The sequence below is a fragment of the Macrobrachium nipponense genome, chromosome 19, assembly GCF_015104395.2.
Source record: "Macrobrachium nipponense isolate FS-2020 chromosome 19, ASM1510439v2, whole genome shotgun sequence".
In the NCBI taxonomy this organism is placed as follows: Eukaryota; Metazoa; Arthropoda; class Malacostraca; order Decapoda; family Palaemonidae; genus Macrobrachium; species Macrobrachium nipponense.
This window is the reverse complement of record NC_061088.1, coordinates 56678163-56750251: the sequence shown is the minus strand read 5'-3', so window position 1 is coordinate 56750251 and position 72089 is coordinate 56678163. Positions and strand designations below refer to the sequence as shown.

The window sequence follows — 72089 nt, the reverse complement described above, 5'->3', positions numbered from 1 at the left end:
GACCAATCTAAGAAATTAAAGACTTCGAAAGTCCTAAAAATCCCTTTAAATAGATGGTCAAATTCCAAACGCGTCCACCAGACCTTGGCCGACTGTAACGCCTGTCCTGCGTGAGCTGTCCCACTATACTGGAAGAAAGTCCCCCTGGGAGGAGGCAGGTACTCCCAGGCCTAGACTTTCTCCAGTACGTACCATACTCCTGATTTAGAAGCTAACTTAGCTGGAGGAAAAACAAACGAGTATTTTCCCGCTTCTTTCTTGTCCTTCATCCAGTCATTCGCCGAAATTGACATCGTCATTTTCAGGAAGGAGGACTTCTTTGGAGTCCTAGTCTTGGAAAACTGTGATAAGGGGGATAACGGAGCTGTCGGTTTAAACTCCCCCTCAAAAACAGCAATAAGACGTGAAGTCAGAACCTTATAATCTGAAGAAGGTTCTGTATTCTTTTCTTCAATTACTTCCAACTCTTCTTCTGCTGAAGAAATATCTTGCAAGTCGTCGTCGTATTGACGCTTCGTTGACGGACTAGCGTCCTGCCGCCTGCGTCCTGCGGCTAGCGAGGCATCGGCGTCCTGCCGCCTCTCGATGTCTTGCCGCCTGCGTCCTGCGGCTACCGATGCGTCTGCGTCCTGCCGCCTCTCGATGTCCTGCCGCCTGCGTCCTGCGTCCATCTTAGAAACGCCTGCTTCCTGTCGCCTGCGTCCTGCGTCCACCATTGGTCCCGCGTCCTGCCGTTTGCGTCCTGCTTCTTCGGAAACTACCTTCCTCCTAGTGCCAGTTCGCCCTGCGTCCTCGGCGAATGCGTCCTTGTCTTCCCTTTTAGAAGACTTAATGGGAAGGAAATCGTCCTTACGCCTCGAAGATGGTTGTTCAGTAGCATCCCAAGACTTCACCAGCACTGCCAACTTGGACTGCATTTCCCGTAAGAAATGCTTCGTACTATCCTCCTGCATGGTAGACGACGAAGGATGAGGATTACGAGCTGGACTGCGACCTAAAGGAGAGCGATCCTGTACTCTACCCGACGGAGAAATACGAGGGGAGGATACATAAGAAGATGGAGGCGAATCTCCCATGGAAATACCATGCCGAGACGGACGTATATCACCAGTGCGTCCTGCGTCCTCTCTAGTACGAAAAATCCTTTTTCTCTTGATCGGCACTGCGTCCCCGTCTTCCGAGGATGACAACACCTCAGGACTACTCCAAGCCTCACTGTCTTGCGCCTGTCTCTCGAGAGCCGTTGACGTCCTGAACGTCCTCTTGAGTGGGCGAGACACCACTGCATACCTACGTTCTCGCTCGGAAGTCGAACCTTCCGAGGACGCACACTTCCCAGTTACGCCTTTTCTGCGGCGAACTGCAACAGCCTGGGAACTTGCAACAGGACTGTTCGAAGGGACGCCTGACCGTGGCAAAACCTCTCTCGCCTCCCTTCGACTGTCGACATGCCTTCTCCCTTGGGTCTGGGAGCTTGACAGAAGTCTAGGTCTAGGAGCACGAGAGAGACGATCAGACGCCCCCTCCACTACACTTTCACTGACATCGAAAGCACTAACTTTGTCTGTAAGTCGCTGTATCTGGTCGCCCATGGACGCAAGGGCAGCGAACACTTTCACAATATTTGTATCGTTCGTCTCCTCCGATACAGCAGCGGGCGCAGGAGATACCTGGGGAGAAGGAACTACCAATTCTACATTAGAAGGAGCTGGAGAGGAAATACAATCACTCCTTTTACTCGAAGAATTTGACTTCTCACTACGAGAAACAGATCTCCTTACACGATCTTTCTCAAGTCTCTCAATATATTTCATAAAGACCTTCCATTCCTTCTCTGATAAATTCTCACATTCAATGCATCTATTCTCCCAAGTACACACATTCTCCCTACATTTCTTACAAACGGTATGAGGGTCGACCGAAGCTTTCGGCAGTCTTACCTTACACCCCTCTTTTACACACACTCTAAACATACTTCCAGAGTCAGACATCTTAAAGAACAATCCAAAGCGAATGCCAAGCTAACGTTTCCGAGTACAATACCAAAATCCAAGATCAGTCCGCAACGAGAATGAAAATTCTAGCAGGGAACCACCAACAATGTTGCCGGTTCGGCTGGCAGAGAAAATCTGGCCCAATTGGGAACGGTTCCTAGCGCTAGCGCCACGGTAACGGGGTGGTGGTTGCCTGAACTACTAATAGGTTACTAGCGATTGCCGCGAGTTTCGAAAATTTCTGCCAGGTGGAACAGAGAATATAGCTATATATATACCTGCCAGGTAAGTGTCATACATTAAATTATGAAATGTGCTACTAGCTAAGTTTAATTTCCCCATTTTAGTATCTGAGAAAAATCCTAGATGCTTTTGTTATATTTACTCGGACAAAAAAAAAAAAAAAAAAAAAAAAAAAAAAAAAAAAAAAAAAAAAAAAAAAAAAAAAAAAAAAAAAAAAAAAAAAAAAAAAAAAAAGACGACGACATCAATTTAACAATCTATTTTATCTCTGTGAAATTTTGATATATGTCAAAATGTAAAAAAATCTCGTTTGAATATAATGGACTATCCTTTGATGAAGAGTTTAATCCTACTTAATTTCAGAACAATTTATCGAATAACAACTCGTGACCTGAATTATGCAATCAGAGATGTGGCAAGACAAATGGCCATATTTCCCTTCATTATGACTGAAGACTAAAAACAATACTTATTACAAACTGTGTACTAGGTATATTAATCACAAACAGCTTACTTTATGCCATTCTGTTCAATCTAGTTTTCCAGCAACTTCCTTGTTTTTCATCACATTTTCCATAAGAACCATAAGTTAGGCATACCTATAAATCAGTGGCAATAAACAGCTTCAACCCCCATCCTAAAGTAGCTAAAGTACAGTAGCCTAAGCTAACTGGAATTTGACCAAGCAAGCTAAGGTAAGTTTTCCTACTTGGGCTAGTTATAGTGTACAATTCACTGTTATTTCTGGTTTGGTTAAAGTACAGCCTAATTCTTCTCAGTCGCTGACTAGAATATTTACAGTATCGCCTTTTGTTTATTATGATATTTACCATCTCTTGTTTATGCCTTTTATGTTCATCCCCCTTTTCCCAGAAGGGTATGAACATAAAAGCTAGACAGATATGGTACTTAGTAACCTGCAGTTTTATTTCTGTTTATAGCCTCGTATGATAACCTACACAAAATCAAAACCAATTTTAAAATTACTCATAAAGTACCCCAGTAACATTATTGGTACTATTATTTCACTTGAATAAAAGTACTTGATTGTAGTCTTCATGGTATGTTCTCAACTCTCTTTAATATGCTTAATGAGTCATAGTGAAAGAGGTTTTCTTTATGTTAGGTCTCTTACTTGACTTTTTCTACAGTATTTTGGTTGTTTATCAAGAATTTACCATTATTTTTTGGAGGGTGACAGCAACTAACCTTTAATTAAACTCAGAACTCATCATTTTGTATGCTAGCCATCCTGGAATGCTATCGCGCATGTACAGTATTATAAGGGAGCTTATGCACAGTGTTAAAGGGGAGTTTTTGGGTAAAAAGAGGCGTTTCCTTTACTGGGGAGTCCAGGTGTCTGTCACCCATCTGAGTAACACAGCCTGCTAGGTTAGGTCAGGTTAAAGTATGTTAGGTTAGTCTAGTTCCTTCTTGAACATATGGCTACCTAATGACTTTCACATGCATAGAATCATTTCATAACAACATGGCAGTCCAGTTTGTTTGTTTATTTGTATGGTATTTTTATGTTGCACGGAACCAGTGGTTATTCAGCAACGGGACCAACGGCTTAACATGACTTCCGAACCATGTCGAGACTGAGCTACTATCACCAGAAATATATACACATCTCTCACACCTCAATGGAATGCCCCAGAATCAAATTCACAGCCACTGAGGTGGCAGGCCAAGAACATACCAATCACGCCAGTCTTTCTAACGGTAATTTCCCCCACCCAAAAACCAGCCTTCCCAAAGGGTCCCCAACCATGTCGGGTACAAATATCTATAGCCTATGAGGTTAATAAAAATTGACCGCCAATAAACCCACCCACCTCCTTCACCAGCAACACTAAAAGTAAAGGAAAAATAAAATTCCAAGGTAGGAATTATCATAATCCATGAGGAGTTAGCCTATAGTTTTACCCAACTTGATAATAGTCTTTTCATGAGGTGCTCTTATGTCTTCTTGATGTGGTAATTCAAAAAATCATACTAAAATCTATTGCAAATAAATATTTAGGTTACTGACATAGGTATATTTAACATGTTAGGTAGCTCCATACCTATTCTACCATTTAGGCTATTCCTGAAGGGTGCACCTGTGTTGGTATCAAATTACAATTTTACCTCCAGTTTAGCCATGTTCATCCCTATGCTATGGGGTGGACCTGGCAAAACCCAAAACCCACCACTCAAGTCAGTGTGGCTGAACAGAAAATGTTGTCAAGTCATCTTAGCCTCGACCTCCTGACTTGGCTTAGGCTAGGTGGGCCTCTCGTTACAACCACTAAGACGGTGTCCAGGAAGCAAGTTGACATGACTACCTACCTAGTAGTAGCTAGTACTACTAGGTAGGTACCTACTCCTCTAAAGGGGTGAGTTACCTGTGTACCGATTAGGATTAGAATTTGCCTACAGCTACCTACCTAGTAGTACCTATAGTAGCTAACTACCTAACGACACTCCTTTCTTTCTGGAAAGGCTACTTGAGAAAGCCATCACATCTGGGGGCCTTTTCGGTATTTCTACAGAAGCAGTCCGCACGGACTGCAAGGATTGTAACCGTGGATACGACATCCACTAGGGATTGGGGCTTCCAATGTATTTCGCCGTGTTTAGCCTAGTACTGGCTCCCGGGGGTTAATTACAGTCGTCCGAATATTACTAAGAATTCTTGTCCAGTAGGTAAAATTGCATAAAAAAACCACAACTGCCATAGTCTAGGCCGCAGCGGATAAGTACCCTAGATCTACCGCCTTTTCTACCCAACGATGTAGCCTAGGGTACCTACTAGTACTTTGATTCAATGGGCAGTTGACTCGCTAGGCCAACTAGCCTACCTAGGTAGTAGGTACTAGCTAGGTACCTACTAGGTACGTAGGTAATATTCAATCAACGCAACTACCAAGGGCCTGACTACTACCTACCTTTACCTACTAGCTACCTACTGGCTACGCAAATTCCAAACTGCTAGCCTAGGTACGAACACAGGCAACTGCTTTCCCAAAGAGAGCGCTATCGCCTAGCCTAGCTATGGGCCGACTCGACGTTTTCGGAAAACAAGACACGGGAGGATACCTAGAAGTAGGTAGTGGGTAGCAGGTAGGAAGGTAGCCATAGTGTATTGGGCAGCAGAAGGTTTGTAGTAGCTACCTAGGTAGGTAGTCTGAGCTGAATGACGTTTCCCGTTATGGAGACGATGATGAAACTTCTGTTTACATATATATTCCACATTAAAAATTCTGAAGTGATAAAACTGTGACACAACCTTCTCTTATCTACTTTCACTCGGAATAAAACTCATGACCAACTCCAGAGTAGGTCGTCATTCACGAAACCGTCACTAGACTTAAATCCGTTCGCATACCATCACCAGCTATGAAGTCCACAGAAGTAGGTCTTGTTTTGCCAGCTGAATTTAAAGTGCATTTCAGAATTGGAAAAAATCTGAACTGAAAGTTTTCTGTCATGAATTAGGTTACCTTTTTTATTCCAATTAAAAATATAAATATTGGTTCAATCTTCATATAAATTTTATCTACATTACTTTATATTAAATATTTTTAAGAAATGCAATTCAATCGTAATGACGTCATAAGGCGGCCAACACTAACTATAAATACCTCCATGAAAAAAACCCACACTTATGAAACAGGAAACTGTTGTAAGGGTAACTTGAGAGATAAATTAAATCTGAAATTAAATTCAGCATTTTAAAATCGGCCATCTTTATTTTGAACGTGAATATGCAAAAGAAGCGCGTTTTTCTAAACAGAAGCTATCAGTCTAGAAAAATATAAAATACGAATAACTGCAAATAAACTAAAATAAATGTATGATTCAGTACTCTGGTTCCCTCTAAAAGCGTACCAAACAACTCCACGGTATAGTCTAAATTTTTATTCAGAACTGAAACGCCCACTCACACTTTTCATTTAACTTCTAACCCAGTCTCGTGCATTCCTTTCTGTCCTCACCTTGTTCAGCCTTCCGACCAACAACAACAATAAATTTTTCCCCCATCTCCCCCCACCTTCTAACGCTTCTTTCCACTTGACTTGCCCATCTTAAATAATTCTATTCTGTCCTTTCACAAGCAACACTTTTTTCAGCATTCCAACACAACTCGAATCCAACCCCCCACCCCCCCACCGCTCCTGCCCCCTCCCCCTTTCAAATCTTCCGTAAGCCACACATAATATGCACAGTCTTCACCTCAACCCTTGCTCTGTCATTTGCAGTCGACACCCACAATTCCCTCTCAGAAATGAGAGTTGGCTCGGTGATTCCTTAATACATTCTTACACACAACTCGTGCCTATTCTGTAGCATTTTTTCTCTGATTCCACCAAAATATGATCACCCAATAAAATGGACTGGTCTATTAATTCTCATCAGACGGCAGACGCCACGTGAGCTATCAAGCTCGTAAGTCGTCCTGCCTCAGAAATTCCTTCCATATCCGTCGATGTCAGTTAATGTTCCACTTCAAGCTGCTGTAGGCAGAGGACTTCCTCCTCTTTTTCGCACTGCTGCGTCTAGGTTTTCCTTCCATCTTTTCCTTGGTCTTCTCCCATCTGGCACCCACTCGAAAACTTATGAGTAACTAGTACCCTTCTCCAATCATCTTATGTGGCCCAGCGGAAGTAGCTGCCCTGTTTCAACAAACCTTAGAATGGAAAAAGAAACCCACAAAATTACGGAGTATAACTGATTTACTTGCAAGTATTTATATAGTACTTTTCTCAACAATCGAGTTCTTTCAGGCCCTACCTGTGGCCCTATACATTCCTTCAGAAAGGGCCACAGATAGAGCCTGAAAGTACTCGAGTGTTGAGTAAAATTTTATGTAATTTTGTGGTTTTCTTTTTCCATCTTCAGAAGAAAACTGGAAGAAGTTTTTGTTTGGTTAAACCTTAGAATGCTTTCTACCCACCGTTTATTCATCAATGCTTCATTGCGTCATCTGTCTAGGGGTGTAAACACCCTTCATCAGCCTGAGAACTTTCATTTCTGCTGCTTGAATTTCTCTTCCAGTTCTTAATGTTAATGTCCAAATTTTACGGCCATAGGTCAGAACTGGTCTCAGTGTAATGGTATAACTGATCGTTTTGACTTTTCTTGGCCTTTGGTATACTAGACACTATTATAATTTATAAACCCTGGCCAGCCAGGATTACATTCACATTTAGACTGCCCGAGCCCATTTGTATCTTATATTCTGAGATCCATTTGATTTTTAGTCTTTCTCTCTGCATTTACTTCCCTACAATACTACTACGTGCTCAAATTAGGGCCCATACTCACCTGAATTTAATACTTGCCCTCATTTTCTGCATAGGCTACTCTTCGTTACTGTCCTACGTCTCGTCAGACAAACCCTTCGCAGAAATCTCATTTACGCCTCTCTGTCACTGACCGCTATTTCTATCTATTCCGCCCTCCTCGAAAACGCTCCTTAATTCTATTTCTTGCAACTCTATGGCTCTCTCCAGGAATGACACCGGCTCTCTCTCTCTCACACACACTCCTTCCAAATTCCAATTCCGCAGTTCATCCCGAGATTTTCATCAGTAATCGGGTTACCTCCTATACACCATTCTCACTCACTTCCTCGCTATCCAATTCACTTGTATTCATGACAGCTGCATTTGACCCTCTCCCTTAAATTCAACCTACTTACACTTCTGCTTCAACTGAGTAGAGAAAAGGTACATCTAACCTGATCTTCTATTGCATTCATTGGCTAGTACTATGTACTAACATGCAACCTAACAAACTTTTCCTCGTATTTTCTTTCCAAGGTATATATACACTTATGTTGTTTGTTTTTTTTACCATGTATTTCAAATAAACAAATCTCCACTTCCAATAACACCATCTCTGTTTGTCACCTACTTTTGAATCCCCCTCCAAACCCACCAGACAAATTCAGACTTTTCCAGGATATTATCTTTCACTCATTTTTCCTCATTCCTAGACAACGTAGACTACAACAACCGTCACCCTGCCACACCCTATCTTACGCACAATCTTCCTGACACTTCAAGCCCCTAACTCACTCACTATGTCAAAATCCAGCTTTCTCTCTTTCAACAACAAAAAAAAAAAAACTCTCATATATTTCGTTTCTTAGGCATGACACCCACTTACTCAAAACTTCAGGACTTTTTCTTCTACCCATTATTTTTTTGCAATATTAATACTGGGTGTGGGGCTGCAAACCCACTACCCCAGGCTTTTTGATGATACATCACACACAGTGGACAGGATGTTATGATCATCATTTTCAAGATTCCCACAAAATCGGAAAAATGAACAGCCTTCTATGTGTTTAAGGGGCTATTTTCTTTCCGCATCCTTTTACTAAGTGTTCTTGTATCCTTGACCCACAAGATAGCGGTGCCCCAACAATCATTAACTCATTAATATTACCAAGGTGGTTGACCTGATGTGCAGTATGCTTGTCATTGGCATTAAGAGAAAGACTCATCTGACATGTAAGAGGCATGTCCTCCTCGAAGGAATTCGGTACACTTCACTATAGGTCTCTTCTGGCTTGAATCACAGTGCATCAGAATTCTAAGCCACTGGACTGGTACTTTCAGGAGCACTGGCGTGTACGTAATGCCACGTAAGTACTACCACTGCAGTAGATGTATGTATGTATTATATATATATCTATATATATATATATATATATATATATATATATATATATATATATATATATATATATAGAGAGAGAGAGAGAGAGAGAGAGAGAGAGGAGAGAGAGAGAGAGAGAGAGAGAGAGAATCAACAGCATTTATTGCGCCCGACAGCGTTTTGATAATCTATTACAATTTCAAGGCTACGATGACACCGAAATTCGTCTAAAAAGAAGAAAAGGTCACCCACAAACGTTATTTGGATGACACATTTATTCTTTTTAGACGAATTTCAGTCTCAGCTGTTTTTAGATGATATTAATGCCCAACACCCCAAAATTAAGTTTACTAAGGAGAAAGAAATATGCAAATCCCTCTCTTTCCTGGACCTACGTATTTCGAGGACTCTGAGGGTTTCCACACCAAAATATAAGGAAAGTTCACCTCTACTGGGTTGGGCACTAATTTTTATAGCGCATGTCATTTTAATTCGAAATCAAATGCTATATTTACAGTTCTCCACAGGGCCCTTACTCTGACTTCGTCTTGGAAAGCCTTCCACAGCGAAATTGAGTTCTGATTTTTTTTTTTTTTTTAGAAATACATGTTTTCCTTTAAAACATTTTTACAGAATTTTATTTTAAGAAGTTGTTGTAATGTTCCCTAACTAGAAATGCACGCTAAATTTCCCTTCCTTCCGTGATGATATCTGCAAAAGAGTGATAAAGATCATTAGCGAAGAATTTCCTTCTGTAAATATTAGGCCAATTCCGAAAAACCCTCTAACGCTCGGGTCTCTGTTCAGATGTAAGGATGGATTGTGTCCGTCTCTAACATCTAACATCGTTTATAAATAAATACACTTGTCCCAAGTGCGACCTGAGAGCCTGCCTACCTCGGATGTATGAAACGGCGGCTACTGAAAGGCCGCTTCTGTAGCCACCAGGGCGTCAGTTATAGGGCGGGATGCAAATTATCCAGGCCTGAATGATCAAATATTAGGAACCACGCTGCAAAACTCAGATTGATAGGAAAAAAACTTTGAAATAATAGCCTCAGCATAATAGTCAATTTTCATAAGATAACTCCTTCGCTCGTTACATACCCAGACGTCTGTCTTCCACTCCTTGGATGATTTTGTAATCTTTCCTGCTGTTGCTTACTCTCTACCAATTGTACCTTTCTATGTTTAGTCACTTTTCAACCATGAACATGGTAGGTTTGCCATTGCAGTCTTGAAAATGCAATGAATTGTTACAGAACGGCGTCTGCCACAATAAATACTGTTGATTGTGTTTTCCATCTGTCCATGGTCTCCGTATATTGGGGTTCTGCCTTCATCATCGGTGTGTGTGTGTGTATATATATATATATATATATATATATATATATATATATATATTATATCTATATATATATATATATATATATATATATATTATATATATAGATATATATTATATATCTATTTCACAAAATAGCCACACAACATTCCTCGCGCGTATCAGGCTTCAATGAGACGGGATGGCTCAGATTCCAAATTCTTCAACTTCCCAAGTGCAAGCTTTCGAAGACATACAGTCCCCCTCTTCAGGGAATGAGCACTGTGGATCGGTACCTTAAAAAGCCTGAGTCACACATTGGCGATTTCAGACTGGGACTTTCGTAAAGGCTGGGTTTGGCGATCAATCTCCTATAGCGCGGGGCTTAGGGAAAAAAAAAAAAATGTCAGCTGATATCAACTCCACGACGACTTCCGCAATGGACCATTACAACAGTATTGCGAAAGTTGAGATGAGATTAGGTATTTACGTAGTCGCACACGCAAGTCACCGACAATTTAGGCCACACCTACATTTAACGGATTTTACAGAACGGCGAGTTCCGCGAAGGCATGATGATTTATTTGCGATTTAGTTACGTAATATTCCGACTACGCAACGGAATTGTACTGAGTCGTGAACATAGATGCCACCAAGATTTTCTGTATTCTTGATATAATTTGAGAACTTCAGATATAGCTAAATATGACACTGGGTACAACTTGAACGAAAATATATCCTGTAATATAAATAAAGATGAAGCTTAACTTTTCTTCACGAAATTTACCCAGTTTTTTAACCTGATTTTCTTTAGTGAGTTCATTGCAATCAAACTCAATGTATTAGCATGTTCTGAAGTATAAGGAATGAAAAGGCATTTTCTATTTTGAGTAAAATATATATTGCATTAAAGATTTTCAGCGGGTATTCTTGATATAATGTGAGAACCTCAGATATAGATAAATATAACACTGAAAACTACTTTAAAGAAAATATGTTTGGTAATTATATAAATAGTTTTGAATTTTAAGTTTTATTCAGGGAATTTACATAGGTGTTCACCATGTAAGCATGAAATGCATTTTTTAAATCGTTTTATTGGTATATCATCGATTCCTGCCAATGAACGAAGCCTGGAGAGTTTTCATAATCACGAAGACGACCTCGTGAGTTACAGAGTCCTCTCGATTTGCCTCACTCTTGGCAGTAGGATTTAAAAAAATAAAAATTAAGTTGTGCAACACACAAGCGGCTAACAACAAGGACTCGATATGATCATGAAGAATATTTATGGGGGTTCTGAAACACTGTGAATCTATGGGGGATAAATGGAAAATATTGATCTTAGCGGGAAGTTGTATCGTATCATTACGAAGTTCTTGGCCATGATCATAGATAACGATGTTTGTCTTGTGTCAAATGACTTGACAGTTTTCACTGAATGAAAATTACTAGTTAAAAGTCATAGCTTCATTCATGCTGATTCGTATTCTGTGGCAATATGCCATTAAAACCATTTATAGAGCAACGACGGTGTATTTGTGACCAGGGTTCCCCAAACCTCTTCTAGATGCATTTTCTCCACGAGTTTTGGAGTGACGCCGCTGCACAGGAACGGCACCATCCACTTCGCCTTTGTAACATTTTCCCTGTAGAGAGACATTCAGAGTGGACGTTGCATTTCGAGGGCGACTCAACAGCTGAACAGACAAAGTGTGCTGTACTGTGATATCAGTGGATACAGCACAAGATTTTCGGAACAATGGAAATGAAATTAGAATTTAGGCTAAAGGGCCAAGCGCTGCGAGCTATGAGGTCATTTAACACTGAAAACAAAATTGAGTCAAGAAGGTTTTAAAGGTGTAACAGAAGGAAAACTTCGCAGTTGGACTGCATAAATTGTTGGAAGGGTGGGGAGTTAGATGGAAGAAAGAGAATATGAATGGAGGTGCAGTAAAAGGAATGAAAGGGGTTGCAGCTAGGGGCCGAAGAGATGCTGCGAAGAATTATAAGTAATGCCTACGTGCAATGCATGAGATGCTATGATGGCACTAACCCCGTACACAGAATTGGGCTTGTGGGCCGCAATCGTTGGTCGGTCAGTTCTCTCTAAAAATATTTTGAAGACAAATAAAAACTGCACACAAATGAAATAAACACTAAGTTATTCATGATCAATTCAGTTGCTCTTTTGTGTGTACGCATGCCAGATTTGTCTGTGAGGAAAATATACGTACGCATTTACACAATAAATATATATTTTTTCTTTAGGTATATTAATCCTGAAAATTCAAAATAACCTCAAAATTATTCTCAGTTTTAAGAATTAACATTCCTATTTATTTTTCATGGGGGTATACGCGCAACATGATTTGCGCACATGCATAATGGTGTGAGAGAATGCCAGCACTTAATTATCGTCTCGAAACTGCTAGACTTGGGAGCTTACATTATTAGGCCAATTCCATGAAAACAGGATTCCTCGACAAGAATTTCGAAACCATATTGTGTAAACTTTGCAACTGGTAATCTAGGCTTGGTTGAACCATAGAAAGTAGTAATATGTACAAGGTGTAACTCGAGTTTATGCAAATATTTGGGGAAATGAAAGAAAATGTCATTCTGAGCAGAAAATGCTTTATAAACTAAAGCATTTTAAGGCTTCGTTTGTTGGTGAGGTAAATTGTTAAAATAACCATTATAAGTAAATGGCCAATTAAGATGGAGTGCATGGGATGGCGGAGTACGAACGGATATGGGGAGGGGGATGGAGCTGATGCCTTCACTTGTTACTTCACTTTTTCGCCGAGAGCGTGTTCGGGTTACAGGTGCCAGATTCCTTATTCATTTTGTGAGCACGAAACTGGAGACAATGCCTTACCGTTCCAGGAATGTGGAATATGCAGATATGAGGTTTATATAAGGGTTTTGCAACAGAGAACTCCACTGTTATAAAAAAGAAGAAGAAGAAAAAAAAAAGGAAATTGACGATTAGGCCAATGTGAATAAAATGCCTCCGAATCAAATGTATTCCTTAGATACTGAACAAAGGGGAAAAATGCAAGTATTATTGAAACCTTCTCCCTTTCCATCAACGGCATTCACTGGAATCAGATAAAGGAAAGAAAAGCAAGCCGAATGGAATCTTCCCTCCATCGAAGATATAGGCCTATTCATTAAACACCGATCAAAGATTTAAAGCGTATTTTAAAAAATCTCTCGTTCCCCATCAAAAGCATTCATCGTACACCAGTCGAAGGGAAAAACACGCGTAAGAAAATGCTTTCGTCTCTGTCAAATGAAAAAGAATTGGAAAATTATGGAAAACTCCCTTTCTTCAGTCTTTCCTGTAAAAGGTAGAACTTATATTCGTGCTGTAATCGAAAGAGGTGAAAAAAAAACTGACGTTGTTCAAAGTGTAGTAACCTCCCTACCTGCATTCCCTCTTTATAATGATCACTCATTATCACTCACTGAGCATAGGCCTAGTCCTGACTCCTGATTCAACAATTCTATGACATTTACACTGTCTTCTTGATACGTAGAGCTAATCATTAAAATTAGGTTACAGTGAAGTCTGTTCACAGGTATTCACTAATTGAAGGGACAGTAATGTTACATTTTTCAAAAACCTGCAAGAAAAAACTCATAATCAAAGGACTAGCAATTCAGTTGCCTAATACACTTCATCAACAACACCCCCCCCCCCTCCCCCCACTTTATTCCATGACTACTCAGACATTCCGTACGCCATGTTAGCTGAGAGCAGCGTTAAAGGAAAACCAGTTATTTTTAAAATTCGCCTCACTGATAAACGAAGCCTTAAAATACATACGTCTATAGAACATTTTCTTCTCAGAATGACCTTTTCTTTCATTTCCCTAAATATTTGCATAAAATTGTGTTACACCCTGTATATACCTGGAGTTGCAACTTCTATACCAGTACTACTACATAGTTCAGTGGTCTTCCACCAGGGTGGTGCTGCAAAGCCTTGCAGTTGCACCCATCTTTAAAGGTCTGGTCACCCGCAAATTGAATAGGGCATTAGAGCAACTAAGAATTCTTTTTATTGTTAATGTTTAATGAGTAAGTGTTTAGCGAATGTTTAGAGTTTAGTAACTAAGTGTTTAGCGAATGTTTGTGTAAGTCTTGTCAATATTTAGTTTAGGGTATCTTATAATGTCTTCCTACTATAGCCTTCATTTTCATAATGCTACAGCAGCCTTATATTTACTCGTCCCGGTATTTTAATTTGTTATACCTTTAGTAAATATATTTTCAATATAGTTCTTTGAAAGCAGTTTGATAGATGTGTGTAAGACTGAGACAGTCCTGAGATTTGGTTATCCACGCATGTATGTGTATGTGCTCTGGTTATATACGTGTACATTCCACTTTATGCATATACATTACATATAGTGGAGTTGAAACTACTGTAATGATTAAAAGCTAGTCTATTTCCAATAGATACGGGTAGGAGACATTTTACAATAAGAAATTGACGTGTAGGCCTATTCCCTGTCATTGCCATAAAATAATAGAATTTGACGAGTAGGCCTATGTTCTGTCATTACCTCAAAATATAAGAATTTGATACGTAGGCCTATGCCCCGTCATTGCCTCAAAATATCAGAAATTGACGTGTAGGCCTATGGCCTGTCATTGCCTCAAAATATAAGAATTTGATGTATAGGCCTATGTTTGTTTGTATGGTGTTTATACATTGCACGGAACAAGTGGTTATTCAGCAACTGGACCAACGGCTTTACGTGACTTCCGAACCACATCGAGAGTGAACTTCTATCACCAGAAATACACATCTCTCACTCCTTAATGGAATGGCCGAGAATCGAACTCGCGACCACCGAGGTGGGATGCAAACACCATACTAACCACGCTACTGAGGCGCGACGTATAGGCCTATGCCCTGTCATTGCCTCAAAATATAAGAATTTGATATGTAGGCCTATGACCTGTCATTGATTCAAAATATAAGAATTTGACGAGTAGGCCTATGCCCTGTCATTATTTCTAATCATAAGAAATTGACGAGTAGCCTTTGCTGTGGCATTGCCTCAAAACATAAGAAATTGACGATTGGGCCTAATCTCTCAATGATATTAACTTTTGACAGGAACGATTATGATAAACTAATACATTGGAACTGGCTGCATAAGACTATGCTTCATTTCAATTAATGCGGTCAATGTCGGATCCCTAACAACAATAAAAGAAAAAAAGCAAGGTGCGTGTGTATTTAGGCTGCGCATGATTAAAAAAAAATGATGCATAGGCAAAATAATCCAAGATCTTTATAATGATATATAACCTTATGTATATCTTTTATCGGAGATCTCAATTGCATACTTCACAACTCCGGGAACTCAAATCTGTGGTGTCATGATTCATGCACAAAACTCAACACCACCGAACGGAGTCAAATCCGCACTGGTAATGATTTGGACTAGTGTGACGGCCTTCTCCTTTGGAGAGCTAGCCAATCACTACCTGCTGTGGGAGGGGCTTAGCTGCAAAGCTAGGTGGACTCTACTATAGTAAGTGCGAGTGTAGCTACGTGTAATGTGAATGCTAGTGCTTAGTGATTGTACTACATTATTGTTCAGTTAATGTTTAGTGACTGTATCCAAAAAATCCTGTACTTTACTGGAACCGTTTATGTTAGACACTGCTTAGGCCTTGACCACAATGGTTGGAGTGCTTAGGCCAACTGTTTTTGTAAGGTAATTTTTCTCTCTATAAATTGAATCCAGTAATAATAATAATAATAATAATAATAATATAATAATAATAATAATAATAATAATAATAATAATAATAATAATAATAATAATAATAATAATAATAATAATAATAAAGTAAACATAGTGGGTACTATGAGCGTACCATTAGGCCAGGGAAAGACCGGCAGTAAAACCACTGGCTCTCAAAAGCAATAAATATCCTTTACATGTTTCTAGAGGATGTCCATGCAGGCACGAGACACCCAATGACAGCGATAATTACGCTGTCATTACGCTGCTCTCTCAGAGTCCACAGAATGAGGTAGCCTCAGTTCCGAATGAAAGAGTTGTTTAGGAGAGAAATGCACTTGGAAATCACACTATTCGTCGCTCTTTTTCAATATATGAAGTGTCACTCAAAATGGAAAAAGTGGGAAAGGAAATACTGGCCATATTCAACCGTCAATTTCCGTGTTACCAGGATTGCTTCTTCTCTTCCCTCACACTATAGACAGGCACACAAATCATCTCTTGACATTACGATATGGTAACTGGTCAGGGACGTTCCCCAGTCACAAAACGCGGCGTATATCACTCGCATTATGAACACGTGATATTCATACTTCAGTCAGATTCCTGCAGGTCAACATATGAATAAAATGAAAAATACAAAATACTCCAATGTATATCAGAGCAGCTTTATGAACACGTAAGAAAATAAATGATCACGATAGTTTTTAACAGATAAATAAACTTTTGTCTATAACAAAATGCTTTATTGCATTACTATAATCTTCAGACTAAATCAAAAGAATATTTTCGAAGTGAGACCCAAAAGTCGGAAGAAAAAGTTGAAAAAATCTCCAGTGGAACAAACACACAGCTATAGGTCTATATATATATATATATATATATATATATATATATCAATATATATATAAAAAAAGGAAGGTTCTGAACAGCATGGTCTAGAGGGCATTCATTATTCACTGGTTGCCGGATTTCCCAGCAACAAAGAGCTCGACAGGATCCAGCGAGAGACGTTGCCAACATTCCTTTCACGCTGGAGACGACGCAGTGGTTGAATCGATCATCTCGAGTAAGAATATTAGGTACCAATTGCATTGTGCTTGCAATATGGTCATTAGCTTCATATCTTGGCCACAGGGGGAAGCGAATAGTGCTACAGCACTCAAAACCTTACTAGAATTGAGAGGTAAACACACGAAAGATTTGTCAGCTTTTATCATGGTAACTCTACATTATGTATAGACTTGGTTAGGATTGTAGATCGTGTCCACATACCCACACCAATTTCCTTGCACTTTTATTCGTATGCTTTTATGAAAAATAGAATAGATACAATCCAAATAAGCTCAACTAACCTTTACACCAGTCACGTATGACTAGGGTATTAAAGGGACAGTGAAAATTCGCGCTGAACGTAGAACCAAATTCATAGACGACTGTAAAGACACTCTCCATTAAGGTTTGACTCCCAAATCCTTTGAAAAGAAAAAGGAAGAATAACATGTAGTGGCTGGAGGGGAGATTTCAGCCATTTTGTTCCCACTGTTGCCGGGTAGCCTTGAAAAGGAACTTTGTCTGATAAACTAGCAAGTATTCCTGATTCCTACAACCCGGGTCGGGAAAGCACGGTTCTTCTCTAAGCAACCACGCTACGAGATCATGTGTGCAGCTATTCATGGATGACTATACATAGGCTACGCCCTTCATGAAATATCGTTATTCTTAGACACGACGTCAATCCCTGCCGTAAGCATCATTTGCTATATTTGCCACCTCTTTCCTTCTTCACCTCTAATTTGATTCACACTGTAGCATCGTATAAAAGGCTAAAAATTGTTTATCGGAATAATATGCTTTCCAGTCGTGTAAAAATGACAAAAAGCAGCATGACCTTCGAAGAAATATAAATGAAACTGAATTACAAATCGACGCTACAACTTTACGTCTGCGAAAGAAAATGGCTGAGTTATCTTCGTGGGTGACTGTAGCAATCCTCATACCGCGAATTCATATACTACGATTCCATGGATCAAATTTCGGCCAATTCATCGGAAAACAGCATTACAATCTACACACTACATTTGTCATGTAGCTACCATTTGTATTATCAGATGCCAAGCAGCTCTAAAGCGTTTTCAATGAAAATACACACCCGAAGGCAGATCTTGTACATTGCAAGCAAACAGATGAAAATATGGCTTCCCAAACTTGGACTAAAAATGACTCGATTGTGGTCTAGTGTGACAGTGTGACTCGTTTCTTGCTTCACATATTTCGCCAGGATGCGACCCGCTACTTCCTCTAATGACCTATCGCCTATTCAATATTGATTTACACATTAATTCATGTTTCTGTAGGTAAGCATAGAGGCATACATTTTCTGTATATGAACAAACACGGCCAAAGTTATGAGGTCAATGTGGATGAAGTGCTGTATAAACATGTCACATCACTTCTAAAACAAAATGAATGCATCGTGCAGATCTAACAAAAAGTGTAAAGACCCCAGGATAGACTGTCAACTTCCAGACTGCAGGTGGTCTAGTTACTACTACAGGTCACAAGAAAGAACCTCCTGGCTCCTGACAGAGCGCGAATCGATCCTCGAAAGAATCCCCACACTTAATTCACACACCACAACGTACGATACGAACGCACGTCTGTCGTGTAGGTCAAACTATGGGCGAGGTACTATGTGTTAAAAAAACTAGCTTGATGCAGATTTCTAATGTAGTAACTTAAATAAAATAAGAAAAATCAATGTGTAATAAATACTCGCACAAATACACAGACACAGAAAGGAAAAGCATATTCCATGAATGAAAAAGAAAGAAAGAAAACGTCGTCAGCAGAGAATTTCTTGGGGTAAACGCACGACGGAACCGTCGGCATACCTACCTACCCCAAATGAGCGCACAACCGCAGTGCTTCCTCTGAAAGTCCTGGTCGTGATGTGAAGGCCATTATTTAAGGAGCATGATGTCAGAAGGAGAAGGAGGATCCATATACGTCATCAGCTAAAGCACTGGAACCCCTCTTGGAAAATACGTCATCTATAAATCCTCTTAACGGCTCGGTCTTGCTCATGCAAGATATCTTCCTTGGTTTTTATTGATCCTTACACCGACTGACAGCCAAATTCGTCAACTGAGGGGCAAACCTTGACCCTGAACCAATAAGGTTTGCCTGCTCAGTCTTCCTTCGTCTGTTACCAGATTTTCCTCTTCGAAAATACTTTCTCCTTTGTTTGTCACCTGTGTTTCTCTTCATCTTTATGGCTAATCAGTTTTTATTATTATTATTTTTATTCTGAGAGCAACGCTCACCCACTATATATATATATGTGTGTGTATATATATATATATATATATATATATCTATATATATATATATATATATATATATATACACATATATATACACAGATAATGATCGCAAATAGATTTTTATATTTTACAGAGAATGGCTGTTGTTTTTCGGCACAGCTGCATCTACAAGTTACTTGCATTCATTGTTAATATATCGGAATGGAATATAAAATTTAGACCAAAACTAAGCTTTAAGACCTATGAGGTCATTCAGCGCTTATTGTTAATATAACATGCCGTACATGCTAGAAAAAATAAGGCCATTCTTTGTAAATAATAACAATCAAAATGTGTGAGAAGCGCTAACACACCTGACACTTAATTTCTCTGATATGAAGCAAGAAAAGAAGGAAATCCACGAATGCTGCAAATGGTTCGCCCACAACCTCATCCATACATAGCTACGCAGAGGCAGAGGCAGAGCGAAGCAAGTAAAGGCGGTTTCCCAGCCTGGCACAGTCTAACCCGTCTGGCAGGGAACTTCACGGACACAAGAAGGAAGCCCTTCTGTGATGCAACCATGGAACTATATGGATGAACCCAGAAAAACTGGTCCTTCTGTGGCGTTCCCTCCTACTTTGTCAAGGGGATTATTAAATCCTTTATTGGCATCAGCCTTTTGAGTTATGCATCTCAGAAGGCTTTGTCTATGCTTTATTCACAGCAACATTTTTTTTTTTTTTTGCTCTGGTTGGAATTCACTCTGTCCCCGATTAGTGTACTGCAGCGTAGACAATCCACGTAATACATTGAGTGACGGCAACGAACATACCTGCCCACACACACACACACACACACACACACAGAGCACGACGTCATAAAATGAGACTACTCTTCTATTTCCACTTCTGGCGTCATACGCACCAAGATCAGGTAACCAAACCTCTTCTCTCCACATTTTCCTTCACTTTATCTCGCCATCTAACCCTCTAGGTTATATATATATATTTTATATATATATATATATATATATATCTATATATATATATATATATATATATATATATATTATATAATATATTATATATATATAGTATATAATTATATATATATACAATATTATATATATATTATTCTATTATATTATATATATAATATACGAAACTGAAACAGTTGGAATGAAACACTGATATGACTGCATGTTGGAGCCCCAGTCGGAGATACTATGAAGGTGTTCAACTCATTCCAGATTATTTAAGAAAGACATTAAAGAACATGCCCTCAGCTATAGTGGTAATCTGACGGCAATAAATTCTCGGTAAAAGAGAATGATGAGGAATGCTCACAGGTCTTGGTACGGTTCTGACGACTTGGGTAATAATGGTATTACCATAGAACTATAAACAAAGAATGGACATGCGTGAAATCGCCATGTACAGCTGCCGCCGTTGCAAAGGGTGGAGAGATCTTTGTACCACAATGCCATGACAATATCTTGTCATCTATGACATTCGCTGCATTATATTAAAGTAAATTTAGTAGTATGCGTTATTCAATCGAGTAATTTCTGTTTACATGATGATAAATTTAAAATAGACCTAAAATTATTAGTATTAATAAGACTGACATTAATAAGTGATCTGTAGAAATAAATTATTTATATCAACAAGTGTGTTTCTTTTTGTAATAATGACTGATATAAGTAAACAATAAGTATGACTCATGAGTCAACAGTAGAATTTAATTCCACTGTGTCAGACTTTGATACTTAGAAGGATATTAAATATAAGGGGTTCAACAGGCTTTATTGGTAAGATTTATTACACAACCCATAGCAAAGACATGAAATCACTCAGTCTCAGCACATGGCATGCATGATTATTACTGTTGTATGAGACATATACGTGCTTCATTGGGTTTACTGGAAAGTGTTTTTCAAGCGCTTTTAACCGATGATAAGTTCATTAAAATTTATGTTAAAAAATTACGAACAATAGAGTAAAAAAGTGAATCCAGGGAAATTGCAGCGCCGTATTTTCTACACACTTAGTTTTATGTACTTAAAAGGTATATTTCAAATAGCTTTCCAATGAACCTTTATTTATTAAAATCGGTGGAAAATGAAGGATGATAGGGTGAAAAAAGCGTCTGCAAGACTATGCTTTAATAGCTTAATTCAGTGTCTCCACCCTTTCCAATGGCGCCGTGCAGTGACAATCAGCGTCAATACATTTACACGCGCATGACCATTCCATGTTTATAGTTCCATGGGTATTACTATTATACAATTCATTTAATTTTGTCCGCTGTACAGCTTGCGACCATGGCAGACGTCAAGGGACTCGAGAATCTTTCTAATGATCCTCCTTCCTGGCTACTGCGTGACTTCGGAGTGATCACTTACGACGCTCCTCTACTATATTAGGAAAGAACACTACAGCAACTTTCCTTATTTAAATGTTTGTTGAGTTTTTTTTCTTTCTTTTTTCAGACACTAAACTGAAGAATGTAATACATATCCTCCATGCAGTATCGAAAATGAATTCATGACACAATCTTATATTACAATTAAAGAAAAATTCATAAAAAATAACTAGTTACAATAACATTTCTACTGATATACAGTGACAATATTTCTGGAAAGTCAGGACTTTCACATCTACAAAATAACGATCCATTCGGTAAACATTATGAAATTATGAAGCGTTTTATTCATAGAAAATATATTTTCTCGAGACCTCTCATCTAGAATCCTGGAAGTCGATTCGAAGCGCTCTATCTGGATTCAGGAAATTTTTCTTTGCTAGATTGTTTCAGTCCAATTTTTCTACTACTCATTTTTCTTCTTTCATAATTTTTTCTTTTATTAATATTACAGCGTAGATGAAGAACTGTAAGATCGCCATCACTGCACTGCCAGATCTCGAGGTCTAAAACAAGTTCCTGATACTTCCTACCGCGCGCTCCCAATACAACTCAACTAATGTTCAGGAATACCTGCACAGGCCTGCCTGAGCCGGCATGAGGCATTCCCACTCACGGGTCAGGTTTTTGACCCAGTTTCTGCTGCAGCCATGACGTCAACAGACTACGCTCTGGGAGTAATTGACCTGCTGATAGCTACAAAAAATAATAAATGCCTAAAACAGGCGTCCAGTGAAGGAACGTGTTATTCATTGTCAACATATGATACTAACAATGAATCAACAGTCTACTATTGTTTTATTTTGTTCTCATTTTAAAACTGAATTACTACATGATACATGATGCATAATCATGAACAGACGCAAACACATAGTGGTTTTATATACCTGGAGTTGTGATCTCTATACCAGTACTAAGTACTTCAGTGGTCTTCCACCAGGGCGGCGTTGCAAAGCCTTGCGGCCATTTTTAAAGGTGTTGTAACCCACAAATTGAACAGGAGATTAGTGCACTTGCGATTTTTTTAATGTTAATGTTTAATGAGTAAGTCTTTAACGAATTTTTAGTTTAGTGAATGCTTATGGGTACATGTTTAGTTTAAGGTTTAGTGAATGTTTACTGAATTTTTAGGGTTTGTGAATGTTATTGAATGTTTATTGTTTATATTATTTTTATCTTTTAAAAATATTACTATTATCCTATTACTATTATTATTATTACTGGACCCAGCTTCACAGAGAAAAATTACCTTGCAAAAAAAGGGTTGACCTAAGCAATCCAGCCATTGTGGTCAAGGCCTAAGCATTTGCACTTGGATCTAAGCATTATCTACCAGAAATGGTTCTTGTAAATTACAAAAATTTCTTTGTATACAGTCACTAAACACTAACTAAGCATTAATGCAGAATCACTAAAGAATAACATTAAGAATACACTTACTAAACACACACTTAATGTACATTTACACTCACACTTAACATAAATTCACACTCAATACTCACTGAATACTGAACTGTCACTAGACACTCACTATACACTCAGTAAGTACTCACTGCACCCCAAACATTCAGTAAACATTCACTAAACACTCACTTAATCCTCAACAGTCATTAGACACTAAACAATTACTGACATTCACTAAGCACTCACCATATATTCCGTAAGTACTCACTATACACTAAACATTCACTAAGCACTCACTAAAACCTTAAAACTCATTAAACACTAAATAAACTCACTAAACCGTAAATGGCCATTAAACCTCTAAACACTCATTAAACACTAAACAGTGAATGAACATCCAATTAAACCCTCACTAAACATTTATTAAACCCTGATATTCACTAAATACTTACTATATATTCATTGTATACTTACACAATAAAAATTCACTAGACACTAGCATTCACTAAACCCTAAAAACTCACTAAACATTCAGTTAACACTTACGCACTAAATATTCACTAAACATTAACAAAACACTCACTACATATTTACTAAATATTCACAAAACATTCACTGAATACTTACACACTAAGCATTCACAAGATGTTCACTAAACACTCACTACACATTCACTGAATACTTTCTAAACCCTAAACACTCACTGAATACTTACACACTAAACATTCACTAAACACTCACTGAATATTTCCACTCTAAACTTTCACTAACATTTGCAAAACATTCAGTAAAACCATACCATAAAGATTCACTGAGCATTCACTACACACTAAGCATTCATAAAACATTCACTAAACCCTAAACTAAATATTTTCTCACTAAATCCTAAAAATCCGCTAAACACTTACTCATTAGATATTAACGATAAAAAGAATTCACAGTTGCACTAATCCCCTGTTCAATTTGTGGGTGACCAGACCTTTGAAGATGGCTGCAAGGCTTTGCAGCGCCGCCCTGGTGAAAGACCATCAAACTATGCAGTACTCTAGTATGGAGATGGCATCTCCAGGTATATGATATATACCCTCTATGGTTCTAACCAAATTTGTGATGAGGACGAAAATCCCCTTAAAATGTAACCACTATACTACTGTATAATTCTATTCTGTTTTGTATTGGGAAAATGAATAAAATAAGCATGTATAACTTATTTATTTATAAACTAAATATTCACTGAGAGAAACCTGACAAAGGACAGCTATAGTCTGTTCAATCTGGATATAACCTAGGGACACGCAACCTCAGTGTAGGTACCTATCATACATCTGGCACCATCGATAGCTCTCTTTATAAAGTTAAAAGCTGAAAGGAGGAGGAGAAGGAGGCTGTTTATGGATCCACTATAATTTTATTGATGGGACCATTATATTCTTATTTTATGGCACTGCATTATATCATTGTATTAATATATAAATAAGCAATATTGTTTACTATTATATTATATCATATTATTACATTGCAATATCAACGCAAGTTTATGCAAATATCTTGAAAAAAAAAAGCCATTCTGAGCAGAAAATGTTCTGTAAACATATGGATTTTAAGGCTTCGTTTGCTGGTGGGGTGAATTTTTAAAATAACGGTTATCACTGACCAGGCAATGAAGTGGCATGCGGATGTCAGAGTGAGTAGTCAGCGATATGAGGCAGGTGGGGGATGGAGCTGATCAGTTTGCTGGTTACTCTGAACAGTCTTGTTTTACCGCAAAGATAAGTGAGCGTGTTTGGGTTACAAGTGTCAAATCAAATTCCAGATTAATTTTGAGAGCAAGAAACTGGAGACAATATTAACCTTACCGTTTCACAAATGTGGAATATGCAGATATGATGTTCATTTATGTCTTTTGCAATAGTTCCATTTCTAGACTGCATGGTTGTGAACTCCACTGTTCTACAAAAGATGAAATCGGCGACTAGGCCAATGTGAATAAAATACCTCCGGAAAAATGCAAACATCATGGAAACCTTCTCCCTCTCCGTGAGTGGTATTCACTTGACTCCGATAAAGGAAAGAAAAGCAAGCAATGTTGTCATAAACCCATCAAACCACCAACCTTCCCTGATGAGGAGAATACATCTAGAGGATCTCTTTCCAGTGGAGAAAACTCCCATCAAGAAATGTCTGATGAAGAACATACTTCATTGAAACCTATTCAAGTGATGGAAATACAGAAATACCAAGCCCCGTCCCTTCTGTGTCGGATGATGAATCCAATACCGAAGGATGGACAATTGTTCACAAAAAGAAGAAAGCCTTCAGAAAAACACCAATTCAAGATGAAAGAGCCCCTCTTCCCAATAAACCTGCAATCAGTCCCTCTTCAAAGATATGGGAATTCTGAAGGAACAAAATTGGAAAAACAAAATCCAAACCCGAAGATGTCTGTTAGACCGAATTTAGTTGGTGACATGACTATTACCCAAAAGAGCAGAGACACTGAAGAGATTCTTCAAGGGAATACTGTTTTTTAACTGCTGGACCCAATGAAGAAAATCAGAAAAAGTCATCTGCAGATATCCAACCACCCTGCCTCTAGACCCCGTTCTTCAGCTGAAAAATATTCTAGATGCATAAAAGATGCACTAGAAAATCTGGTATTCCCACAGGAAAGGTAGTTGCCACCTTCTAAGGAGAAATTCCCAAACAAGTCTCCCTTGGAATATGGGGATCATTCCCCCCCTGAAGCCTTTATTTCAGAGCCACTTCGATGTTACAAGTGCCCTCTTTGGACGAGTGGTTTTCGCGCTCGGCTACCAATCAGGTGGTCTGATGTTCGATTCTCGGCTCGGCCAACGTGGAATTAGAGGAATTTATCTCTGGTGATAGAAATTCATTCCTCGATATAATGTGGTTAGGATTCCACAATAAGCTGTAGATCCCGTTGCTAGGTGACCAATTGGTTCCTAGCCACGTCAAAATATCTAATCCTTCGGGCCAGCCCTAGGAGAGCTGTTAATCAGCTCAGTGGTCTGGTAAAACTAAGATATAACTTTTTGGACCCCGCAGCAGGCGCTGCACAGCCACAGAGAGGTGTGGTATATGCAGCAAACTGCATCCCACCCAACAATGACTTGATGCTTTCAAGAGAGGAGAATCAGTTGAAAGCAAATGCCCAAACTGTTCTCTTCAGCGTCATGCTTGGAACAAAAAGTGCAAGTTCAGACTGGAAAAAATGACGAAGATCAAAGAAGTCAAAGCAGTACTACAAAAGATAGCTAACGAAAGTCGGTGCCCAGAGAAATAGTGCCAAGTGCTACAGAGCCTTCCTCTTCCCTTCCTTCCAGTCCTAACCCCCTGTCCACCTCTAAGGTTGACAGTCCTCCTTCCCAGACCCATTCCTCACAACCTTCTCCGTCCCCTTCTGACAGCTAAGACAGTACCAACAGAGTTCCCAAAGCAATCAGTGAAAGTTCCATAACACTTACATGACAGCTATAGACAGAGACACTGCTAAGCTGCATACAACCTCACCTCATCCAAACCTTCAAACCCAAACATCTGCTGTTCAATTCGAACAGCAGCAGCCTCACTTAATAATACCATCCTTGTCCCTCTTCTCCAGATATCAAAACGACTGCTAGGCTACAGAGAGGAGTAACATCTCACCTTATATTAGCCACTATTAAGTGAATAATATCTAATGGCATACAGCTATCCAGTATAAGCAAAAAATCATCCATTCACCACATAACTAACAGTCACCACATCCTAAGGGAACTTCAACTTGATTCCCAAGCTTCTTCTCCAACTCAGATTTTACCCTTTCCTTCCCACGCTCTCCTACTTACTGGAACGTGCTTCTTTAACACTTTATCTTTCACTAAAATATTCCATTTCTGGCCCAGTGGTTAAATTGAGCCGAGTGGTATGCTGCAGAGAAAAATGCTACATCCATCACCAGTTACGGGCTGTTGGAGAGCAAAGCTGGCTTAATCTAACCGTCGTCGTCGCCCCCGCAAATCAAAGATAGGCCTATTCATTGAACGCTGATCAAAGATTTAAAATGTATTTTCAAAAATATCTTTCTCCTTCAAAGGAAAAACACGCACCTGTGAAAATGTTTTCATCTTTGTTAATTAAAAAGAATGGGAACATTATGGAAAATTCACTTTCTTCATTCGTTCCTGTTAAAGGGAGCCTATTCATACAGTAACCGAAAGAGTTAAAAAAGCTGATATTGCTCAAGGTACAGTATCCCACGATATAGAAACAACAGGTAGTCCCATATGCAGGTCCAGTGTATTTTGATGTAACTGACCATGATCTGTGACGTCATGCAAACCAGTCTAAGTGACAATTTACTGATGTAAACATAGGGATAATTGCCTTTTACACTTTGAAATGCGATGTAATAAACTCCCTCCATAGATTTAAGAGATGAATGCGATTTTGGACACATGAAATATTGTAGTATATGTGAATATCGACATTGGAGAAATCGAATAGGTGAAATGTTGCACAAATAAGGTTAATTGTGTGAAACTTTTAGACTGACGGGATCCTGGAGACTGAGGTTACGGGATTTTTTCCCATGGTTTTTTAAACTTCCCTGTTTTGTCCTTGTTTGCATTTGGGACCTCGTTGTGAATTGTTTTCAAGTTGATTTTCTTTTGTTAGTTGCCTGTTCACGCGAGTCTGCCTTTCAGTTCATGTATTTTGCTAAATTTACATAGCTTGATTTTATGATAAAAAATGAAGGAAATCAGCTTTAAAACAATTAATAACGAGGTTCCAAATACGCACAAGGCCAAAACAAGGAAGTGTAAAAAAAAAACCGTGGAAAAATCCCATGACATCAGTCTCCATGATCCCGTCAGTGTAAAAGGTACACAAAAAACCTTATTTGAGCAACATTTCGCCAATTCGATTTCTCCAATATCGTGTTTCACATGAACGGCAATATTTCAAATGTACAAAATCGTATTCATCTCTTAAATCTAAGGAGGGATATCAATTTTATTCAATCGCATTTCAGGGTAATCCCTATGGTTGATTACATCAGTAAGTTGTCGCTCGACCGGTTTGTGTGACGTCACAAAATCACATGCGCAAATGAGTCTCAAACTTGGCGCTTACTGTCACTACCCAGTGGCAGTCCTGGCTTACATGACGGCACTGGGCGAACCTCGCCTTCACCGCTCCCCCCCGTTCATTGTTCCCGTCCGCCAACACATGTTTAAAATCCACCAATGCTAAGGACAAGAATACCTTTTTCACAAAATACATTTTATTATTTTGCTACACTTTTAACAAAAAAAAAAAAAAAAAAAAAAAAAAAAGAACAAATAAATAAATTACACTACTGCACAACTGCCATATAAAACTTGTGACTTGCAAGGAAAATATCTATTTATTAAACCAATTTTATTTTGCTACACTTTGAAAAAAATAGGTTGCACTGCAGCACAACTGCCTTCTAAGATCTATGACTTTTATACAAAATACCTTTTCATGAAACTACTTTTAATTTCCTACAGTTTGAATATATATATATATATATATATATATATATTATATATATTGTAATGTATTGAGAAACACTACTCTCTCATTCTACTATGTTGAACCTTCTGGGAGTTGTTGTAAAAATCTCCCGCCATCCACGAACTGGGAAGCCAGCATAAGCATGGGTCTCCTTACTTGTAATTGATATACCATAATAAAGTACGTGAATGACCACCCTGTCTTCTGAGGACCTAAGTACTAAAGGACAAGAATGCAACAGTGGCGACGAGGAAGAACCCAGTGTACGAAGAGGTATGTCACATTGAAGGAGAGTTAGTGTACCAACGACAGCCGGCCGTATCTAGCCTAGCATACCAGTTTAGGCCTGGCCAACGTCCAGACTCCAGTATTCGAGTAGCCTGAATTCAGCTGTATTTGTTGGGGACTACCGAAGTTCCATACCCTGTCAGAAGGATGGCAGCAGCAAGGAGACCGACAATTTCCCGAGTTTTAACCCAGATAAAGTTGGAATTATCTTGTTGGCTGGATCTATTTTCTGAATTGTGAAGTAAATGAAGTAACAGAGGCGACAGCAAAAAGGGCTTTGTTGCTTTCTTCAGTTGGAGTAGAGACATTTCCACGATTTGTAAGTTAACAGCACCGAAATTGCGTCTGCAGTTCCATTTGATGACCTAGTAAATCAACTAAAGTCGCATTTTATAACAAAACCAAGTTCATAGAGCATTGTGTGATTTCCTACAGAGGAAGAAGAAAAAGTAGTGAGTCCGTGAAGGAATATTATGCAGAACTAAAATTGTTAGCTCAACAGTGTGAATTTGATAGTGATTTTGACCGAAGGTTGAAGGAACAATTATTGGTTGGTATTGATAATGAAGTATATTTTAAGGTTTTATTAGCTGATCTTTTGAGTTAAATCAATCTCCTCTCGTGAATTACTTGCCAAGGTTACCAATTTAGAAACTGCTATGTGTTACTGAATGAGCCTACTTCAAGTTCTTTTATAGATAAAGGCCTGCAGGTACTTGTTAACAAGGTTAGGCATAAGGTAATTAGGCCTAGGCCTAATTCTATATATATATATATATAAGCCCTGATTCTAACCTTCCTTGATTTGATGCAAAGTAATTAATTACCTCATCATAGGAAATTTGCTCAGTTATGGTGTGATTTATACTGATGGATGGCCAGAGTGCTAAGGTGCTCCTGTGACATTGTTGACCTCAGGTAGGATTTGATGAGTTTGAGTTTTGAAAAGCTTCTCTCTGCTTCAGCAACTGTAACTGGAAGAATGATACCAATTCTGAGAGCAGTCCACATATCTGGATATATTTCAGAGAGCTCTTTCATGAATAAATGACTGGCTCAAGCAAGGACATGGTCTTTGATGACAAGTCAGGCAAGGTTTTTCAGCTTCTTTGCAAGCTCTCTGCAATCCAAGTCAGAATGTCTCTGAAACTGTAATGTAATACTTAGGTTCTCGCACTGTTTTGTCAGCTTCTCGAATGTCAGATTTTGGAAGTGTGACAAAGCTCCAAACGTCTCTCCCACAGTTTGCAACTTGGAAAATCTTTCTTGAATGGCTAAGGTTGCAGCATCAACCACTGCATTAAAGAATGTCACCTCCAACTTCTTCAAGGTATCAGCCAGTCAAGGGCTCATAAAATGATTCGTAGGAGACGTGCCGCTCTGTGGACCTCGACCGTTTTTCTTTTAACACAGCCTCCACATTCATTTGTTCACAGATGTCTCTGGCTGCCATTGTGCAGCTACAAAACCGTATCCCTGTAATTGTGGAAACCCCTCTCTGTTTTCGTTAGGAGATTTGCTGCAACATCAACTTGCATGTTAGAAGCTGTATCAACTTGCTCACATGATGAATTTGGCACATCAGGTCATACCACACAACTGAACAAATGGCAAAGCGGTTTGACCAAACCTCCTCTGACAGAGATTGGGCCTCAATCTTTATTACTGAGTCTTTGATGAGGTCCCTCACCTCGATTGATGGATCTCTCACAGCAGCTGCTTGATATCTCTGGGGCTCCACACTCTTGATCTTGCTTTCCATCATGTATCAGACCACATCTTCAATTTGATGTTCACATGTTTTTTTCAGAATGGCCCATCATTGTGTGCAGACTGAAAACAAGTTGTAAAGCTTCTGCAGTATACCAAAGTAACTTGTGGCATCAGTAGAATCCTTAGCAGCATCAACACAACCAAATTCAGAGAATAAGCCTCACATGGAACAAAAGAGCTCTGGGATTAATTTCTGGGAGCCTGGATCGAACACCCTTGTTTCTTTCCCTCATGTAGGACCAATTGTCATATGATTGTCCTCTTCAGTCCATGAAAGGAACTTTAACTCCTCCAGTTTCTTCCGAACCAGAGATGCCAAATGTTGCCCAGTTGACTCCTCTGCCTCCAAGAACCCCCTTAAATGTTCCATTATACGGGGCTTCCCCTCAAATGACACAACCTGAATCACAACTGTTCAGTATGGCTGATATCTGGAGTGCAATCTAGAATTATTGAAAAAACTTTGATTGCTTGATGCTGCTCACAATTGCTGAAATGGTCTTGTTGCTCAATGAGTTTGTTTTGTATGTGGTGGCCAAAGTAGCTGGTGTGACTGGAGGTCCCTTTTTGGACACGGGTAATGTGCTCTTGCATTATAGGATCAAATTTTGCCATCAGTTCAACTTCTTTTAAAAAAATTGTCATTCGATGGCGAGGACAATGTTTCTATGTGCCCTCTTAGTGCCAAATTCCTTACTGGCAGAGAAGGCACAATTGCTGTGAATTTTATTGAGGGCATTAACTTCTTTCGAAATAATAGGATCATAAAAAAATGACGTAGACTTATAAGGTCCCATAATCATATGTCTTTTTGTCGGTTTACGCAGCTTATGACATTTGGATTATAGGCCCATCTTATTTTCCGCCGTTTTATTGTGGTTATTCTATTTTCTGTTGCTGCTGTTATGGTGCTTGTAGTGTCTTCGAAAAATTTTCATATAATATCCTAGCATTGCAGAATAAACGTAGACCTATTCATAAATACTGGCGTAAAGAATTATCAGCCTACGCTTGTTAAGTGAAATTTAGTTATTTGTTTTAAGTAATTGTGATCTTTATGAATATAGTCTGCGCTAGTATTCTCCTAACATAAAGAGAGAGAGAGAGAGAGAGAGAGAGAGAGAGAGAAAGAGAGAGAGATTGTACAAGAATGGCCCCAAAACCAAAATATTCATGGGCTACTCGCAGACTGGTTTGGATCATCTCAAGCATAACTTTCAGCTATCATATATTTTTCTAATTTGATAAGTATCTTACCATGTCTTCCTATCATAGCCTTCATTTTCATAGAAATTCTATAGCAGCCTTACGTATATTTACTCGTCAGAGTAATGTAATGTGTTATCCCTTTAGTAAATATATTTTCAACCTAGTTCATTGAAAGCAGTTTGATAGTTTGAGGCAGTCTAAGATTTGGCCAGCTACGCATGTATCTGTGTGTGCTCTTGCTTAGTATAAGTTTACATTCCACTTTATGCATTTACATTATATGGTGGAGTTGAAACTACTATATTAATTATAAGCTACTCTATTTCCAACAGATACAGGCGGAAGACTATTCACAATAAGAAATTGACGTGTAGGCTCATGCCCTGCCATTGTCTCAATATATAAGAATTTTATGTGTAGGCCTATGTCTTGACATTGCTTCAAAATATAAGAAATTGACGCGTACACCTTATTTCTCAATTATATTAACAGTTGACATGCAGGAACTGGCTGCATAAGTCTATGCTTCACTTTAATTAAAGTGGTCTGTCGGATCCCTTATGCAGGCCAACACCAATTAAAAACAAAACAAAAACATGATACGTATGTATCTAGGGTGCACGGACCAAATGATCCAAGATCTTCATAACGATACATATCTTTTATCGGAGATATCAATTGCATCCTTCACAACTCCGGGAACTCAAATCTGTGGTGTTATGATTCATGCACGAAACTCAACATCACCGAACGGAGTCATCTTTCGTACTGGTAATCAATTCATTTGGACTGTTAACTAGTATGACTTCATTCCCCCTTCGACAGCTAGCCAATCACAAGCGTGCAGTGGGCGGGGCTTATCTGCAAAGCTGGCTGGTCTTTGCTAGTACTGGTATAGATATCACAACTCCAGGTGTATATATACCCTCCATGGACGAGACTGACTGATTTGCTGCCTGGAGAATCGTACGATATGTTATTTGAATGACCATTGGCAGAAAAGTGGGAGGGGCTTAAGGTATATTCCGTTTGGGCAGACTTTAGTGTGGGTCAAGCACGAAACGGTTTCTCAAAATAATTCTGACTCTTTTCCAACCATTTCAGAAAACAACCTATAAAAGTGCTAATTGGAAACTTTCTCGTAAACACAAGAAGTCACTTCACATGACTATTATGGTTGTTTGTTGCATTTGAGCCATTTCCCGCCTGTTCTTTCCGGCTGCACATTCTCCTTTACCAGGATACTGTAGCAATTTCTTACGGAAAGTATGTCAAACATGCTTCGATTACCAATTGCTTGGGTGTATTATGAGAGCGAGGATCCAGAATTGAAACCAAGTTCAAAAAGCGTGACAAATCGTGCCATCAAAATAGCGGTGTTTGTTTCTTCTTCTCCGGATTTAATTGGGAAAATGTTCTTTCAACACAAGCTTGAGAGTGCAGTAATACAAGGAGGCCACACATTGAAGTCAGACAATAAACTAAACTTGGACTGATCATTTCTATCAACTATATTCCTTAAATAATGCCGAAATTCAGGTACTTCCTGAAAAAGCATAGGATGTAATGTCTCCTTTACCCAAATAAGGGCCCTCCATTCTTCCTGTAAGTCATCAAGCTGAAGCTCAGACACTAAAGAAGGAAAGTTCAGAGTAAAGGCACGTTTACATCTACACACTTTTGTGTTACGGGCAGTTACGGCGTGGGTCCGCAAGAAGCCGCCAGAAAATTGACACAGTGTGAGTCAAAATGGCCATTATTGGGCGGCATGTCGCGGACCTGTGCGGTATGTTACAGCGTGTTGTTGCAGTGACGTTGCGGTGTCTGGCACAGTGTTACAGCAATGTGCGGTTTTATGGTGCGGGTTCATACGCCATGGCTTTGTTACTCCATGAAGAGGTGTGTTGCAGGTGGCTTACGGTGTTGTTGCGGAGTGCAAGCACATGTACGAGACGACGTAGAATGCTGCATGATTGTTGCACATGCACTGTGCCACACCGTGTCGGATTTGAACCAGGGGTGTATATAGAGGCCTGCCAAGCACATCCTTCATCCCACACCCAGCCAGCATGCATTATGGACCTCCACAGCCTCTCACCCCAGGAGACCCAGAGATTTTTGGTAGCTGTCCTGTGTCTCTGTGCAGTACATGTCATCGACGAGTTGAAAAGAAGTACTACAGTGCCACACCCACCTGGACAAATACGCAGAAAGGACGGCAGGGCAGGGCGGATTTGGGCTCGGGAGTGGCTGACATGGCGATAACTATATGGAGATTACGACCAGCTGTTATAAGAACTGAACAAGGAGGACCGCGAAGGACACAAGAACTTCCAATGCATCTACCCTGAATTGTTCGAAGAGATGGTCGAAAGGCTGACGCCCATTTTGAAGAAGGACACGAAAATGCGGAATGCACAAGAGGTGGGACTCAAGTTGGCGGTCACTCTCTGCCACCTGGCAAGTGGGAGCGACTATCCAAGTCTCCAATATAGCTTCAGAGTCTCCAAGAGTTCCATATGCCGGTTTATCCCATTAGTCTGCCAAGCCATTATCGACACCTACAAACCAGAAGTGCTGAAGTGCCCCAAGACAGCAGAAGCATGGAACGACGTAGCAAAACAATTCGCCTCAAAGTGGAATTACTTCAATTGTGTCGGAGCCCTGGATGGAAAGCACGTCGCAATCAAGAAACCCAAAGATGGAGGATCACTGTACTTCAATTACAAGAAGTTCCACAGCATCATCCTCATGGCCCTCTCTGATGCAAAATACAGGTTCCTGTTCGCCGACGTTGGTGCAGAAGAAGGTGCTGCGGATGGAGGAACCTAGCAGAAGTGCAACCTGGCTAGGGCCATCACATACAATCGAGCAGGACTCCCTCAAGACAAAAATCTGCCCAATGACGACGAACCCATCCCCTTCCACATAGTCGCCGACGATGCCTTCCCTCTCAAGTCATGGATGATGAAGCCCTGCTCCCACCAATCACAAGATCCCACCGAATGACTATACAGCTACAGATTATCTCGCACTCGTCGTGCGGTGGAAAACGCATTCGGCCTGCTGCAGATGAGATGGTGGGTCTTCGGGACAACAATGCAACAGGATTTAAAGGTTTGCAAGAAGATAACTTTGTGTGCATTTGTCATGCACAACCTGGCACTGCAACGCTACCCATATGCTGGCACCGACGTCGACCATGAGCACCAACACCATAACGGCGTACCAGGTACTTGGAGGCAGGAGTCGCTGAACCTCAAGGAATGACTCATGGCAAGAAGGGGACCGAACTAAACACGTCGACTGAAGGCCGTCAAAGATTACCTGGCCCAGTACTACTCATCGGATGCAGGCGCAGTTTAATGGCAAGAGCGAATGGTGTTTCCCCGAGGACGACCAGCTACTGACGACTAGAGGACCCAAAGAACTATGTAAAACCTAACCCAACCAATGTACATAATTATAAATAAAGATCATTATGTACTTATCATTGTTTTATACTCCCATACTTTTGTATTGTCCTAAGAACTAATAACAATATTAATATAACAGAGAATATTGGAATGATGATTGTTGCATATATAAAATGATGTTGGAAAATAATGAACTGAAAGTAATAATAACATAATTGAGAATAATGAGACAAATGAGAGGCAAATGATGGACATAACAAAAATACTTACTAAACAAACATGAAAAGCATAGAATGTAAGAAAATGAACATGAAAAGCATAGAATGTAAGAAAATGAACATGAAAAGCATAGAATGAAAGAAAATGAAGTTGTGACTTGTTTTATATCATAACATTTTCAACTGCAAATACCATATATTATCAACTGATGTCAATATGTCTTTTTTGTTACTGATTTTTCATTGTTCCCCTGTTAATAACTATGTCCAGTCAATGTTAATTATTCTTTCAGTATGTGTTCATCTTGATTTGATCATGTTCTCAATATTATATTATTTTTCTTTACCTTGTATGTTATTATATCATTTGATGGGCCTATTTATTTCATATTACATATCATTTTATAGTTCAAGTTATTTTCCGAGTTCTATTTATTTCATATTTCAGATGGCCCTAATTATTTCATGTTACATTTCATTTTATAGTTCAAGTTATTTTCGGAGTTCTATTTATGTTATATTTCATATTTCAGATATATTTCATGTTATATTTCCTGTAATATTTCTTCATGTTATTATTCTTTATGGCCATGCTCTTTCATTATTCAATTTCATTTGAAATATTGACTTGCATTTACATTTTCCTTAATGATGCTTAATTTATTTGTCATGACAATATACATGATGATATGATTGGGTAAAATGAAATTGAATAATGAAATAACATGGCCATAAAATAATAACATGAAGAAATGTAATAGGAAATATAACATGAAATATATGATATGTAAAATATGAAATATGACATAAATGGGGCCATCAAATGATATAATAAAATACAAGGTAAAGAACACTAATAAAATTTTTAGAACATAATCAAATGAACATGAACACATACAAATGATAATGAAACAATAATTAACATTGACTGGACATGGTTATTAACAGGGGAACAATGAAAAATCAGTAACAGACTAAAGTCATACTGACTTCAGTTGATAATATATATTTTCAGTTGAAAATGTTATGATATAAAACAAGTCACAACTTCATTTTCATACATTCTATGCTTTTCATGTTTGTTTAGTAAGTATTTTTGCTTCTCATTTGTCTCATTATTGTCGATTATGTTATTATTACTTTCAGTTCATTATTTTCCAACATCATTTTATATATGTAACAATCATCATTCCAATATTCTCTATTATATTAATATTGTTATTAGATCTTAGGACAATACAAAAGTATGGGAGTATTAAACAATGATAAGTATATAATGATCTTTATTTATAATTATGTACATTGGTTGGGTTAGGTTTTACATAGTTCTTTGGGTCCTCTAGTCGTCAGTAGCTGGTCGTCCTCGGGGAAACACCATTCGCTCTTGCCATTAAACTGCGCCTGCATCCGATGAGTAGTACTGGGCCAGGTAATCTTTGATGGCCTTTGCTCGACGTGTGTAGTTCGGTCCCCTTCTTGCCATGAGTCATTCCTTGAGGTTCAGCGACTCCTGCCTCCAAGTATACCTGGTACGCCGTTATGGTGTTGGTGCTCATTGTCGACGTCGGTGCCAGCATATGGGTAGCGTTGCAGTGCCAGGTTGTGCATGACAAATGCACACAAAGTTATCTTCTTGCAAACCTTTACATCCTGTTGCATCGTTGTCCCGAAGACTCGCCATCTCATCTGCATCAGGCCGAATGTGTTTTCCACCACACGACGAGCGCGAGATAATCTGTAGCTGTATGGTCATTCGGGGGATCTTGTGATTGGTGGGAGCAGGGCTTCATCATCCATGACTTGAGAGGGAAGGCATCGTCGGCGAGTATGTGGAAGGGGATGGGTTCGTCGTCGTTGGGCAGATTTTTGTCTTGAGGGAGTCCTGCTCGATTGTATGTGATGGCCCTAGCCAGGTTGCACTTCTGCTAGGTTCCTCCATCCGCAGCACCTTCTTCTGCACCAACGTCGGCGAACAGGAGCCTGTATTTTGCATCAGAGAGGGCCATGAGGATGATGCTGTGGAACTTCTTGTAATTGAAGTACAGTGATCCTCCATCTTTGGGTTTCTTGATTGCGACGTGCTTCCCATCCAGGGCTCCCACACAATTGAAGTAGTTCCACATTGAGGCGAATTGTTTTGCTACGTCGTTCCATGCTTCTGCTGTCTTGGGGCACTTCAGCACTTCTGGTTTGTAGGCGTCGATAATGGCTTGGCAGACTAATGGGATAAGCCGGCATATGGAACTCTTGGAGACTCTGAAGCTATATTGGAGACTTGGATAGTTGTTCCCACTTGCCAGGTGGCGAAGAGTGACTGCAACTTGAGTCCCACCTCTTGAGCATTCCGCATTTTCGTGCCTTCTTCTTCAAAATGGGTGTCAGCCTTTCGACCATCTCCTTGAACAATTTAGGGTAGATGCGTAGGAAGTTCTTGTAGCAGCTGGTCATAGTTTCCATATAGTTGTTGCTGTGTCAGCCACTTCAGAGCCCAAATCCGCACTGCCCTGCTGTCCATTCTGAGTATTTGTCCAGGTGGGTGTGGCACTGTAGTACTTCTTCTCAACTCGTCGATGACCTGGACTGCACAGAGACACAGGACAGCTACCAAAAATATCTGGGTCTCCTGGGGTGAGAGGCTGTGGAGGTCTATAATGCATGCTGGCTGGGCGTGGAATGAAGGATGTGCTTGGCAGGCCTCTATATATACCCCTGGTTCATATCCGACACGGTGTGGCACGGTGCAGGTGCAACAATCATGCAGCGTTCCATGTTGTGTCTCGTGCACATGTGCGCACACTCCACAACAACACTGCAAGCCACCTGCAACACACCGCTACACGGAGTAACAAACCCACAAGAGGGTGTGCCATGGCACATGAACCCTCACCATAAAACCGCACCAACGCCGTAACACTGCGCCAGACACCGCAATGTCACTGCAACAACATACTGTAACATGCCTGTAAAACACCGCACGGGTCCACTGCACGCTGCCAAATAACAGCCATTTTGACTCACACCGTGTCAATTTTCTGGCGGCTTCTTGCGGACCCACGCTGTAACACAAAAGTGTGTAGGTGTAAAAGTGTCTAGTTTAATGATGGACTTCATCAGTCTTTCAGTACTTGTTGCTCCCTTTGGCTCCGTGTTCCTTCTAAAGGAAACCTCTCGCATACCTGACCAGATAGTTGTGACAAGAATATTAAGTGGCTGTCTGATCGAAACCTGCTTTTACTTTTCCCTAGATTGTCTGTTTCAGGGCTTTCAGTACATAATTTTCAAGATATCGGAGATTTTCCTATTTCTATTTCAAACTCAGTTAATTTTTCAAGATCTTGAAAGATTTGTCAAGTGCTAGCAGCAGGGGGCAACAGACGGTAGATGTAAATAAAAATGCTCTTTTGTGACAAACATGATGCGCTTATGACGTGAGGATCCGCGCTTTCGTACACGCCAGATTGCTCACACCTCACAAACAGGTAAAATACATGTCAACGACCTATTGGTACTACTTCTCCACCAGTGCTTTATGCAATTATCCAGCATTTGTCAAACGTTCGTCCCAACCTGTTTGTGATAACATGTAATAAATAGAGCAAGTTGCCGACGTGTGTTCATATGTTTTTACTGTACTGCTGGGATGCACTTTTATACTACCCGGATTATTGGCCTTTGGAGAGATGACTATTTTCATTAAAGTGACACTTGTAAAAATGAACTTATAAAAATACGCTATGGTATATTGTATGCATAAATTATAAACTTTTCAAGAATGGTAATATTGTCAATTGTTTATTTTTTTAATATTTAAAAATGATTCAACATTATTCACTTCAGATACTAAAGTTATCCCAGGGTTAAAGAAACGCTACAAATAAAATATACATTTTCAGGAAGATTACGAAAAGCATAGTCTTATGCTGTGGGTTTCGTAATGCAATTATGGTTTTGGTAATACAATTAATTCCCCTCAGAAACTATGCATAATTTTGTAAAATGTATATTTTTATGTTCAGATTCCCATATTTAAAGATATGTTTAAATAATATATAGTTCCTAGTTGAGACATACGTAAGGCAGAGAGAGAGAGAGAGAGAGAGAGAGAGAGAGACGCAGCCGTGAGGGAGATTCCTACAGAAAGATGATGTAAGAATTATTCTTCCATAAAAACGATATAATTTCATTTTATTTGCAGTACCTTTTGCTATGAAACTTTTTACTATCACGATAAAGTAACTCTTATCTCTTTCAATTTGTCAAAAGAGGGCTTGTAGACTCATAAATAGATTAGTGCGGAGCGGAATCCTCCGTGAAGTCGCGGAGATGACAAGACCATATTTTTGTTATGAATGTGTATGGGTGCCCACCTATACAAGAGGCACCAACCATTTTCACACCCATAGAACGATTCATTCTATTCTAAGAGCACTTTAAGGTTTTGTTTACAGTGGTTGGATAAAATGATTACTTTTTATACATTTTCCTTTTATTTTGTTCTTTTGACACGTCCATTTTAAGTGTTTAATGTTTGTACTGTCATGGCTTTTCTTGCTTTTCCATATTATTCTCTTTTTGCATCCTCATTTTGTTTAATTAAATTGAATATTTCTTATTGTATAATTGTTTTAATCTAAAACTTGAATTAATTTTTAATTAAATTTCTGTTCAACTTTAATTTTTGATTTAGTTTGAATTCTACTTGAATAATCAAATTTTTTTACTATTTAATTTTCTTGATAAAATGTATAATTTTGATTTATTTTTTTAATGATTAATTCAAGAAATAATGAAACGTTTGTTTTCAGATAATAGTAAATTTTCCTGAAATTGTGAACTTCACTTATAATTTTTGAATTTAGAAATAAATTTGTGTTTAAAATTTTAATGAGTATTTTATTTACAACCAGTATACATTTTAACTTTGTTAAGGTAGAAATATAAAGTGGTAATTGTGAGTTAGAACAGGGAAGTACTCATTCTTTTAAAATTGTTGAGGGAGTGATACCCTTTAATTAAGATTACCTCTCACCTCTTTTAATGAACTTAGGCTGATTTCCTAAGTGATTAATAGGTTCTATAAGGGATCACTGTTACCTTTAGAGTATTCAGTCGCTTTGGATTTGTGAAGAAAGTTCAGGTGTCTGGTTGTGTGGGGTAACTAGCAACCAGGTTTGAACAAACCGTACACCAAGTATCAATGGTGTCCCGACCCGGGATTGAGATTCTCTTGCTCTAACAAGTACTACAAACGGCAAGTGTAGTAACGAGATGCTTGGCACTTCGTCTTAATATCAACTAGGTCTACAGCAGAGGCAAACAGTCAAACAAACAAATCCAACCTTTCTCTCTCCCTGTGGCCTTTTTTGCCACTTTAATTAGTTTAGGCTCAGGTGTTACGAGCCCTCTGCCAACAGCAAGGCCAGAGGGGTGATACTACTGCAAAATAGGAATGGGGTTGGATACAATCGATGCTTTCTAGGGTTTTATTACAAAATTAAACTATGCATCAAGAATGAACAATCCACCGTGGACAATGACTAAATTCAGACAACTGGACACTAATTCAACAAAATAGATTTTTGCACCAAATAATCACACAGCTTTACACAAAACACCACTCCTATTTATTCTTCTAGCAAGACAACTAACAATGTAATTACTCTTAAATCATGAAGAAACACTGTATAATACTTACAGCATAGCTACACAATGGCTTCTAGGAGTGACCGGCTTATCGAGGAGAGGAACTTGCCACGTACCTGTAGTTTACGTAGTGCCCAAGGAAAGACTGACTCTCATGGTTAGCCTACACGTCAACTTGGTGACTAGTTTATTACGCGTTTAGCTCAGTTTTTACATTTTACCTTACATTCTAGGCGGCAGGTGTTAACCTCGACATAATTACGGATTTGTTGCGAAATCAAGAGAATTCGCCTCACACACTTGTTTGTAAATCATAAACATTGGATATTTTCTTTATGATTCAATATGAATGAAGAATAATTCAAGATAAATTCCCGTCTTCTTAGTCTGGTCATCACTACGCTTATAGCATAGAAAAAATTCACAGATACGACACTTCGACACCCATCTGCACTACTTCTACCCTGCTAGATCTTGGCGTTGTAGAAGGTTTGTCGCTAAAAAGTGGACGTCTCACTCTCAGCTTTGGTTTGTGAATTAACTAGAAACTTATTTTTCTCTGATTGCAACGGCAGTTATAAGGTTAAATGATCCTGTCAATCTCGAGAACCAATAGCTAAGCTAGTGCAACGTGTTCAAACTTCCTCTTTCACTTTTCCAGCGTCGCGTATCGGAACATCAGTCTTTTGCAAGTAGATAATCGGCGACCTTAGAAATAAGGTGTGCTGTGCACCAGTTAGGTCTTTTCCCGCCCATATGTGACGTCATTACATAAGAGGCGAGATAGTGGGTAGACTATTCCTTTTTATGTCTGAATGTATTCTTGAAAACTGATATATACTTCTTTCGTCAGCTATTTAATAGGAATTATTCCAAATTTTCCTTAAAATTATGTTTAGCTGGCTATTTTTATATAATGCTATCCGCATGTAACTGGAATTGGAATATAGAATGTAAGTCAAAGGCCAAGCACTGGGATCTATGAGATCATTCCACGCTGAACGGGTAATTGAGACTTTAAGGAAAACCTCGCAATTGCACAAAGAAAAAATGGTTAGGAGAGGATGGAAAGTAAAACGGAAGAAAAATAATATATATGAATAGAATCATAGCATAAAGAAGGAGATTCCTTGCTACTAGCGAAAATCCTTCAATAATGCCTACAGTGCACAGCGTGAGGTGCACTGACGGCACAACCCCCAACGAAGGCTATCCGTATAGTTAATAACGATATTCTAACGGGAAAACGCATTTCCAGGCGCCGTACCAAAGGGATGATTAGTCATTGTTTGGGAAGCGAGTCCACAGGAAGAATGTTGCTGCAAGATATGCTCATTCCTAAGTGTGTGATTCGTTCCTCGAACTATAGCTTACCTGATTTCATGATCCCAGTTTGTGTTGGTATTAGTAAAGGCCTGTCCACACTAGGAAACATCTTTTGCAAACAGTTTTCAAACTGTTTGCAAACAATGTTTCCTGTCCAGACCGTTGGCAGGTTGCTTGTCGGTGCAGTAGTCTCTGTAATCATTTGGCTATTTTAATGCACTTGAGGAAGGATAAGAAAAAGAAATAGAGATCGTGAAGAAATCTTTAGAAACAAAGGAGCCTGTCATGCTGACTTGCTTCGGGCGGAATTGAAAACGTATACATACACATACACACGCACGTGTGTGTATATATATATACATATATACACGCACGTGCGTGTAGATACATATATATACATTGTATATGGGTATATATAATACATTATACAAGTGTATATATAATACATTATACATATACACAGAAACACTAAATGTTTTCCATTCTGGATGAGAAAAATATATGCGGTGAAAAGTGTTTGCAAACATTGTACTTTGTTTCCTAGTGTGGACGGGCCTTCAAGGAAATAAGTAGTTTTGAATGCGCTGTTTCCTTAGGGAAAACTGAAACCACTTGGTGTGTCAGCGGTCTGTGATTCCCGCTGCTCCCCATGATAATGTAAATACTCGAGGTAGAGATTATTGTATTATTACATCCACAGAGACGGCGACTTTGAGTTCGATATTCCATTATGACTGAAAGAAAAGGTAACCAGCGATGAGTCTATAACGGTCAGAACTCTGAGATATGATTGTAAAGGGGAAGGGTAATACGGATCAAAAGTGATCTTCTATTGTACCGGCTACCGGGAAGCGGTAATCAACGTACTCAGATGCAGCTAACGTAAATTGTAAAATGATATAGTACTACCAGGTGGTGCTGAGGTAGGAATATATTTTTTTTTTTATTAAAATTTCATTACAAATATCAATTAATTATTTACAAACTTTTCATAATTATTACAATAATATTACATACTAAGTACATTAATTATATGAATTCAAATATTATTCACATAATTACTTGTGAAATGTTTTTCAAGTTCATATGCATTTGATAATATCCATTTTGTGTGCTTTATTTTACATTCTAATGTTGAAATGATTTGACTTGGCAACACCTCTTCTCTGCTGTACCACAAACAATTTACATACTCAATAATAAGTATATTCAATGTATTTTTTTTCTTCTTTTCTTTATAATCGAAATCCAACATCAATACTTTTATTGGATACTGAACTTTTATATCACATACCTCTTGAATCAAATTCTGGAACCACTTCAAAATTTTTTTAACATATTTACAAAAATAGACAATATGCAGATGATTTTAATTTTCCGTACATTTATTGCAAAAATTATTATTAGCAATAATCAACATCTTGTCTTTCCTTAGTAGCCAAAGATTCATACAAAAATCTATACATAATACTTCTTTGGTAGGAGTCAACGAATTTGCATACAAGGTTACTCCATATATTACCCCAGTTATGCAACGGGTATCTCTCAATTACAATGGGCTTATGGGTTGACATCAAATACTGATATTTGACGTATGGAAAATTAGACATTCTTAATAATTACCAATAATGATATTATAAAAAGGAGAAGCAACATAAGACATGTTAAGGCAATCTTCTACAACCCACAACAAATTTATTCTAATGCAAGTGTAATATAAGGCTAATTATCGTCCATAACTATCAAATAACATAATATTCAAGAATGTATTTGTTAAAATAGCTGCTGCTTTATAAAACACATTAATAACCCCAATACCATCTTCTGTTTTTGGCAGATGCAAGGAATCCCTTTTAATTGGTTGGTAAGTTCCACACCATAAATACCGGAAAACAGATTGTTCTATCATTTTTGCTTTCTCTTTCCCTAATGGAAATACATGACACATGTACCAGACTTTACTTAAAATATGCGAATTTACAAGAATAGCCTTTTGATATTATATCGAGTCGAAAGCATATTTATTTTTACCTTAACTTTATTGATTAAAGCATCCCAGTTTTCATCTACTATTTCGCTATAATCATTGGTTATCAATATGCCTAATACCATACACTCATTTTTCTGTTGTATCCAATCAAGTGGCCGTACATTTTTGTCCTTCCAATTACCTAAACCTATGACACAAGTCTTATCTCTACTTAGTTCTGCACCAGTAGCTAGCTCAAATTGCTTTATAATACTAAAAACTACTTTAATACGTCTTTCTTTACTAACAAAAACTGAGCTGTCATCAGCAAAACCTACAACAGAACACTGGAACCCATTAGGGAGGTTCACTGGCACAATTTCATTGCTTTGTTTAACTGTTCTGTATAGAGATTCTTGAAACAATATATATGCTATCATTGACATAGGACATCCTTGCCTTATGGATCTCTCAACAGGAAAAAAGCCGCTAACAATCCCATTTACACAAACTGCACTTAGGCATCCAGTATATAACATTCTAATTTTCATGATAAACAACTCACTAAAACCCATCCGTGAGAGTGTTTTAAACATGAAACTCAAATTAACTTTATCAAAAGCCTTACTCCAATCCAGGTTAACTAGAGCACAATCCAAATTATTTTCATTTGCATAGTAAGTTACATCCCTAATTAGAGTATTACATTTCACTATTGATCTTCCATTAACCGAACAAAACTGTTCTCGTGATATAACTTTATGAAGAACACTTTTTAATCCATTAGCCAAAGTTTTTGCAAAGCATTTGTAATCCGTGTTCAGTAAAGAAATAGGTCTCCAGTTTTTTAAGCACAATAAATCGCCACTTTTAGGTACTAATTTCAAGATACCCTTTTTTTGGCTTTTTCCTAATTCAAGGTCTAAATCTATCGCAAACTTAATCATTTCAGAGAACTCTGACTTAATTACATTCCATGTCTTTAAATAGAATTCCAGAGGAAGACCATCTTCACCAGGAGTTCCGCCTTTATTCATCAGATACCTTTCTACATAACATTTCATTGTCCTCATCAGTTATTGTGCTCCCTATACAATTAAGGAAACTATCTTGTATCTGTTCATCAGTATTCATCTTTGTGAATAGTTTTGCATAGTGATCCTTTACATGACCGACTATCGCCTCTGTGTTGTGGAGCGTCACACAGCTTTCTAACCTCAGTTGCCTAATACTATTTCGCTTCCCTCTGAGTTTCTCTTTACCTAATAAATGTGCAGATAATCTCTCTACTTTTATTCTTTCTTCTGCCCTTAACATAATCTTTATACCTTCACATATTTCAACTTTTATTGATTTCATTCTTACAGCCTTCATCTCTTCAAATTTATTGTAACCTACAGAGGCTTTAATGGATAAGTATTCAAGATAATTTAGCAAAAATTTTAGAGTGCCATACTTCTCTTGTATAGCTTGTTTAGACAGTCTTATGAAAAACCCTTTTAATTTTGGTTTCACAAATATATCCCACCATTCCATAATGTTGGAGTATTTAATTCTTTCCTTTTTTAAAAAGTGCCGTAATCTTTCAAATTTCTCCATGAAGTCGTCCCTCTCCAATAATGAAACATTTAACTTCCACATTCTTCTTCATATTTTACATCGATTTTTAAGACTAATTCAGTTAATATCATATTATGGTCTGTTAAAGATAATGGAATATTTTTACAATTCTTGATATTACTATACAAGTCAGTCACATACACACGGTCAATTCTTGAAGCATAATTACCTAGGATGTGCGTATATTCGAGAATATTGTTCAATGAAAACCAAGCGTCTTTCAATCCCAAATGCTGTACTAAAGATTTAAGACCTTTTGATGATTCCTCTCATTACCTGTACTAACATCTCTACGCAATTGAAGTCACCAGCAAAAATCAAATTTGATATGTTGTTCCTTAGATAATACAAAATATCCACAGAGAAGTTCTCCCTCTCTCTCTTCTTACTTGAGCCTGATGGTGCGTATACATTCAATAACGAGAGGTTCATATCCTCGTAAATAATATGTTACCATTGTTATCCTTTAAAGCTAGTAGGCATATTCATTACAACCTCAAAGTAGTCAGTCCTCTTAATATTTTATCCTATCCACATCTCTAATATTATGTTCTTGAAGGTATAATACATCAATTTTATATTGATCAACTAACATCTTTACTTTCAACTGCTTATTAAGCTCATTTAAACCACAAATATTTAATGAAGCAGTGACTAAAGCCATTTTTAAGGATATATTAAAATAAATATATACTAATTATTCACCTATTTTAGCCAGTTTAGAACATTTATTTTTACCATTACTATTATCATCATCCTCATGTTTGTGTTTACCAGAGTTCTGATCACTAAATAGACCATGATCTATTACTACATTATCAACAAACATATCCTGGCTTTCATTTAAGGGGTTTGACAACTCAGCAAAAACAAAACATTCTCCTTCGCTATTATTCGATACTTTTAAGCCTTACTGTCCATTGTCCTTTTTAATGGTAATTTTTACACCTGAACTGTCGTTAACAGTAGCTTGCCATTTTTGTCGTACTGGTATTTGACTTTTATCTCCGTTCCTATTCTTATTACCCTTTCCTTCTGTTTCTACTTGCACAACTTCATCAGGAGATAACTGCAAAGGAGCACATATCTCATCGCCACTATCTTCACTCATTCGATAAACTTCATTTCCCTCGTCTAATCCTTCTTCCTTATTTATGTTTTTACCTTCTTGGTTTCCCTGAGTATTTCCTCTTGGACCTTTGTCACCTGCACTATTTGTGTACTATACATCGGTTTCATCTTCACTAATATCAATTCCTCTTTGGCTATCTATCATTTACCTCTTGTCCCTCAATGTTATTTCCTTCTCTTGTGTGTTCTCTATTATCACCATTATCCTTCTCTGCTTTATTATAATTTCTTTGCCTGCTTATATCAGGAAAGTCTTTTTCATTCCACATACTAGTTCCTTCCTTAATATCGATGTTACAATCTTTCACTAGATGGCCTTCTTGTCCGCATCTGTAACAGGTTCTTTTCTGCCCATTATATAATATACTTAAGTTAAAACCAGACAATTGTCCGTATCCCATTCAGCAGGCCTTTCAGGGGTCCCATATTGAATCTGATGCTTCTTATTGAATCCAATTTTCCATACCTGCTCATAATGTTTATTATCAATTCATCAGACAATTCAAAGGGTGCATTCCTTATCGATACATATGTATACGAGGTACTTATATTCACAACTTTCACACTATCTACCTCACTTATCTTGATCTGCTTATCCTCAAATTGCCTTGCTATTTCCAAGAATTTGTTCTCTGAGCTGAACTTACAACTACTTTATTCCTGCTCACATTCTGTACACCCAAGATGTCAGCAATAGGTAACAAACTCACAAACAGGATTTACTGGGCATGTTTTCAATATTCGTCTGTGGTACTTTCAATGGCAATCTTAGCGCGAGGGTTTAAAACTCTATTATTGTACATTGTAGGGTTTTGAGACGAGACGAGACGCAGCAGTTCAAGGCCATTCATATTTTGATCTAGAGAAATGCCGTCAGACATGCTCCGAGAGGAGATCGCGTAACGGTGGTTACTATTTTGTTAACAAGGAATGCTTGCCAATATTGTAATACGTGGCTCTCCAGTTTTCTACACGTTGGTATACATTTTGACTGAGCTGATCATTCATAGCAGTTTTTTTTGTATAGGTACTTTATCTGCAAAGCAAAATACTCTAGTAACAATAAAAAAACACGGTTGAACACTGTTGTGTATACAATGTGTTAAATATTTAGATAACGGCTGAACATTGAGTAGCTACAATCTCTGGCAAACATTTAAAACTTCCTCGCGACCTTGCCAGGATTCGAACCTGGAATCTTCTGATCCGTAGTCAGACGCGTTATCCGTTGCGCCACAAGGCCGATGCAGCATAAGAATATTTACATTTTTCAAAACAGGAATATGATCCGGGTTAACACTGTTCAACTGCCGTCAAATATATCATAATCTGTAATACATAAATGGATGCGGAAGAACTCGCTTCCTAAAACGACGTATGAGAAGAGCATTATGAATACATACCCGTAGTACAATAAGATTCTGCAACATGAGGAAATCTCAGCATTTGGTGATTTCTTAAAGCTGATGAAGAAATGATTACCGCATGTCTTCGACGTACCCAGAAATTGTAAAATTTGAATGCCATTCCATGTCAAAACGTCAATATCCCCCCTCCCCCACAAAGCGCTGAGATATCGCTCAATACTAAAAGACCCCATACACTGAACGATTGTCTGAACGACTGTTTGTATCGTTCGCAAAAACACTGTATATGGGCTTGTCTGAATACAAAAGTGGGCGGAGCTTCCTGCCTGAACGATTTCAGCGGGAATCTGTTACGATCAGTTGCTGGCTTGCGACTTAGCCCTAAGTCTGTCACAGATCGTTCAATGTATGTGTTTGTCTGCCGATATATCGCTATTGTGCGCGTTACTACTAGAGATGATGATTCTCTTCTCGAGACAGAATATTTGTTCAGGCTGAAATCGGTGCGTTCATTCATACTGTATAAATAGTGTGTATGTGGGTCGATAACGACAGTCGTTCAGTGTGTGCGCGCCTTAGAAGCCCTCGTTGATAACAGGCCTTGTGGCGCAACGGATAACGCGTCTGACTACGGATCAGAAGATTCCAGGTTCGAATCCTGGCAAGGTCGATTTTCCTCCAGACACTGGTTCACGCACAGCCACATGGGACGACACATCGCCAGCATGACTAATATGGAATTTCAGTGTCAATGGACGGTTTTGCTTTTGGAAGAATTTAGTAAGTCGCTTACACCTGCGATTGTCGGAGTCTTGCATTTCATGTAGGAAACGCTGCATCCTGAAGATGTTGACGCTTGACGCTGGAATTGGTTAGTCCAGAACTATTAGTCACACTAGACCACAATACGACCTCCACCTTCCAACACACCCTGCCCCTTTGTACCAAGTACAGGTTCAAGTCATGTTCAGGGAGCTCAGAAAGCGAGTAAGCAACCGTTCCAGTCTCGAGTCTCAACTTCTCAAGTTGCAGCAGTCTTTATGGTGATCTGATGTTAACAACATCTGTGCTTTTTTGATTTGGGTATTTTTGAGAACTTGGCTGGATAATTATACGACGATAATATATAACTAATTTTCCTGCCTGAAAACCGTACATATATATGAATACACACACACACACATATATATATATATACATATATGTGTATAATTATGTATATTTGTTGACTAAGCTAATAATTTGGATTTGATACTGCTGCACTCTAATCATGAAACGCTCAAACTCACAGCAATCAATTTTTTTTTTTTCAAGGAAAAGAGAGAAGTTGAACCTGAACAAGCTGCCGCCACTGAACTGGATGAAAAACTTCAGGAACCTGAAATAGAAACAGACCAGATGCGAGAGCCACTGCCACTGAATCTGAAGCTAAGAAACAGACAGATATTGATCTGGGGCCCTCATCATCATCACGAGGACATCATCATGAACGGCAAGTAGCCTGTTACAGAATTAATTATCTGAATAGTGAATACCGATATATAGACGATTATAAATGATTTTGTGAATCTATCCTGCTATAATAAGTTTTAAAATCCAGTATGCTTGTTACGCCTAACTACAGTATTCAGGTTCTACTTGTTATCGCAAATTAAGCTTCAGGGAAACTGAGTCACTGTCCCCTTCTTTCAATCAAAATTTAAATATGTTTGAGGGGGGAGCTCATATCTTCATTTACGCCCTTCATGTAGCAGGGAAAGTTCCCCGTGCCAGTTGTAGGGTGTGTTTCAAATAGGGGTTCTAATTGACACCAACATATAAGTTTTTTCTTTACTGGCTTTCCATATAAAACTACAGTATTACATTTGAACTGAAAGGAAGGATAATTCGAATCAGTACCTTGATGAAAACATTGCAAAATGAATAATATGACTGCAGAAAATTAGAAAATGACATCAACATGATACAGTCACAATGAACAACTAAATCATACAAGAATTCAAGTAGTTACGTGAAAATAAACAAAGCGTCCTTACCCGGTACCTCCAGAACACACACTAGGCTAATTCAATAAACAATCTCTTGAGAGAACCCTCGTACACTGGCATCCAAAATATGAATAAAGTCTAGGGATTTACAACTTTAAAATGTCCAAAACACTAACGTAAACTTCAATTTACGCTTCCAAACGTTGAACCCTTCTTCAGACTTCATAGCGAGAAGTTAACCTGCCGAGTGCACGTGGTGAACTGAACGCCAAAGAGAGGTGGCACCGTTCGTTACAGCAACCCCATTACACAGAAATATCGAATACAAAACCAATACAAAATATCTATCAATTATTATGACATAAATTATTTAATACAGATCAACACAAATATATTACTCATTTTATAATAGTAGGCAAATAAAATCTGTACTTCTGTTGATTCATAATTTTGAAGGTATGGAGCGCTCTATTTCCTACACGAGTGCCATCTACATTCATTGCTTGGTCCATAGGCTCATTATAGTCCTCACTGAGGCCCCTTTCACACTATGCTTCTTGTTGCTGCAGATAGATGCGTTCGCCGCACCGCAGAAACTGCGATGGATTTTTTAATGTTGCCGCACACAGCTGCGTTACGCAGAATTCTATGGCGTGAGATTTGTTTTTACTCAGTCTATGGTGGCTGTAATGTCAACCACAATGGATAAGAAAGAGTGCACTGTGCTTTTACTGAGCACATTTTAGGAGGAAAAAGAGAGACAAATCCCAATCCCCTGGGTGGAACCTTTGAATGCACAGCGAGAGACATGAGGCTCATTTGCCACGTTATTTGAGGATCTCAAACGGGATGGCAACAACTTTTTCAATGACTTCCGTAAGTCTCAAGCATCATTCGAGTAACTATTGTGGCGGATATATTATAATATATAATAAACTTCATAGGCAAAACACGACATGCGGAATGCAGATGGTCAAATTCCGAGTTTGTAGTCTTCGAGACTTTTATCCCATAACACTAGTATATCGATTTCACGTTCCATAACAAGAGGTACCGACAAGGTTATCTTTCCCGGTTTCCCGACCATATTTAGCCCAGTTATGTTTCCTTGGATTTGGTTTTAAATCCCGGAGTTTCATTTTCATATCATTTGTATGATTTGCATTCAATGTATAAAAAAGGCCAAGGAGGAGACTAAAAGATTCAAGAAGAACTGCAGTGAACAAGTTGAACCACAACCGGATGCTTAGTTTCTTACTACATTCTTACACCCTGAAAACACATTGATAAATAGTATATGCATCATGAAATAACACTAATATCCTTTTCATTATTTAGGTAATTCAATATATATTGCGAGTCATAATTTTTATTTCATTTACAAAATATGTTCTTATTCGATCCGATACGTTTTCATCTCTTTAAAATTATGAGAGAGAGAGAGAGAAGTACTGAGGAATTTACTTAGTTTAAAATCATATTTAGTTTTAAATAATGATAAAGTACCAGTATATCAGCTCAGTGGTCTGGTTAAACTACTATATTAATATTAATAATAATAATAATAATAATAATAATAATAATAATAATAATAATAATACATGAGACAGACTAAAAACTAGCCAGCGATGACACGTGGCAATGGCTACTGAGGGGAGAGCTCAAGAAGGAAGCTGAAGGAATGATAACAGCGGCACAAGACCAGGCCCTAAGAACCAGATATGTCCAAAGAACGATAGATGGAAATAACATCTCTCCCATATGTAGGAAGTGCAGTGAGAAAAATGAAACCATAAACCACATAGCAAGCGAATGTCCGGCACTTGCACAGAACCAGTACAAAAAGAGGCATGATTCAGTAGCAAAAGGTCTCTACTGGAGCCTGTGCAAGAAACACCAGCTACCTTGCAGTAATAAGTGGTACGAACACCAACCTGAAGGAGTGATAGAAAACCATCAGGCAATGATCCTCTGGGACTATGGTATCAGAACAGATAGGGTGATACGTGCAAATAGACCAGACATGACGTTGATTGACAAAATCAAGAAGTAAGTATCACTCATTGATGTCGCAATGCCATGGGACACCAGAGTTGAAGAGAAAGAAAGGGAAAAAATGGATAAGTATCAAGACCTGAAAATAGAAATAAGAAGGATATGGTATATACCAGTGGAAATTGTCCCCATAATCATAGGAACACTAGGCACGATCCCAAGATCCCTGAAAAAGAATCTGGAAAAATAGAGGCTGAGGTAGCTCCAGGACTCATGCAGAAGAGTGTGATCCTAGAAACGGCGCACATAGTAAGAAGTGATGGACTCCTAAGGAGGCAGGATGTAACCCGGAACCCCACACTATAAATACCACCCAGTCGAATTAGAGGACTGTGATAGAGCAAAAAGAAAAAGAAAAAAAAAAATAATCATCATAATCCTCAGCTGAATAAAAAATACATATGTAGTATGAGTTTCAACAAGTACCAGAAGATAATGCTTTTCATAGGGTACATATTTGTTATGACACCTAATCCCGGGAATTCCCTGGCCACCGGAGAGTAGTATAACGCCTAATCCCGGGAATTCCCTGGCCACCGGCGAGTAGTTCAACACGCCGCTAAGTGCGTACGACACGCAAGATGTGAAGATGTCCATTGAACATGAAGGTCAACTGGCTATCGCATGACCGCATCCCATCTGCTTCGGCGATTTCGCACACACGCAAGATGTGAATGACCCCATAAGGTGTATAAGTCGACTGCTGTCTGCGTCACCGCATTGGCAAAACGTATAGTGTGAAAGGGCCTGCTCAACCATTTAGGAATATGAACGGGTAGGCCAGAGAACCTTGCCCGCTTCATAAGTCCTCTTGGTAGGGCTGTGACTTTATACCGAGTCCAATCACAGGGTCTTCTTTCCAACTCAAAGTTCCTGGTATACCCCAGGAAGTCGATGGGACAGGAGAGAGGGAGCGAGTACCCTTACCTATCACGCAAACATGGACGGAGGCTGTCCTCAGGTGAGAGTATAGGCTCACACAAACATATGCAAAGGCTCTCAGGAGGTGAGCAAACCTGTTTGTGTGAACTCAAGTGGCAGCTGGCCTGAGGAGAGCGGTTGCGCACTCTTGGGTATGAGGTTGCACCATCCTCATAGACGCGCTCCAATCGTCTTTGAGGCCAAAGCCTCTTAGCAAGAAGATGACTATAAGGGGGGACCTCCTCAAAGCAAATCCCAGTGAGCAGACCCTAGAGTCAGCAACACCTTTGGCCAAGTAGTCAAGCTAGTAGCAGAAAGGGAAGGGGAAGGACCTACATGCTAGGAGCCCGTCTTCTCTCGTATGCCTGAACCAGAATGTGGAGCTGACTTCAAGCTGCTGGTCGAAGGAACTTGAGGTTTCACAAAAACCTGAACACCTTTAGATACATTCTCCTCCTTAGAGGTCTGCATACTCGAAGCTTCAAGAGGCAGGCATAGCACCATGCTTGGAGGCAGAGCTCCAAGCAGAAGTGCCAGGTACTTGGATCACCTTGAAGGTCCGCACACCCTTGGCTCCCGAATCGACAAGTCTCGAAGAAACTTGTGACACATGGCCTGAGTCCTTGGGTTTCTTGGACTTCTTCTTCTTTGCCTTCTTCACGGGGGCATAAAGGATCTGCTCCCTGAGGTTGGAGGAAGCTACAGGAATTGGCTCCCAAGGAGCAGGAACGAGCACCATGGAGGACACAGCAAGAGCATAAGTTTTTTGAACTACTGCTGGGGTCATCAAAGAGGGGTGAATATATGCACTCAGGGCCATCAAGTAATTTATCGTTTTCATGACAGTCAAAGTAGTGACTGTTGCAGCAGTATGAGCCACTGGAGGGAGAGCAGGGGCACATACAGCTCGCAGGTGACTTAGAATGCCCCGCATCAAGGGAACTCCATGGAGACCAAGAGCTTGCCATGTCTCTCGGAGTTCTTCCATCTCCATGCCTGGAAACAAAGTTGGGTTAAAGGGGGCCATCTCAATTTGTACTGAGGGAGATTCCTCCCCGCCAACCCCCAACGAACAGACCACCACAGGGAGGTCTTCCTGGCTTACAGTACCCCAACAATGATCTCCGCCCAACAAAATGAGCAAAAACAACATAACGGAAACCTCTTCTGAAGGAGAGGAAGCAAAGCAGGGAATTTTCACTGGCAGAATGAATGTATCTGAAGGATTAGTCACCAAGGGAGTCATCGGAGGCATGTTACCCTCAGATGACGACTTGGGGAGCTTCTTCTGATACTTTCTTCTCAGCGAATGCTTCAACCATGTCACTCCTCAAACACAGTTAAGGCGGCCATACAAGTACGCGACTGGCATGGGGTTTGTCCTGCTGGGAGTAGCGCACGCTCTAGTTCACTTGGGTATTGCCCATGCACGCAGACTTGCTCTACTCACGTTTTGAGAGGGCAGATGAAATATGCAGTGGCCGTGCTCCTTTCAGTCCTGTAGTGTCCTGATACAGTGAGTGTGTTTTAAATCATGGCACCAAGTAAAAGGAAGAGAAGTGCAGTAATGATAATAGCACTCTTGCAAGATTAATACAAACATGAAAGTATGGGTAAAACCATAGCTGAGAAAGAGAATTTTTATCAATATTGTATAACTGTTCACTGAATATGGTTTCCTCATCATCTCAATTTCTCCTTGCAAATGAAAATCAGATGAACACGGGACAGACTTCTCACTTTACAAATTCACCAGCTAGTGGGCAAGAGGAAGATTTTTCTTCATATGTCTCATTATGATGTACATAAAAAATACATAAAAGTTTATAAGAATTCTTTGACATTACAAAAAATAAATAAAACAGTTTATGATTATCTGAAATCTTTGACGCTGTATTAATGTTATCTAGTAATGTCTAAAACATCTCATTATGATTTACTTGAAAAAATTTACATAACAGTTTATAACGTATATGAATTCTCTCACATCCTATTAATGTTACCATCCAGTAAAAAAGTTCATCATATTTTGCTTACCTTTAAATACCCATTCCTCAAAGCATCGTATATTGCTTGGCATGTCTCGGATATGATGTCCCAACGCTTGTGCCCATGTGCCTGCATCTTCATCTATTTTATTTACATAATTCCAGTAATTGCTCATAAGCTGCTTGTCTTTTTACTTTATTGGAGTAATCCAGACTTCATATTTTCCACAAGCATGGAAGTGGTCTGTACAGGTCCTAAAAATCACGAAAGAAATCATGAGGTAAATACTTGACTGACTGCGATATCCTTTCAAAACAGCAGTACTGCTCCGACTCCCACGAGGAAATAGGGCGATCGAGTCTGACTACTCATACAGGTATTGTACATGTTGAAACTTTGCCTCAGTCCTTCCCAACACCCGCAGCGCGACGCATCAATCAGTTCAACATGCTGAAAGGACGACGGGACAGGCCTTGCTCGACCGAACTGGCATCAGTAGCCCCCATACACGTTAAAGACTGACCGGTTCGTGCCAGTTGCTATGAAATCAGCGTGCCAGTCGCGTACGTGTATGGCCGCCTTTAGGGTTGCACTCAAATCCCCTGCACGATGTGCAAAGGAAAGGAGGATCAACATCCAAAGCAGAGTATAATGGTTACAAGCCTTATCAGCGGTACCAGGGCACTTTCTCCTGGGTGCCAGTTTACGCTCAGTCGACACAAACAATTCGTGGGTTTGCTGATCCATTTCAAACAAACACACAAACAAATAAACACATGCAAGCACAAATTAAAAGCATTTCCACGGGGAAAGGAAGGGATGCTCAAATGAAGAAACACTGCGAAAACAACAGCAAATGGGGCACAGAACAGCGTACCACAACATTACCAAGGTGCGTCCAACGGTAAAGTGACAGGGCAGGCGGGACTCCTACTCGTTCCTGTAATAAAGTCCACAAGTTTTGTATATTGTGTGGGAACAATGAAACATTTTCAGCTGAATATAGAAATATCTAGTTTATAAAAACAGAATATTAAAAATATCCAAAAAGGCAGGTCTAAGAAGTGTTTGCCCTACATGAGTCAGCCAATCAAAATGAGAAACCAAACCAATGGCACACTGTGCAACTTGCTGACAAACACAAGTGGGATGAGAGAAATGGTCCGAAAGGCTGGGCATCCGGAGTTTTGGCCCTAAAGAATGACATTGGTAAGAATGTTATGTTACAGAATAGGACGTTAAAAGTGAAATGAAACATCAGAACAACAATAAACTACGTTCGTTGAGGTACAAGTGAAGCTCGTCTCCTGCAACTCATTGCACTCTTCCTTTTGTCTAAAAATAAGGAAATCAAATTATAAAGTACAACTGATATAACTGAAAAACAGTTTCACTTCAGGCAGGACATGAAATAAAATAAGTATTATCTAATGAGAGCAAAAAGTACATTTATCATTTTAATGCTGCAAATTATATATTATATATATATATATATATATATATATATATATATATATATATATATATATATATATATTTGCAGCATTAAAATGATAAATGTACTTTTTGCTCTCATTAGATAATACTTATTTTATTTCATGTCCTGCCTGAAGTGAAACTGTTTTTCAGTTATATCAGTTGTACTTTATAATTTGATTTCCTTATTTTTAGACAAAAGGAAGAGTGCAATGAGTTGCAGGAGACGAGCTTCACTTGTACCTCAACGAACGTAGTTTATTGTTGTTCTGATGTTTCATTCCACTTTTAACGTCCTATTCTGTAACATAACATTCTTACCAATGTCATTCTTTAGGGCCAAAACTCCGGATGCCCAGCCTTTCGGACCATTTCTCTCATCCCACTTGTGTTTGTCAGCAAGTTGCACAGTGTGCCATTTACACTTTTACACATTGCGTATTTTTGTGTTTGTTCCATTGTTTGTGCACTTGTTCATTTTCTTGTTGAAGTGTGCCTTTTTATTTTATATTTTCATTTGCATTCACAATTTAATTGACTTAGTTATTTTCATTGCTTAATCATTGCACATTTAATTAAATTTAACATTTGTGAATTAATTTGCATTTACTTAGAATTCTTTTCAAGTTTTATTATTGTTTAGCACTTGTGAATTAATTTCTAATTTTCAATTATTGCCTAACAATTTTGAATTTCAATTGAATTAATTTTCTTGAATTTTGTGATAAATTAATTTTGATTTAATTTTACATAATTTGATTCAAGAATTAATTAAACTTTACTTTGTTTTCAAGTAACAGTAATTTTCCCTGATATTGTGAATTTTACTCATAAATTTTGCACTTAATAATAAATTTTTGTATTTCAAATTTTTATAAGTGTTTTTATTTTCTAACCAGTATATTTGTATTTAATTATGATTATATTGATGTTAGGTAGAAACATAGAGTGGTAATTGATCAGCTTTCCTTCAATTTACTTGAAAGTGACTTAGAACCAGGGAAGTACTTAGACTTCTGAAATCAGGGAAATACTTAGACTTTTAAAGTTGTTGATGGAGTGATGCCCTTTGATTAATTCAATTACAAGATTACCTCACACCTGTTTTGATGAACTTAGTCTGATTTTCTGCAATACTGGTAAGTGTTAAGGGATCACTGTTGCCTTTAGAGTATTCAGTTGTTTAATATCTGTTATGAGGGTTCAGGTGCCTGGCTTTTGGTGAGGTAATAATTGATGAATGGTAACCAGATACTAGGCACTTCGTAACAATATATATATATATATATATATATATAATTATATATATATATATATTATATTTGTTACGAAGTCCAAGTATCTGGTTACCATTCATATATTATATATATATATATATCTATATATATATATATATATATATATAAATTAGTAATATAATATATATATTTACGTTACGAAGTGCCAAGTATCTGGTTACCATTCATCAATTATTACCTCACCAAAAGCCAGGCACCTGAACCCTCATAACAGATATTAAACAACTGAATACTCTAAAGGCAACAGTGATCCCTTAACACTTACCAGTATTGCAGAAAATCAGACTAAGTTCATCAAAACAGGTGTGAGGTAATCTTGTAATTGAATTAATCAAAGGGCATCACTCCATCAACAACTTTAAAAGTCTAAGTATTTCCCTGATTTCAGAAGTCTAAGTACTTCCCTGGTTCTAAGTCACTTTCAAGTAAATTGAAGGAAAGCTGTTCAATTACCACTCTATGTTTCTACCTAACATCAATATAATCATAATTAAATACAAATATACTGGTTAGAAAATAAAAACACTTATAAAAATTTGAAATACAAAAATTTATTATTAAGTGCAAAATTTATGAGTAAAATTCACAATATCAGGGAAAATTACTGTTACTTGAAAACAAAGTAAAGTTTAATTAATTCTTGAATCAAATTATGTAAAATTAAATCAAAATTAATTTATCACAAAATTCAAGAAAATTAATTCAATTGAAATTCAAAATTGTTAGGCAATAATTGAAAATTAGAAATTACTTCACAAGTGCTAAACAATAATAAAACTTGAAAAGAATTCTAAGTAAATGCAAATTAATTCACAAATGTTAAATTTAATTAAATGTGCAATGATTAAGCAATGAAAATAACTAAGTCAATTAAATTGTGAATGCAAATGAAAATATAAAATAAAAAGGCACACTTCAACAAGAAAATGAACAAGTGCACAAACAATGGAACAAACACAAAAATACGCAATGTGTAAAAGTGTAAATCTTTTTCACTCAAAACATTGTAACCATCAGTTTTTACCAAACCTTCGTAACCATCTGTTATTAGTTAGTAGTTAACCACAGTTCCTGTCCGTTATTAGTTATTAGTTGCAACTAATAAAAATATAACACACTTTACCTTTTTGGTATACCAATTTCTTTCTTTCTTGCTGCTGCTTGTATTACACTTTCACAAAAACCGGGTGCTGTTACAACACAATGTTTGTTCAGATTCCACAAAAAAAAAAAAACATTAAATAATACTTAATAAACTCTAAGAAATATCAAATATGAAATTATCATAAGTTATGAGTGACCAGTTTACGTTACATTACTTTAAGATCAAAAGTGCTATGCGATGGAAAGAGAGAGAGAGAGAGAGAGAGAGAGAGAGAGAGAGAGAGAGAGAGAGAGAGAGATAGATATGTTAACACCTCGAGAAACTAGGATGTAATGAAATTTTCTTCCCTTGTGAAAATTGGACTGAGGAGATGACACAAAACGTTTTTGGCACGAATGCTTCCAGAAACTTTGAAATATTACGCAACTTCACATAAAAAATGTGCAATCCCCACGTGGCTTTGATCAAAGACGTACACGTATGAGACGATTCTGCTCAACAGACAAGTACCCGATCGAAACGGAGGTTGAGCGATAATTAAGATTGACATGTTTTGATAACATCGAAGACTCGATTCGATCGCTTATCAAATGCGTTGACAGATTTAGGAAAGCAAATGGATCTCACAGTTCCTCCAATCTTACAGTATTGACATAAAAGGGGAAACAATCATAGTTTCAAACGGACACAGAAAATCTCTCTCTTTTTATGTACTATGTTATATATATATTCTTTTACATTATGTAATGTGAAATCTGAACACACATTTAGAACATCCTATTCTAAGCTATCTAGGAATCTGAAAAAAATGTTGCACAATTCTCCATGACATTTCAAAGAGGGGAAACATGCATTTTAAAGTAGCAATATATATATATATATATATATATATATATATATATATATATATATGTGTGTGTGTGTGTGTGTGTGTGTCTATCACATTACCGTGATTCAAATTCCCCCTCGGTTAAACATATATGAAAATATATTAATTCCGAGGTAGAGCGAATTAGATATTAAAGGACATTTGTAGCTCGATATATATATATATATATATATATATATATATATATATATATATATATATATATATATGACCCTCCTTTCTTACACTCACAATGCTCTTTCGACCTAAGTGAAAGAGTTCCTAATGTGGGAAAGCCTCTACTGCAAAAGTAATATGGTCATATCCAGTTTCATGTGTTTTATTGTGAAATAAAAAAGGAAGAATTACATTGCAAACCAAACATTTGCTTTGAATGCTCAACAATAAACCCCTGCAAACGTGAGTCTCATCAAAGTATGTATGTAAAAGTTGTTTCTAAGACGACATGACACTTTATTTACGGCAACCTGTGCATTCAGTATTCAAACAATGACTGTAAGGAGATTAAACCATTATGCCAGCAAACGTACAACTGCAAACAAACATGATATTTACAAAATTCCTGTGCTCACCAGGGCTCGAACCTGGGACCTTCTGTGTGTTAGACAGATGTGATAACCACTACACCATGAGCACTTACTTATTGTAACCTTGTACCGAGGAGTAATTGCCGCGGTTTCAAAACGCATAGGAAACCTTATCATTCAATTTTGCTATATCACGTTACTAAAAAGCTGATGAATGAAATCCATTCATAAGTATCATGCAATAGAATAGAATAGAAGAGAGAGAGTATAGATACTTAAGAAGTTGTTGTCGCATTGATTTCGGCCAAGCTTGGCTTTTTGCCGTCTGCGGTAGCCGGTGGTAGGTCCTCACACCCAAGATATCACACCGATGGCCAAATGGTGCGCTCTTATCGAGAGGTGAAGAAGGATGCATCGAGGGAACTTGACTTTCCTTGAATGCTATGCACCCACGGGGAAGAGACCATCTCCTTCAATGCCAGAAATTGTGGTAAATAGTAGCCTACCTACAGCTTGCACCAACCAATATTTTGATACTTTCCATATATTGTGGTCATGGCTTACTGGTTATCACAATTACCGAACGCTCACACGGTTTCAGGTTCGATCTCTGGTGTAGCTATGCATGTGATTTTCTCTCCCAAAGGGCCGGGCGAATTGCCTTCTCATCTGTAGGTGTCCCACCTTCCTCTCCGAAGTTTGTGTTCAACTTCATATTCCTCAACATCAGTTACTATATGGTCAAGTATATGATTTTCATACATATTCAGTGTAGGAACCAATTGTCATGAAATGTGGTGAGACTGAAATAACTTCATTGGCATCAATGAGCACAATGACCTGGCAACACTGTAATACCCAGCAAATCTATCGTGAAACTGAGCTGTCGTGAAAAATGTGTACACTTTTTATTTTTTCTCAACTTCAATGCGCCGTCCCCGAATAACATTTCACAACATGAGCAATGACGAAATCCAAACATGGCAAAGAAATGGCTCTTATAATATTCCTCTCCACTACTATGGGACTTAGATCTGTGTCAATGACTGATGGCTACTCTTTGCATTTTAACTTCAATATCTAAGGCAGATTCAAATAATTCTGCGCTGTAACTGATCTGGGTTGAGCTCTCAAGCATAACAGTTTGTGCTGATTGCAATTGTTGAGAGAGGTGTTCAGTTTCAGTAAGAACTGCTTCTAATACACAAAGCGATACAACAAATTCAAAATCTAACTATATATATATATATATATATAGATATATATATATAAATCTATATATACAAATATATATGTATATATATATATATCTATATATATATATTATAATCAACAAATCACTGTAGACTTGTGATGATCATATATGCATACAGCCAGGAGAAGGGTGAAATGAAGTGACTTGAACCGAGCGCTTTCATGTATTTCTACACCTCATCAGGGTTCAGGTACAAGTGCCAAGAAAACAAATAGAGTCACAAGAAGACTTCGTGGCAAGACAAATGATGCTAAAAAGACAAACAACGCTAACAACTACCGAACAGTCCTAATACTTGATCGCCTACTTGTTTTAGAATACCTTTTGTTAAAATCTCATCAACTTTATATAAACCTGGGCTGATATTCAATAATTTATCACAGTCTTGTTTAATTATACAGTATTCTATTAAATTTATTTTCACTAAATCTTTGCAAAACATAATTTCCTTGGAGTCTGTCTAGTTAATGCCATGATTACTATTATTCATTTGTACAAATAATGCATTTGACATATTATCAGTTCTTACATTATATTTGTGTTGTTTTAATCGAACTGCCAATGTCTTTCCACTTTGTCCTACGTAGGTTTTATTACAATTTTTACACGGAATCTTATAAATACATCCTGTTCCATTTCCCAAGCTCCCTCTTTATGCCAGTTTCCCGTATCTCTGTTATATGACAATTTTCGAAAAGAGTTTACCAAGATTGTGCACAGATATTTTGGAGCCGTAAATCTAAAACTTATACCTAAGAATCCTAAGACCATTGGCTCGCTCTTCAAGTTTAACGATCGGCTCTGCCCTTTGATGACGTCGGGTGTCGTTTATGAATACACTTGTCCCAGATGTATACTGGAAAAATATATGGGATCTACTCGGTGTCTTCTCAGGGTCAGGACCGATTCCCATCGGGGCGTTAGTAACAGAACTGGGTGTAAATTATCTAACCCTGAAACATCTTATATAAGGAAGCACACTATTAAATATAAAGCTACAGTCAAATACGAAGATTTTAAAATTATTTGCCAAACAAGGGAACCCAACGGACTGTTGATTTTGGAAACTCTGAACATCAAACTACGAGTTCCAACTTTAAACAACCATTCCTCTGCTGTCCCTTTGTTTTTAGCCTAATTAGTCTGTCATTCCTTGTGCCTCTTGACATTGTTTACTTTTAGTGTTTGTTTGTTTTTAATTACCGCTCTTTCAATTTTCAATTTGGTTACGTGCAAAAGTTATAATTACACACAAGCACGCGCACACACACACACACACACACACACACACACACACACACACATATATATATATATATATATATATATATATATATATATATATATATATATATATGTATCTTTGATGCTGAAAGGTTGGTTAAGTGTTGAGCTGTTTTTGGCTGTGGTTTTGTGAATATATGACTTTTACTTTTTATGATATTTGTTGTTACTTTTATGTTTGTATAATTTAGCTGAATTTTTTAAATGTTCTTCTTGTCATTTGTAAGTTGTTTGGTACTTCAGGTCTGTTTTAATCATGTGTGCATGTAATTTAAGTGTGAGAGTTGTGATTTTACCATTAAACTGTTTTAACTTTTCAACTATTGGATCTTGTAATCAGCTTTTATTTTATATTAACATATTATACTTTACTTTGTAGAAAAATCCCTGAAGATGTGGTGATGTTGTCCCGAAACGTAGGCTTAAAGCATAATGTGAATCTCTTCGTGTTCCTGCTCTTGATTTTCTTTATCGTATATATATATATATATATATATATATATATATATATATATATATTATATATATATATGTGTGTGTGTGTGTGTGTGTGTGTGTGTGTGTGCGTGCGTGTGTGTGGTGTGTGTGCCTGCTTGTGTGTAATTATAACTTTTGCACGTAACCAAATTGAAAATTGAAAGAGCGGTAATTAAAAACAAACAAACAAAAATGTATTACGTCAACTCTTATACAAAAGTGATGGTTAAGGTTTGGGCTAGGCATTGGGATAACGACAGGTCAATTTCGTCATATGATCCAAAAAGATTTAGTTTGTCTTATCAGGTTTCCAGGACTGTTGAGAAAGAGTCCTATTGTTCGGTTCGGTTACTTAATAAAGCTACTCCCAGTGTCTGACATTTGACACTACATGTTCTGCCATAAAAATTTGCGAAGCATTCCACTTTGTATGGAGGTTGGTCTTCCTTACATAACTGAAAATAGCACAACTTTTATCACTGACGTTTGGTTCTTTTCTGCAAAGGCTTTTCTAGATGAGCCCACACAAGCCACGAAACTTGTAGTATTTCCTATTAAGTACCACGTATCAACCGATTATTTTTTGGTAATTCCTTTCTCCCCTAAACATGTTGACCTAAGATTCTTCCATATTTTAGGGACTGAAAGCGAGAGGATTTTCTCCCCCAAAGTCTCACTCACCTTCTGAAGGCTGTCCACCGCAGAGGGAATTTCCGCTTGATTCTTTAGGTATCTTGAGAGACCTCTCACTTCAGATCTGAATCTCTTTAAGAACCGGTTCAAAAAGCGAATCAGAGAGAGAGAGAGAATGTTTCTAAGAAAGTGTATTCAAACGTTGCAAACTTCACAATCTTGTAAGTTAGGTAAATGCAATGCGTTGCATATATTTCTTTCGAGCCGTCAGTCGTGTACTGTCTTGCACAGTAGATATATTTGACTACTGACTTTTCCCTTGCGGGCGTGTCCTGGTGAATGGATGAAAGTTGGGGTAGTGACATGATGAAAAAACAGCTTAATCACACACCCTCTACATATTACGATGGGGAGAGAGAGCGAGAGAGAGAGAGAGAGAGAGAGAGTCCTGTCCATTCACACGCCCATCTACTCGACGGCAACGGCGGAAAAATAAAATTAAAGTTATTTAGTCAATTGATAATTACATCAGGAAAAGCAAAATTGTAGAACGCAAACCTAAAGCACTGGATCACGTAAAATGACAAAAACAGTAATGAATAAGGAACAAACTGTCGTTATGCGATCGTCAAACAGAACTCCCTTGCTGTCCCTATCGGAAGGGAGACAAAAACTGAGCATTGCATAACTACGTTCCAACGCCCATGTAAAGCCCCGCCCACTGGCTTTTCATCTATTTTGAAACACATTACAAAGTTAACTTAAAGTTGGCTCGAGTAAATTCACCAAGTAATCTAAGTGCCAAGTCATTTAAAATAACTGAAAATGACCATTATTCTTCTGGATTTTTATTCGACTAAAGACCATGTCTCCTAACAGAGGTTGGCCCGAGAAAAATAGACAACTTCTTTGTCATGGCCAAATGCCAAACTTTCTTTCTCAAATGCTTCATAGGCCTACACTGAAGGCTCATCAACGCCACAACGACTCCCTAACATACGCTGCAGCAGTAGTAGAGGCTTCATATAGACATTACTGACTGAAGTAAAAGTAAACCCGTTTCAGATACAGAGCACAACTCACAAACAGTTTTGAGACATCGCCAATCTTCTTCAGTATCACCCACAACAAAGAGAAGACGTGATATCTCAAAACTTTATGTTAATTGTACTGTTTTTAATTGCACAGCTGTCCGTCCATACCCGTGTATGGCATCCTTAGGGGCCGTGGAAAAGGAGGCTGTTTGGGATGGGGAAGGAAGCAACGGAGATGAGCAAAGTCGCTGCCAAGTTGGGTCATATAAGGATTGGTGATGATGAACCCCGAACTCATATCATCTTCCTGTTAGATAAAGAGTGATGCTCCAAGAACCCTCTGTTGATGACTCACTTTATGACCAGTAAGGTGCTAGCCAAACTTTAGTGGCCACGTGCCACAGGACGTTTCTTGGATTTTTAACCTCCTATGTAAATATTCAGAGGTGAGTAACAATTCTCCTCGTCATATTCCTTTACCAGATACTATCAGTCACATGACTGGTATACCTAGTGGATCAGATAATTCTTCTTGTGAGAGATTTGTTAGGTCTGATTAGGCCTATACCAGTGGTGGATGTTCATTTTCTAAGGATTGAAAATGGGGCACTTTGAACCATTGCAGAAGGGGCACATTGCACATATGGTTCAGTGTACCCCATCATAATATTCAAAGTACCCCATGCATTTTATTATTGTAAACTTGCTATAAAACTGGTTTTATTTAATATTAATGAGCACAAGGCCACCCGATAAGGAAGATGAGGGAGATGGGATTAGCAGGTGGGAGAAGGTTAGATAGACCAAAATTGCGATGGATTGACTGTGTGAGGAGAGATACCAGGGAATTGGGATTGAGCAATGAGAATGCACTGGGCCGAGGGAAATGGAAGAGTGTGTTGAAGAACCATTACAGCGACCCCAAATAGGCACAAGCTTGAAGAGAAAGAAGAAGAAGAAGACAAGGCCAAAGTTATGAGAAGTGATATTCTGATGCGCTTCCCAAATCCAGTCAGCAGTGATGGTACAAAAAGGGTGCAGTCCATGATACACTTTGATGTGGACTTGGAGCAATACAATGTCAATAAGTTATTACTATGATATTGTTTTTCTCTTCTTTTATTCTTTTTTAAATCTGTACTTTAATTTTCTATACTTTGTCAAATCCCTTCTTTAATTTCAGATAAAACGGTGTCTTTTTGAAGGACAGATAATTATTTTTGTACCATAATTGTTTAGTGATTTATCTCAAGTGAGATTCATAAACCCAATTATTACAGTTCCATGCCAAAGATGTGAAATTTATAAATCCCATTATAACAGAGCCATGCCAAAGATTGCAGATCTCGTTCGCTTAATTGTAGAATAGCCTATCCATAAGAAATTAGCTTAATGAAGCCAAAGAAAGTAGTTTATGTTAGGATTTTGTGAAACCAAAGAGGATATTTATTTTTTATTTTTACAAGTGGAACTAATTAATAGGCTTACAATATACAAATAAACAAATTGTACTTCTATTTTCTTCTATAAGTAACATGGATCAAGCTGCCCCTTAAGTATGTTCAATGTACCCCACCTACGGAGCAGATTGAAGCAATTTGGATTTTTTTTTTTTAACATTAAAGTACATCCCCAAGAAATTATAAGAACCCCATGTGCTTCACAGAATAATTAGTGTAATGGTTGAACTTTTTTATGGTAAGTCCCAAAAGGAATGAGTGGCAGGCATCTACTCGGGTTGTCTAAACGACCATTATTTTCTGTGGATAACCACCCTGCTAGTCTTTTTTTTCCATTTGTGTCTGGGGGTGCAGTTCCTGACTGTCTTCCCGAATTAAAAGTGGTGAAACACTTGATGGGCAGCTGAGGGCGTCCTTTAAGCCGTATGCTCAATTGCAAAAGAATTTTGTATTTCTTTGGGGAATTGATCTTAGCTTCACTTAGATATTGATTAGCTTCCCACAGTGTTTCGTGGAGAAAGTATTTTATAAAGAAAATAAACCCACATGGAACCATTTTTAGATTCTTTTATCCGAGTTGGGAAATTCGCGCCAAATTGTATATGACAGGGATAGATAGAGTAAGGGAAATTCAGTGTTGAGCAGATAAGTGCTAAATCCCACCCCACCACTTCATTCTAGTGTCACCTCAGCTGCCCATCGACAGACTTTTCTTTGTCACCTAACCTTCCTTCGTTCGTGCGTGCATTCATTTTCTAGAAATTAAAGTTCCTTAACTCTCTCACAGTTATTATTCAGTGATTCATGAAGGGAAATTAATTCCTAAATCTGTCTGTGCATATATTCACACAAACAAATAGTTTATGTTCCATTTTATTTCGCTAATATAAAGATGAGTGTTCTTTGTTGTTTTTGATAAAGCTGGCTGCATGCCAGCACGGGCTCTTGCTCATAGAGCAGACCATAAATATAATCAAGAATGTTCTTTCACTCGTCAGACAGGTGTTTACGTTTTGTCGGTATGAGCACGTGTGTGTTTTGTTGTGACAACCTGTCTCCTGCACCAGTCCACGACATCTCTTTCACCTTATAATAAATCTTAGCAAATGATTTCATTTGCAGAATCAAGTATTTATCTTTTCTTCTTATCTGTCGCTAAAAATTATTTTTCCCGACCTAAATCCACCTCGCGGTTTCGATTTAGCCAGAGAAGAAGAAGCTAGACTGCGGGAGTGTTGGTTTTCTCACGTATAGTGTTCATTATGTACAAAGCATAATCCGAAGCCCTGAAAGTCACACGAACTACTTGGAAGTTAATTCTTGTATTTCAATTTGATACGCAACTGCCGTAAGAATGAGAAAATATCCCACAATTTTAGAATTCTTGTATTACACACACACACACACACAAAGTAAACCAATGCAAGGTTTCTTCCAGGCTGGGAGAGGCATTGATCACGCTGCTCCTCCAGTGCTAATGAGGTAGGACATATCATACTGCCCTTTGTTTACAGCCAGATATGTTATAGTAATCGTATCATCATGTTAGGGAATTAGATCATTATAATTTCAAGTTGGGCAGTGGTAGGCCAGTGTTTGGTAACTTAAGAAAACCTCTTCCGTGACTCATGCTGGGAAATTTGGTAATTTCATAATTGTTCATTACTCTGTTCTAATTATTCGACGTGTCCCCTAAGGGCCATGTGGTTCCCCTTGAAGTGATACCTGGTATTTGGGCTTTGAGTTAGTGTCTCATTTTGGTGATCATGTAAGAAGTGGAGTTAGTTATAGTATATTTTTGTAACAAAACCTGTAAAACTCGCACCATTTTCTTTTGACCTTAACTTGGGGTTTGTCATCTGCGCCTAAGGGCTAGAGCGTCATAGTCCCACAACATCTCCGGACTGGAACTATTCCCAGTTGTGAGGAAAATCATATTATCATTTGTAACTTGAAGCCATCAAATCGTTGCAACTGTGAAGGGAATCTTTCATTTTTAAGCCTTTAACCATTTTTTATTTCGAGAGGAACATCTTTCACTATTATTTCTCTACATTGGTCAGGCTCAAATGGTCCTCTACTTCCATTGTTGACCTGGAAGTCCCTCACTGTTGCACCTCCCAGAGGTCGTTACCACGCTCAACAGGTCTGCTCTCAGAGACACTGGTGCCCAAATCTCCCTCATAAGGCGAGACAAGGTACCCAAAGGGACCCTCATTGAACATAACAAGCCCCTAACTATTGAGGGCATAAATAAATCCAGGTTGAAGCTCCCTTTTGTCCGACTGAGGGTCACCCAACCCCACAAAAGTAGGATTCGCATCTTGGGATAGCTGCCTACATGGGTCCTGCCCCCTCTACTTCTCCATCAGGCACTGTTGACACACCAGGCCCCAATGTCGAGCAACTGCCAGATGTTATTATTATTATTATTAGTACTATTTTTTGAAATGTACTTCTGTTGTAATGTTGCTGTGGGTACATGATGAACCAAACAAAAACTTCTTTCAGTTTTCTTCTGAAGATTGAAAAAGAAACCCACAAATTCAATTTGTAACTTGTTTACTTCTAAGTATTTACATTTAGTTTTACTCCACACTCGAGTACTTTCAGGCCCTTCTGTGGCCCATTCTCAAGAGATGTTGGGATGTTAGCCTGGGTCAAGGCCCAGCAGTCTTCTGGAACTTCTTCTCGTTGTGCTGTTATTTATGCGATGGCTGTTCTGGTTTTCTTGAGAGTTGCCAATCCCCTCTTGTCGCTCTGATATCCTGAGCTGATGGTCAATGGGATTCACACTTGTGGTAAGGGTGTGGTCACCGTAAGTCTGTTGGCAGGAAACAGACTTACGGTGACCACACCCTTACCACAAGTGTGAATCCCATTGACCATCAGCTCAGGATATCAGAGCGACAAGAGGGGATTGGCAACTCTCAAGAAAACCAGAACAGCCATCGCATAAATAACAGCACAACGAGAAGAAGTTCCAGAAGACTGCTGGGCCTTGACCCAAGCTAACATCCCAACATCTCTTGAGAATGGGCCACAGAAGGGCCTGAAAGTACTCGAGTGTGGAGTAAAACTAAATGTAAATACTTAGAAGTAAACAAGTTACAAATTGAATTTGTGGGTTTCTTTTTCAACATTAGTACTATTAATCTTAAAACAGTTTAACCAGACCAGTGAGCTCAATATCAGCTCTCACTGGGCTGGCTGAAGGATTTGAATGAAATGCCAAGTCTACGCCAGAGGCCAAGCACGAAGACCAAATAGGTTATTCGGTATGGCAATGAATGAGTCAAAATGAAACTGAAAACTGCAAAACGCACACACTCTCATATGGAACACACAAACAATAAATACATTTATTCATGTCTCCATATATACTCACTAAAAAGGTATATTAAAATTTAGAAGAATGTTGAACATTCTGACAAAATTTCCCTTATTGATCTCATTCCAAAATTTGATAATCGCTGTTGGTTATATTTTGGACATTCACACAATACATGTTTCACTGCTATCACCACTTTGCACCCTGAGCATTCGGGGAGTGGGGGGGCTATTGGACTGTCCATTAAGTGTCCAGGTGTCAAACGAGTAGGCCTTTTCAAAGACACGTAAGAATTACTTATGCGTGTGCTCTCTCTGATATGATGAACTTCACTTTCCAACAGAGTATTATATGCGTTTTAATTTATTACTTTCAGATTCTTCATTCCATATATTTTGCCATTTATTTGAAATTATTGTTTTTATATATCTTACATAGTCGCTAATACGGATGTTTACAATTGCTCTTGTCATATTGGACTGCTTCTTTAGCTGCTTTATCAGTCTCTTCGTTTCCTTTCATCCATACATGGGCAGGTATCCAACATATTTCAATATTTTTTCATTATTATACAACTCATGGAGTGAAAACTTAATTTGTTGTTAAATATTATTTCTTTATTGCATTGAATGGCTTCTATAGCACTTTTGGAGTCACTACAAATAAGAATGTTATCAAATGTGGCTTCTTTAATTATTTTTATGGCTGATGTTACTGCACATAACTCTGCTGTAAATACTGAGGCATTATCAGGCAGAGAGAACTGATACATTTTTTCTTGGGATACAGCAGGATATCCCACTCCATATTGTGACTTAGGTCGGTCTGTTTATTACATAATTTGGACTTTTTCGGATATATGTTCTGCATGTTATCTATGGTGTTTTGGGGTATATGAGTAACTTATTGATAAATATTTCAAGTGTGTGGAAATTTTCATTTTATTCATTCCAAGAAGGGGGTAATTTTACAATTGAAAGTAGATGTACATTTACATTCAGCGATTCAAACAATTTTCAAGATCTAATTGGGAAAGGTGGTAAATGATTGTTAATAAATACATCTTTTAATTCAAATAAGTTTTTGGTCGGAGAATCATTTGTCTAAATTCTCAGGGCACTCTTCATTGTTACTAATTCTCTGTGGAGAGAGAGAGAGAGAGAGAGAGAGAGAGAGAGTAGTTCACCACATTCAACTTGTCAAGATGACTATGGTGATGATCCAAAGGCTCCTGAACATATTCTACGGCCCTCATTATGAACTGGGTCTAACAGTGCTGTGTCTGATGCTGAGTCATATATTTTGCTACCGTAATCGATGACAGACAGCACTGTTGCTTTATATGTAAGGGTTTATCGGTTCCTCAAGTAGTGTTTGATAATTTTCTAATTAGATTTAATACTCTTTTACACTTGGATTTCACGTATGTTAAGTGGGCTTTCCAGTTGGAGTATCAAATACTAATCCTAATATTTTAGCGGTTTGGCCAACTGGTGTACTATGATTTCTGATTTTTAAATCTATTTCTTCACCTTTTTTCCACATTTTATTTTTTATAAAACACGACTGCTTGACTTTTATTTATGGATAATTTAAAGCCTTCAGATGAGGTCTATTTATCGATTTTTATTAAAGTTTTATTAATTATTCGCTCAACATGTTTTATGCGAGTTGCTGAACAATACAGGGCAAAATGTCCACGGATGTTGTTTTGTAAAGTTTTAATGACATACCTCCA

At 38.2% G+C, this 72089-nt stretch overlaps 1 protein-coding gene and 3 non-coding genes across 14 annotated transcripts in view; 1 reads left to right on the top strand and 3 right to left on the bottom strand.

Annotated features, from left to right (window-relative positions):
* Positions 1–5668, bottom strand: part of LOC135217291 (atlastin-like) — a 473758-nt gene extending 468090 nt beyond the window's left edge. For 2 of the 11 annotated variants that reach the window (XM_064253100.1, XM_064253134.1), the window contains exon 1: positions 5512–5649. The gene's annotated coding sequence lies outside the window, so the exon portion shown is untranslated. The other 9 variants (XM_064253054.1, XM_064253126.1, XM_064253090.1 and 6 more) reach the window with 8 other exon arrangements.
* Positions 5669–48432: 42764 nt separating this feature from the next.
* Positions 48433–48505, bottom strand: Trnar-acg (transfer RNA arginine (anticodon ACG)). The gene has a single exon. It is a non-coding gene; the product is annotated as a tRNA-Arg (tRNA).
* Positions 48506–49226: 721 nt separating this feature from the next.
* On the top strand, positions 49227–49299 carry Trnar-acg (transfer RNA arginine (anticodon ACG)). The gene has a single exon. It is a non-coding gene; the product is annotated as a tRNA-Arg (tRNA).
* An 11614-nt stretch (positions 49300–60913) lies between these two features.
* On the bottom strand, positions 60914–60986 carry Trnav-aac (transfer RNA valine (anticodon AAC)). The gene has a single exon. It is a non-coding gene; the product is annotated as a tRNA-Val (tRNA).
* Between the last annotated feature and the right edge of the window lie 11103 nt (positions 60987–72089).